Source organism: Anopheles cruzii, chromosome 2, assembly GCF_943734635.1.
Source record: "Anopheles cruzii chromosome 2, idAnoCruzAS_RS32_06, whole genome shotgun sequence".
Lineage (NCBI taxonomy): Eukaryota > Metazoa > Arthropoda > Insecta > Diptera > Culicidae > Anopheles > Anopheles cruzii.
This window is the reverse complement of record NC_069144.1, coordinates 50,387,326-50,445,888: the sequence shown is the minus strand read 5'-3', so window position 1 is coordinate 50,445,888 and position 58,563 is coordinate 50,387,326. Positions and strand designations below refer to the sequence as shown.

The window sequence follows — 58,563 nt, the reverse complement described above, 5'->3', positions numbered from 1 at the left end:
GTTGGAAAAAAGTTTTAACAAGAATAAAGTGTGTGTATGTGTTACATGCATATCTACGGGTCAGTTATCGATCACCAGAGAGCAGACCTACTAGCGGTAAACTAGAACACTGGAAACACTTTGACCCAGCCCCGGGCCGACCACCACCAAACCACGACGGATGACTCGCCGTCTAATGTAGCGAATGATATGTTCAAAGATCGTCGATGTCGATGATAAAAAATGTACAATATGTTGAGCCCGGCGCGGCACTCATTCGCCGCTTACGACACCATACGTACGCGCGCAGCATCGAAATGACGGCTGGCGGCGCTACAATCGAGGTATGGTCGAGATCCTCCTCTTGGTATGCTCTCTGCGCTTTGTTTTGGCCACTTACCGGCAGTGGCACATACTACTATTAGGAGCATCTCTAGCTCGCTAACGGATCATAATGGGGAGGATGTGTTGTTGTGTGTTATGAGTTTACTAAGTAGCGATGGTGATGGAGCGGCAATAGATCCCGTCACACCCAGTCTACTTGGATATGCGCGGTTTGATGTGATGGGTGTGATGTAGTTGAACACAGAAAAATTCTTCTTGTTTTGTCACATGAGGTGATTAGTAGATCGCCGACCGACGACGCAACGATTGCTTGCCCTTTTTGTCTTTTGTCAATGTTTACATTCCTACCCACTTTCTATTCTACTTTACGCTTCCGCACTGCGTGAAATCTCACTCACTGACCTGATCCCCAATTATCTTTGTGTCAAATTTTCACGTCTTCCGTCACACAGCCACAGCCTCCATCGAAACAGCCACCTGCGATTACGAGGTGTGACTCTTCGCAAATCATCGTTTTGGAAGGTTTCGAAAAAGGAACCCTCGCGTTATTTGCGGTTGTGTGTTGGTTTTGTTACGGATTTCCTTAAGCCAATTGATTTGATTTCTTGTACACCACAATATTCAAATATTGTATAGGTTGATTGCAAAGCAACATCACAATTCTATTCCATCGTCCTCATCGCTGCTCCTCTCCCGATCGAGAGGGCCCTCCCTATATGCTCCCTAACGTTATCGCATATGGCCCCCCGGTCCCGGTTTCGAGACGGGAGAGCTTCGTTCGTCAGTATACGGGCTAATGCTACGGGTGGCGATTTAACTAGACTAGAGGAATCAACACTACTAACAGATCCCTCGGGTGATGGTGTCTACGGAGGAGTCGAAAAATTATGTGGTAAATCTGGCATTATCCAGTGACGGTCGCAACACGAGCGCCCCTTCGACCCAAAAGTTGGGCCGATTAATCATGTTCTGCCACAGCGACAGCTCTTTGCCGGTCGAATCCATCCACTCGACGGCCCTGCCATTATGTTTACCTGTTTATTTGTTCGAGTGATGTCCAGCGGTGTCAACGAGTAGATGTTGGCATTTTTTGCCAATCCCAACGGCACAGGCATGGGAGAAAGAAAACAAATCGAGATTAGAATGTGACAAAACCCGTACCGCTCTTTAAACATACGGGACACCTACACCAGGGAAGCTCAACTTGGTTTTAACGCAGTGCAATTACATTATTCTGTTTCTACATGGCCCAGAACTCGGGCCGCACTTACCGTTTCCGAGGGAAAAGCGAACGCCACCCAAAAATTCGTTACTAGCCAGTCGATCGTGATCCCAGATTGTCAGTTCTAGCGCTCGTTCGGACAGTTCTGCCAGCGAAACGTCTTCGTAAACGAACGTGTAGTTCCAAATCGGCGAGTTTGTTCGCTTGATGACGGGTGTTTTCTGCTTCGAACTCCGGTTCTTATCCGGCAACAGGTAGCTTAATGAAACCGGAACAAGCCACATTATTATTTACTGCCCTCCGAAAGCTGTGACAGCGGTTACCTTTTGCAAAACGCGTCACAAGTACCGTTGGATTTGATCGGTTGCAAATGTTTCGCCTCCTTCACCAGCACGTGCAGCGCTCCCTTCCCGTGGCCGGACAGTATCGACGAGCTGGACGTTAGCGAGCGGGTACTGAACTTGCGCAGATTCAGCGTGCTGAAGCCGCTACCACCGACGGTGGCATTGGAACCGCCTCCGATGCTACCGCTACCATCACCGTCGGCCGAAACGTACTTCAAACCGACGATGATGTCACCCTTGTACGCCGACAAGTCTTCGAATGGTTCACTCTGGTGGGGAATGGAGACGGGCCATTAGCGATACCGCCAGGTGGTGCTCCAAATATGCTTACCCTTTCCTGCAGCTGGTACCATTGGGGTTGCGGGTTGTCAAACACCTTATCCTGCAGTCCCATCATAACCTCGCCCAGAAAATCGTTACGCCCAAACATGTCCGAGTGCCAAACCGTCGCCCAAATGGTGCGTGTCTGCAGGCTGCTTAAGCTCATGTGAAACCGAAGTACCTCGTCGAACACGGGATTCAGGGTGTGCTTTTTGACCTTTGTCTTACGCTTGCCGCCCTTCGATTTGTCCGGCAAAAGGTACACCTAAAGGAGCGAAAACAAACCATTACCGACGGAGCGGGGCGATCGACGATCGATGACGATGACCTACCTTCACGTACGGGTCGCTGCGATTCCGTTTCGTATCGACAGCGGCGAGATCTTTGCACTGCTTCACGTGTATCTCGAGGGCACCCTGCTTGTAGTTGTACTGCATACCAAATTCGATCTGTCCGCGAACAGTAACAGTACCGTAGCGCCCTTCTCCCGCCCCCGAGTACACGCTGGCCATCGAGTCGGAGCGGACGCCCAGCGAGCTCAGGCTGGCCCGGTTTTGGTGGAGCGCCACCAGCCGATCGATATCTTCGTCCGACTGTGATGGCCAATTCTCGCTGCTACCGGCTCCGGTCGATCCAACCGGCGATGACACCATACTGCTGCCGCCGCCACCCGCTTTCTGTGTCCCGTTGTTCCGGTCCGGTCCATCCGATCGCTCATACGACGATCCTCCTGGGCCGTGGGTGCTCGTCGCCGTCCGCGGACTTTCACCCTGCGGGTGATCCTCCTCACCGGCCGCTGTTGAGGCGCCGGCAAGGTCTGGGCTGTGGCTTTCTTCTGAAATGGCAGCGAATTGGATTTATTGTCACAAAGCTCAACTCACGGATGATGCCACAAAGGTTTGGTGGTGCATGATGCGCATGATTTATGTGACCATTATAAACCGCAGGTGGAAGAAGTTTTAATATTGCTCACGTGCCCAATGCCCAGAAAACGTGGTCAAGTAAACCCAGACGAAGGAGACAGAGCCTGCCTTGATCAAAGGAACTTTTGTATCAATCCAATCGAGAAAGATGCATGCAACATGCGTGCGACTGGTGTTGGGAGAGCGCCACCCCAAGGGTTGTCCCCGCACCGCACCGCACCTAGTTCGATCTCCCCCAGTATCGCTCTACGCTCGCGGAACGGTGACGCTAGCCGCTTCCGACAGCAAACGCGAAACTTTTGGCGCAAACTGTTCTCGCCGGCGCCGCCACCGCTACTTTGATCGTCTTCGTCGAGCTCGAGCGTCTCAAGAAACCGATCCGAAACCGACCGAAAGCTATCGTTCCAATCCCAGTGTGCATTCTTGTGCAACTTCCGTATAGTGCTCTTCTGCGACGCCGAAAGTGAATCGTAGTCGACCGCAGCAGCGTTGCCATCGCCGCAAAAATCACCATTGCCCGCCAGCTGTGCCTTCTGGTACGCCATGAAGGCGGCATCGATATCCTCGTCTTCCGTGTGTCCCGCCGCGACGCAGCAACCACTCCGCGGGAAGGATAGTTTTCGACACTGGCCACAGCACCGGCACCAACATGCTAGAGCACGCCAGCAACCACCGCGCACTTCCGGTTCCACCACTACTGTTTGACTTTCGGTGCTCTGCTTCGTGGCCCTAAGCTTCGCTCCCCTTCGACAGCACTTGAAACGCCACCACCAGCACTTCCGTTTACTGTTCCTAGACGCCCTTTTCGGGCGTTCTTTGGTTTGCCTTTGCCGTGAGTCACCACCGATCGACAGCTTCACTCGCGCACCGCCACTTTGGCCACCGACTAGCGGGCCAGCAACCTTCCCGCCGCCGCCCGAACACTCTTGTGGCTGATCATCAGCTGTTTGAAAGCTAGCGTAACGGTTTGAGGACGACTTTGACTTTTTTTTCCACCATTTTAATTTGCCCATAACTCTGCTTAAGCCTCTACACCACAGTCGTCACCATGAGAACGAGAAGCACACTGCGGGGCTGCCGCTCAGCGTGGTGGTCAACGGGAATGTGTCGCGAGCCGCACCCTAAAGACGTTCACTTACTTTTGCGCGATCGATTTCGATTGCGACCGGACGACGAGATGGGTCGTCATCGGTCACCACGGCGGTCGAGATGGCGGAACCTTCCACACACGGGCCGCCGGTGAGCGAGAGACAAGTGGTCTCATCATTACACCCCAGAAGCCGCTGGTAACGAATGAACGGCACGGTTCACCGATTGACGCCGCTTTATATACAGAGAAGACCTTTTTACGCCGCCACCACTGGCTCAATGTACGCCGATCAATACGAACTCAATTCGAACGGGTTCGATCTAGCAATCGATCGTTCGATCTATCTCTCTCTCTCTCTCTCTCTCTCGATCGACGGTGTCTACTTTTCCCCGCGTCCTTTCTGAGCTCTACCGTGCGCATCTCCCGTACACATTGATCTTCTCGGGATGTCGTTCTGGCGTATAACTCATCACCGCTAATAATGGACGGACGGACGAGTAGCAACAGACCACAGAGAGCTTCCTCGCCCCCCAAGAGCACCCGGTCCGCCCGGACCGTTGGGATTGGGGCACAAAATTTAATTGACCCCACCGGTCAAGTGGTCTTAATTGACCAAGATTTGATGCCCGCCCGTCCGAAAAGGTTGTGCGCCTGCAGCACATCGCACGGCGCAAGAGGGACGCACATCGGCGAATTTGGCCAATTTGAGTGTGTGCATTCCTGTCGAGACTTCGAGATTCGATAGTGACCGGTGGTGATTGATGGGAATGCTGGGAAAAAGATCCACGCGCTGGTTGAAACCTATCCGGGACCTCGGCCTCGGGCGCACTTACCATTCAGCAAAGGTTGCACCCGGCTGCGTCGCTCGCGCCGCGGGTACACTGGCTGCAGGCCTGGCGCGGACATGGCACGCTTGGGTGGTGCCGCGGAAGGTGGCGTCCGGCTGAAACCGGGCGCCCGGTAACGGGCACTTTTCACGTTGTTCTGCAGGAAATGATGGTACACACTTTGCGATTTCTGACCCATGCCACCCACGGTCGTCGGTGTGCTCGATAGGGTCGTTGTGGAACGATCCGCCGAAACGGGTTGTCCTCCCGCCGTTCCGCCAGCGACCGATTGCATGATCGTCTGCATGTTGGAAGTGGGAAGCCGCGGCAGCGAATTGGTGGTGGCGCTCGTGATCGTGTTCTGCAGGCTGCGGGGAAGCGTCGAGCGGGACGCCAGCACCAGCCGGTTGCTGGCGGCCACCCCCTTGGCCACCGATTCATCCGAATCCGTATCCGCGTCATCCGCGACCACGCTCGACAGGGTGCGCCTTCGGCCCTGGTGCTGCTGCTGCTGCTGCGGGTGGTGGTGTTGGTGGTACGCCGAATGTTGTGGCTGCAGTGGCTGCCCCGAGGGCTGCTGCTTTGCATCGTCCCACAGTGTGGACCCATCAAACTCCTCTCGTTCACCCCCGATGCTACCGCAGCTGCGGACCCGATCGAGCTGCTCTTGGCTGAGGTTTTGATTGTTAAACAGCAGATCGCCGGCGGAACGTCGCTTCGCCACCAGCACCGAGCGCGAGCTGGAGGAATTGTCCAGCATCGAGAGTTTGGTGCGCGAATCACCGTTGGCCAGTAGGGCCGATTCGAAGCTTCCGCGCCACGAGAACCGCTCATAGTCGCTGGCTTCACCACGCTCCTCTCCTACCATATCGCCACCGGGACCACCTCCGCCCGGGTACATCTGGTCTCGCCGATCGTGCGACGATCGCGGATCGCCCAGCAACAGATCGTGGCTTTTACTGCGTGGCAACAGCATCGCGTACGATGCACCGCCGCCGCCGCCGGCCTGCGCTACGCCCGACCCCGTCTGCTGGTCTTCGTCGTCCTGGTCCGTCCTCGACCGATCCCGACTACGGCTCTGGTGGTGCTGATGGTGATGCTGGTGGTGGTGCTGCGGCAGATACTGGTGGCTCCGGTGATGCTGATCACCGTCGTTACTCTCCGACGTACTGCTGTCACCGTCGTCCTCGGTGGTCGTAGCAGAGATCGCTTGCATTCCTCCGACACCGACACCACCGCTAGCGCCGACTCCCGGTCCGACGCTCGATTGGCCGGCTTTGCGGTGAGCGATCCTGTGCTGGCTGCTGCCCCCAACGTACTCCCGACCCGACGCATGGCAAACCTTTGGAGACACGCGGCCGCCGCTAGGGTGCGGCTCGCCACTGCTTACCTCATGCATGAGCGCCACTAGCCTGCTTCCGATGTGGTGCATTACTTTCGCGATCAACGGGGGTGACGAGGAACTCGCGGTGCCACCGGTTGCGGCCGAAGCTTGCCGAAGCTTCGGATCCTTCTCCCGGGGTCCTCCTTCCGGTGGTGGCTCGTTCACCACGACCTTCGACAGGGAAGCCACCAACCGTTGGTACACGAAAGCGGTCTCTTTACTGAGCGGCGTGTGGTAGTGCGGGTGCGGCTGGTGCGTGGCCAGTGGTTCCTCCTTGGCCTTGGCGCCCCCCAGCGGAACCAAGCCGCCGTCCCCGATGTCGCCTTCCTCGTCCTTGCGCACGCTACTGTCGAACTTATTGATGATCTGCCGGCAGCTGGCCGATATTTCCTGCTGCAGCGCCAGCGCCGTGTTGCCGACGCCGACGTGGCCGCCCATCGTGGCGCCATTGCCCTCCAGATCGGAGCTGGTGTAGTCGGACGAATCGTACGAATCGGACCACGTTTCCTCGCTGCTCAGGTACTCGACAATCTCGCGCACCTGCTCGTCCCGGATGCCCGGAACCGTTTTCATCAGTCGCGTCAACTCGTTCTCGAAGTACACGAGCTGCGGTGGCTTCGTGCGCATGCCGCCCCTTGGCCGGGCCACCGGCGTTCCACCCTGCTGTGGGGTGTTCGAACCGCTGACACCCGGTGTGGAGCTGCTCGAGTTGCTCGGATGCTTGCGCGTCGTGTTGGCCGAAGCGGCAACGAGGGATTTGAAAAATTGCCGCATCTTAGACATCATCAGATTCGTTTCCTCATCCGAGCTCCAGTTGTTGAAGCTATCCTTCCGCACCAAGTTCACCATCGGGCCGCCGCTGCCACCACCAGCCGATCCCTTTTTGGGGAGGCCCGCACTCTGACCACCGGCCACTTCACTTCCGGGGGCCATCGGTGCTCGGGTTGGCTCTAGTACGTCTGCTGGTGCGACGCTCGCCGAGGGCTCCGGCTCTTTGACATCGGTCTTACTTTCCTCCACGATGCCCTCCAACTCGAACCGACCGGCATCCGACAACATCGCCGCTGCACCCGGCGGTACCTTCGTTGACGAAGGTGCCCCCGTTGCCGTTGCGCCGTGCTGGTGATGCTCCTCCTTCAGCAGGTCATCGTTGCTGCCGATGAAACCGCTGTCGCGACTGTTTTGCTTTCGCGAACATTCGTTCGTCGACGGTGGAGGCGGCGGCGGAGGATGCAACAGAAGGTTTGTCGTTGCGCCATCCGTACCGCCCGATCCTCCTCTGGTCACCATCTCGATCGGCGAAAGCTTCTGCCGAGTGGCGTGTCGGGTTTCTTCCGTTTCGGAACCGCCCGCAACGGAACTGGTGCCATCGGCCGCCACCACCGAGGAGCTCTGGTGGTCGGTGGCGATACCCCGCGCCTCCGACTTCTTCGCCATCGTATACTTTTTCTTCCGTTTGCCGAGCGAATCGTACGAAGACAGTTCGGTGCGCTCCTGGTACGCCAGTGACGTTTCGTCACACGTATCCGTCTCGGAGGAATCGTCCATATCGCCACCCGAGCCTCCGGTTGCCGCACCAGGCACCAGGTCGGCACCGCTTGGACCGCCACCAGACCCTGCATCCGGGTGGTGGTGGTAGTCGGACGTATCCTTGCCCACCAGCAGCAGATTGTCGAGTGAGTTGTGCGATCGGGTTGCACCCCGGGCCCGCACCAACCGCTTGCGGCGCTGCTCCGGGCTAGCGTGCCCTTCGCTGTCACTACCGACGCTTCCCCCGCTGCCGTCGGACCCATTGCCACCGCCGACGCCGCCACCAGAGCCACCGGCACCCCGGTCGGTGGTGCTATAACCAAGAAATCCGGTCAGGAAGTATTTCTCCAAACGGGACGATGCCAAATCGCCCACCGAATCGGGCGAATTGTCATCGCCCATGCCGCCGCCACCGCCGTCGGCACCGGACAATCGGGCACCGGAAACGGCACTACCGGAGGCAGTCCCGCTGCCAAGGGAATCGTGACCGTCGCTACAAAGCGAGCTGCTTTCCTCCGACAGCTCACTATGATCATCTCCGCCGTACCGTGCACCGCCGAGGCCGCCCATACCGCCGGAGGAGTGCAAATGACCCACAGTGCCCCCGCCGCTGCCGCCGCCACCGAGGCCATAGAAAAAGTATTTCTCCAACTCCGACGCCGACAGACGGTGGGCCGGTTCGGGGACATCATCTTCGGGCGCACTGCCACTCCCGCCACCGTGTTCTCCTCGGCCGTATTCTCCCCGTCGAACCCTCCGCCGAACGGCACTTGATCCGCGCGATTCAATTTCACTCTCCTCGCAGCTTTCCTCCACGATCGTGTGCAGCGTAAAGTCGATCGCCGTCCGATTGTAGCCCCGCAGTTCCTCCTCACGATCGTTACAGCCGCCGCTGCCGCCGAACGACATCTCTTCACTCGAATCATCCAGATCGGAATCGGTGGCCGTCGTCGTGGTCGCAAACTCTTCCTCATCCTGGCTGATCTCTTCGACCCACGAATCATCATCGGCCAGCCCGTCCTCCAAGCAGACCACCGCCGACAGGGTGTTCGCACCCGTCACGACCGTGACGTCGCCTTCCGCCGCGTGATCGCCGCCGAACGGTTTGTTTTGCTTGTCCTCCTCCGCCACCAGCTCGCCACCATCACCACCGTCATCACCGTACCGTACTTGCTCACCGACCGATTTCTCACGATCATCATCATCGCGCTGACGGCTGACGGACCAACACCGATCGTCACCCATGATCGTTTGCAGTGTTACGGGCCGCCCCACACTTTCCTCCTGCGCTACGACGCGGAGGTTTTGCTCATGTTCCTCCGTTGAACTCTTTCGATCTTCATCACTTCCCAGCAACTCCCGCACTTCGGTTGGCCGCAGTCGCTCCGTGACCGATTCGCTGGCGCTGTCCGAAGCACCTTCCGCAGCGAGCCGTTCCGTGGGGGAAGCACTTGCAACGTTTACGTTTCTCACGTCCTCGTCGGAGGGTGGGCTTTCGATCTTCACCGAGGGGGGCACTGGAGCATAGTTTTCCTCACTGTCACCACTATTGTTGCCACCGTGATCATTGGCCGTTGACGATGTGATCATAACAAAACTCTTGTACTTGTTGCTGCTGCTGCTGCTGCAGATACCCTCGGCCGCCGTGGCGCTTGGCACTGTATCGGGTGGCGACGAAAGCAACGGTATTGCTGCTGCTGCTGCTATTGTTGATGATGATGATGCTGCTGGTGGTGGTGATGATGATGATGACGGTGAACTAATGTCGTTGCTGATGGCACTACCACATGCGCCGCTGCTTGTATTCACTGGCGAGCTTTCTGCGATGGTAGTGGTATCGCCACCCCTCTGTGCTGGTGTTGGTGCTAAAGGGGTGAGTTGCCCACCTGCAACCGCCGTTGTCAGGTTGTGGTGGTAGTTGCCGCCGCCGTCGCAGCAGGCTTTTTCTTCCAGCGGCGGCGGCGCATACCTGAGCACTTCGGACACGGGCGAACTTCCCCTCCGAGCGGCCGTTTCTTCTTTTTCGTGCCCTTCCATCTGGACCGTCTGCGCTAGCATGTAATCTGTTTCACCTACTTCCGATAACACCCGAAAGCTGCTGCTGTCGGTTTGTTCGTCTGGAACTGCTGCTATGCTGCTGTCACGTTGCGTGCTCGTTATGCGGCTTCCGTATTCATGCACCGCCTGCTGCTCCTCCTCGTCCGTCACCGTGCGCTGCTGGACGCTGGTGCTGGTTGCTTCGATCGATTTCGCGACACTTTCGGTCACCAAACCCGGGTGGGGTGGCCCAGACTGTTGCTGCCGGCGGTCCCACTCATGTTGTTCGCCCACGTTAATTTGTGTCACTCGCTTCAGAACCACCATCATCCCCCCACCGCCGCCGCCACCATCGGTCGACGTCTCACTTTCCGCCCCACAGTCGTCGCTCGCATTATCCGCAACCTCGCCACAGCCGTACCATAACGATGCTTCGTCTTTAATCGATTGGCCGCCGCCGGTGACACGGTGGCTTTCGTGTTCCTCTTCTTCGTTCGCGGCACACCGCGGATTAACAACCATTATGGCACTAAACTTTTTATGCGCCCGTTTATGGATGTTGCTTTCATCATCGTCGGCCCGATCGTCGTCGTCAGTTGTATCGCCATCCGATCCGTCCGTCCGATCACTATCGAACCGCTTGATCGGCGGCTGTTGTAAAGAGGAGGTGGATGAGGAGGCCGATACAGCCGGAGAGTTAGCCAGCGATGGGGCGGCCGCCGGGCTACTACTGTGCTGTTCCGGCCGAAAAGAGTATTTGCCCCGCATCACCTTGCGGCAGTGTTTCTTTCGTCCCGAGCCGCCACCATCAGCATCAGCGTCGTCATCGTTTTGTGAGCCACTTGCACCACTACTTTCCGCTTCACTCGTTGCACTCGACGATGTCGAGTAATCGTCCCCGCTGCCGCTACCGCTACCGCTAGATTGGGCCAGATGGTAGCTCCGTAGCTCGTACTGCAAATATCCCGATAATGTATCACCATCTTTGGCCGTGGTGCTCGGCTCGTCGTCGGTGGTTCGGACACTATTTTTAAACACCTCGCCATCGAAGGGCTCGTCGTGCAACGGCGGGGTGGCGGGTGCCGAGCTGTCGCCGTTTTTATCAACCACCACCGTGAGGCGCACCAGTTTCACATTATCTTCACTATCTTCACACGGCGGGCACGGATTTTGGCTCCGGTGCTCCTCCATCGAGCGCACCACTTTATCGTCACTCGTCGCCACCTCGCCACCATCACTGGTCGGCGTCGTAACACCTGTAACACTACGGCCACGGCTCGGACGGTCGTTATCACGGTCAGCCGCGATTCGTGGGGTCCGTAGTTCAGTTCCGTCGATATGGTCCGTTTCTTTCAACCGATCCACCGGCATCGCCGTATCGACTGCCTCGTCGGCAGCGGCGCGTACATTACTGTGGATCGCGGTTCCTTCGGTGCCGCTTGCAGCAGTACCCCCTGCTGCAGCAGTACCATCGCCGATAATATCGTTCGCCCGAATGGTCGCCGCCTCCGCTGTTGCTGCTGCTGTTGTTGTTGTTGTTGAGCTGGTTTCGTTGCCCAAGTTCGGAACCGGAACGGAGGCACGGCGGTGCTCGTGTAGTAGTGCGGCATCACCAACACCAGCAGAGGGAGCCATCGCCGCTGGGGGCTGGGGGGGCTGAGGCGCTGATGGGGACGGCGGTAAACGACTTTCATCACTTACACCACCACCGACAGCACTGTTCGCACCACACAGCAGCGAAGCAGGCGATGTTTTGTGCAATTGCACATGATCCGTCGCCGCAGCATCCACTGCACTCACGGGCTCCTGCTGCTGTCGGTGGTTGGCCACACTTTTACACATACTTTCACCAGCACGCAAAGAACCGTTGCGCTCGTTGTCGCTGCTGGCCGCACTTTCGGAGGTAATGTCCGGTGCCCGTTTCCGACAGGCACACGGCTTCGGGGCGCGCGGGGCCGGCGGTGGCACTTTCGGTGGTTCCGTTTCGAACGAGCGCCGCTGACGATCGCCGCCGCTACCCGCGGCAAACTTTTGCCACAGCTGTTGCACCAGATCCGTCCGAAGTGCCGCCTCCTGTTCGTCCATTTTGGTCGCCTTGTTGGCGCCTCCGTGCATCAGCAACAGTTGCTGCTGCTGCTCGTACAGCCAGCTTTGAAACGCGGCTATCGGTACGGGCACCGGAACGGGAACCGGAATCGGTACATACTGTGTTGATGTCGCCGTGGGAACCTGCCGTCGATTGCAGCAATCGCAGTGACCTACCGACGATGACGAAGGCGACGTGCTCGGAGGTGGCGATGTAATGTTGGCGGCAGCGGCAGCCATCGCGAGCATTTCGTAGAAAAATGCACTCCGAACACCGGTGTTGTCGTCGGCCATCGCCATGTCCGGTTCGAAGTAGTCCCAATCGCACTCCTCCAGCGAGCTGCGATGGTTCGATGGCGGCCGCTTCGCAGCAGTCCGATGGTGCGACGAGGAGGTGGAGCTACTGTCGTACTCTTCCTCTTTGCTGGACGAATCGGAACTGACAAACACCAGCCGGTACTCCTCGTAGTCGGGAGGCCCGGCCACGGCTGCATTCACGCGCAGAGTGGCCTGCGTCCGTCCCATTTCCGTCTCCGACGACGAGTAACCGCCGAGCGTGGCGTTGTCGTCAATGAAACCGACCGCGACGGCGGCGTGCCGACTTTGAACGCTGCCGTGGCTACGCTCACCTACATTCGGGGGCAGGGACATCCAGGCAACCCGGCGAGAGGATAACAGTATTCGATCAATTGATGGTTTGGTTTAATCACTACTCTACAATCACTACACCACTGCAGATTAGTAAGGTAAAATCACCGATGGAAGCAGCGAGCGTTAGAAGAGTGGCCATGAGACGTGCAACGCAGGGTTAGCGAAGGCCCACCTGGGCGCAGAGGCGTTTCGTTAGTGAGCAACCTACGCAGTTAGTCAACAACCGATCGATTCAACCCACGATCAAGCACTCCAGCACTCGAGCAGCGAGCAATAGCATTACCAAACTCTACCAAGCCCCGCGTATGGTTAATGGTCACATCGCATTGTGTGTCGCTATATCTGTGCGATACTTACGATTGGTACTCCTGCATTTATTCTCCTCTCGGCGTTGCAGCACGACTTTTTTGAAAATCACCGCCGCTGCCTCGACAGCATTCTGGATCTCGGCCTCTCCCAGGGTGCTCGTTTTGTTGTCCTAGAAAAAAAGGGTACCGATTCGAGTTCGACTTCCCAATCTCTTCGACCAACCCAAACACACTTACCGTTGCCTTGTAGCGGAGATTCAGGTGTTCGTCACTGCTGTTGTCATCGGACTGGTGGCCGGTGCTTTCGGAAAAGATGCCATCATCGAGCGACTTGGACACGTCCACATCCTGGTGGCCGCCGCCACCATACTTTTCCTCCATCAGCTTCGACGCGACAATGTCGAGACTCTTCGAGTCGCGCTTCTGTAGCCGCTGCCGTTGCAGTATCTGCTGGAAGGCCGATATTTTTCGCTGGCCGAACGACGCAAACCCAAGGTGCGTACTGGCCGCTTGCCCACCACCTGCTACCGCGCCGGCAGTGGCTCCTGCCCCTGAGAGGGTTGTGACCGAACCGCCGTATCCGTCGTTAGCACGGGCGTTGGTCGTACTAGACGCAGCTTCGGAACCGGCAGTAAAACCACCGGGGGCCGGTGCATCGGGTGGATAGTTTGCGTAAGCGGACTTGCCACCGGTAACGGTGCCACAGTCGAAAGATTTCACATTCTTCCTCCGCGGTGACGTCGCCGGTCCGACCGCGGACGGTTTGTGCAGCCGATCGTGCAGTTCCGTGAGCGGTTTCGGGGAAGGAATCTTGCCCGTGTCCAGTTTTTTCGCGTTATATGCCTGCAGAAGAAAGTGAGTGAGTGAGTGAATGGAGGCATTGCAGTATGCGCGATTGACGGCCTTACCTGGGTGTCCTTCTCCGGGTGGGATAACGATCGGCGCGTGATGGCTTTCGGTGGCTTGGCGGCCGGTGCCTCCTCGGAGATCGAACGCATCGTTTCCGGCTTTCGTTTAACCGGTTCCACGTGCTCAACGGCCGTGGCCGACTGGACCGCGTTCTGCGGTTGCTGTTGCTGCTGCTGCGGGGACGGACCCGGCTGCTGTTGCTGCTCGTCCGATTGATCGTAAAGGTCGCGAGATTTTCGACGCGATCGCAAACGATCTTTCCGGTTTGTGAACCCACCGTAACCGGCCAGTGACTCGGGACTGCTGGAATCGTTAGGCTGGGAAGCCATGAACGGTAGCGAGGCGTCACCGGTTTGCTTCACCCGTCGCTGCTGCTGCATTCCACCACCGATCGGCAGGAGATGAAACGGGGGATCGCCCCCGTGCGCTTCGCCGCCTCCGTGTTCCACCTCGCCTTCGTACCCGAGGGACAGTTCTTGATCCTCATAAAAATTTCCGTACCCTGACAGGCCGCCGTAATCGACCGCGGCACCATACCCGACGCCACCTGATCCTGCCGCCGCCGCCTTCATTTCGTCCGCCATCGTTTGCTTCGCCTCGGCGAAGGTTTTCTGTTTGGGAGATGATGATGAGTGCTTGCCCTGACTAGTGCCGGTGCCGGTGAGATCGTCTCTCACGTGCTCTTGACGTACCAGTCTCGGCGAGCGCCCACCACCGGTCGGTATCTCCGGTAGCAGCCGGCGGCCCTCGCTCACCGGCGGCACCAGCGATCCGGCCACAGGGATCCGGCTTGCCCCGCCGGCCACCGCCGTCAGCGTGTACTCTTCGTTGCTGTGGCTGCGCACCTTCATCATCTTGGCCACCGCCGACGACAGGGAGGACGAGGACGCATGGTTCACGGCACCACTACCGTGGAAAGGCACAACTCCACCACCGCCGCCGTGCAGATCGGTGCCGGTACCGTCCGCAACGGCCGCTGCACCGTTGCCGGTCGCACTCAGGAGTGCTGTCGGGAAGTGCTGCTGTGAGTGAAAGGGACGTGGTGTAGGTGCCGCAGATTGGGGAAAGAGAAAGGACGCTTTCTGGCGCGGCGACAGGGGCATAAACTTTGTCCCGGCACTCGGCACCGCCAGCGAGGAGCTCATTGCCGTTGCCCCAAGCATCTGCTCCGGTGTTCCGCCGCCACCCGGTGACATCCCCGCGGCGGTCGGCGGTGCGCTTTGCTGCGGTGCCGCTGCCGATGGCTGCTGCTGCTGGGAGGCTGGGAGCGTGTTTTGGCGTGCAAAGTCAGGAGAGCGTTTGATGCTGTGCGGTGAAAGTTGCTTTTTGGGAGGGGATGTGGGAAGCAGCTTCATGTGCTGCTCGGGGTTGGGCAATGTCGCTTGGCGCGCCATCTGGTAGCGGGCCGTGCGCTGCTGCGGTCCCTGGTGCGGGCTGGTGCCACTGCTTTCGCTGGCTCCCGGTCCCGACTCGGTCCCACTGTCCGGGGACTTGTTAAACACCAGCCGATTGGGAGAAGTGGGCAGCTGACGTGGCTGGGCCGGTGGCGGTGCGTTGAGCACCGTCGACGAGCCCCCGGCCTGCTGCGATGGTTGTGCGGCAAGGGACGAAGAGGAAGGCGAAGAGTGGGATTGGATCTGCAGCAAGAAGGGATCGTTCGAGTTCGAGGGAAACGTTGACTGGCGAACGAATGGCGGGTAGCGCGGCGATTTGCTGCCACCTTCCGCCGGCAGCATACCGTCCCGTTCGGGTGACTTGGAGTACAGGTTCGTGCGGCTGTTGGGCGAGGAGGACATCATGATCATCGGCCCGCTACCATGCACCTGACCGCTGCCGCTGCCGCAGCCGCCGCCGGCCATTCCTTCCACCATCGCCTCAATCGGTTTGCAGGGAAGGGTTGATTGTCTGCGTATTTTGTAGCGCACCCCGAGCGGTGACCGATGATCCGAGCCACCACCACCACCCTCGTCCGTCTCATTGTCCGTCTGGTACGGACTCGTGTACTGTGGACTCGGACTAAGCTGCTGCTTCGGTGATACCGACGGGGGCATCAGATTGTTATTGCTTCCGTAGAATATGCCGGCGGCGGCAGCCTCCGGATTGGGCAGGGTCGATTGTCTTGGTGGCATGGCGCGCCGTAACGCGGCCACCGCGGTCATCATCTTCCGTGGGCCGCCTCCCCGCACGTTGCCCCGTTCGCTCTCATCCTGCTCACCCTCGGCACCATACTCTTCATCGTAATCGTCTTCGTCCGCCATCGAGAGCGGGTTAAAGTAGGGATGCTTCACCAGCGACGGGTAACTACTTTGCGACTGTTTGCGCGGCAAACTCGGATTCGGATATGGATGCCCGTCCGGACCGTTATCATCTTCTGCATCTAAAAAAAAACAAACACGTGAACACACGCGGCACAGGTTAATGTTTTGCCCCAACCGCGGGCGATATGATCGTGCCCCCCGTGTGGTGGGCTCGCGCTTCTAGAGAGAGTCTGAAGAAAAGCATGAACGCAAAAGCAATGGCGGCGAAGATGGAAGCGAGTTCAAATAACGCACCGGCGAGACGCTGGCGGCGTGTCTAGATGAATGGAGAAAGGTAAATATGCAATATTATGTGCAGAGCATGAGCACAAGAGTTGTACGATGAGTGAGTTTTTTTTCTGCTGCAAGCGCTAGGCGGTGATGGATTGATGGATGCTCACGACGTTGCCATGACACAAAGCATGACTTTTGATGGAATGCTGAACGGTAGAGGTGGTTGTTTGGTCGCCTAACGACTTACTGGATATGGTCCAGGAGCGGCGTATGCTTTTCCTCAGCCACTCCGCCGCCGGTAGGTAGTCCTTCGAAACCGAACTACGCCGCTGCAGACTGCCCTCCGTGTAATTGCTCATCCAGTCCTCATCGGTCAGGTGACTCGGTCTTTCGGGGCTACAAGAAAAGAAACAATGTGACGCGTTAGTTGGGTTGGGCGATAAAGAGACCTTAAAAATATTCAACAATAACAGACGAAAAGCCGACGCGGGTGAAAAATGACACCAGTACGAAAGGAAGGGCACTCTGCCACCTGCCGCCCCGCCAGACGCAATGTTTGCAGATTGATAAGTCACGCAGATCGCCCGAGGGGCGGCGACGGCGGACCCGTGTTTTCGTTTGGTTGAAAAAATCCCAAAACCTCCCTCTTTTCCCAACCAACGCACCGACCGACGAAGATAATGTGAGTCACACTGTCCCCCGTAATGGATCGCGAAACTTGGAAAGCGGCTCACCACGCGTCGGAGGCGAGAAGTCGTCGATAAATGAGCGCACTGTGTGTTAGCCGTCGGACACTAATGACAATCACGATCTCCGCCCGTTACGCAAATGACGGTGAATAACTTGCGTGCGTTCTCTTGGCCAACCGCCCAACAACGGGCCAATGTACTTACAAGGTGCACGCGTCCGGTCGCGCAAAGCATCGAAGACACCTGCGCCGAGTGGCGCAATCGAATCGACGAACGCCTAAACTAATGACGCTGCGTTGTGTTTGAGTTAATCAGCATGCGTATGCGAGAAACCGGTGCCGGGGGAGGGCTTTTCGGACTCATTCCGCCGACATTCCTTGTAAGTATGTATGCTGCTGACTCAGCCAGGTCAGGCCAGAAACCCCAAAAAAACCAGAGGGCTTGCAACCACCAACACCAAAGTGCAACCGCCGCATCCTTCAGCCAAACGCAAAATACGTCATTTGCCATTCCACGCGCGTTTTGGCGCTGCTGGAAGCGCAAGAACCTTTCACGGCGACAACGCCGCTGCCGTGTGGCCGGTTAACAGGTTCTCTTTATTATCCTGCACCGCTTCGCTTCCGAGGCTCGGCTCGGCTCGTCTATTTTTAGTCTCTACCAGCCACCTTTTCGATTCTCACGTTATTCGCTTTTGTTGCGGTCCGTTTTCCGTGTTCTTCGGCACTCCGTACTCACCTGCGCTATTCCCCGCGGTGCAGAAGTGTTTTTTTCCCCGTTTGTCGAATTTCCACAGTGCGCCGCTATTGCTTCGTTGTTACTTTGACGCGAAAACCCCGTGCGCCGGAAGACCGCACCATTCAATCTGTTTGGCTCAACTGTTGCTTTTGTGTTCTGTTCTGTGTGTTCAAGCCCGCTTTGGCCGCACACACACACACGCGCGCTTGCACGTTGCTACCCGGAAAAAGAACCCAACAAAACGAACAGAACACGCGAAGGAACGGAAAGGGGTAAGGGGTAATCTGCTCACTGGTCGGTGCGATTGTGTGCGTGTACTGCGGCTCTCTCTTTCTCTCTCTTGTGGGCTCCCATCCGCAGGAAGCTGCTCTACGGCGTCGTGAAGCTTACAGCCGAAAGCTGAATCCCGCCTCGCAAAGCCCTCAAAAGTTCTCTCAAGTGAGAATACGGCGCACGGGAGAGAAAAGAGAGTGAGCGAGAAATTGGAAGCAATGCATTTGTTTTGACGCGTACACGTGTGTATGTATGCGGTAAACTACCACCACCACTGCGTCCAACACAGGCATGTGCATGTGTTGCTTCATCGAGCGCCTGTTGCTAATTGTATCTACCCAATCTTTTTCTTGGTCCCTTGCTCTTACACGGCCCACCCCCCCATTTCCACCCACTGTGGTGCCCGTTCTTTGATTTTGTCTCTCTCTTGCACTTTCACCCGCGCGCTCACCATTTTCTCTTGCTATCTGGCCTCGTCGTACTATTTGCATCGCCGATCGCAGCATCCCGCGTCCCGGGCGAAGATTCTGTGGGGCCGATGGATGTGTCCGGTATAGTCCGAGCCCGTGCAAGTGCCCGGTCGCGGAAGTGCTGTTGGTTGCCTCCCAGTATCAATCATGCCCTCCCCACCCGGTTCAGCTTCCATCGCCTTTTGTCCATTTTTGAATTGCGACCCTTATCGTTGTGTTTTTTTTGCCAACTGTCTTAACCCTTCCATGAGTGATGGTCTGTTTGGATTGAAAAACAGGTTTGCTTTACTACGCTCAGTTTTGCCAATGGCCAGCTCTAGTTCAACCGACCGACCGTTGCACGACAGATACACTGCTGGCCATTAAAATAGGTTATTGTGTAAAGCTGGCACAAATTTGAACTCTACTCAAACCACTACTTAACCAGTGATCACTGTACTTAGATACAGTAGTTTACGTACATTTTTTACCCTTGTTGGTGATATTTTACTTAAAAGTGATCGGTTGACAGCAGTTTGATTTGGCATGATCAAAATAATGGATACTTTTTTATATACGCTGCGATTTCACCCGACTTCTTCGAAAGGAATCGGTTTATTTGATCTTGCTGCAATCAATTTTCAATTATGAATCTAAAAAATATCGTTGTTTCCTGGTGGAACCTCCAGAATAGGGAAGAAGCACTCTATTGCAACCCTGAGGAAAGACAGGTTGTGAAGAATCTGCGCAACGAAGGCGCCAAGTACAAAAGCATCGCCAAAGTACTAGGAATATCAGAACATTTTGTGAGCAATGTTTTGTTGTGGAAAAAACAAAGGAAACGCGAGTTAAACCAAGAAAAACCACGCCAACGACAGATCATCGCATATCACCTGCTAGCAAATAATTCCATCCTAGGTTTGCAAAAAAAAATTTTAAACATGTAGGTGGAAGTTTCATGATTTGGGGATATTTTTCATGGTCCGGTGTTGAATGCTCCATGAATGCTCTCGAGTATAAATCAATCATGGAAGACGTTATGCTGCCTTACGCAGAAGAAAACATGCCACTGAGAACAAGAACAAGAAAACGATCCCAAGCATACGTTACCATTACCATTATATTTTCAGCCCAAACGTGATGGGATCACCAGGCACGCGCGCCAAGAAGCCATTCGGTTCCAGAAAGAGTGTGGCCCATGAGAAAAAAAATAAATGAATCTCTAACGGAGTCTTCACAAAACTGTCACCTATCATTTAAAAATAGTTCCACGAGCACATAACCCACATAGCCCCATTGTGGGCCCAAGGGTTAACACTCCTGCCGACCTGGAATGCCCACAGCGAGCGAGAGAGGAGCACTAGAACGTTAGACCTCGTCATCTAGAAATCGTAGCAATGAATGGTGTCATTTATGCGCTTCGGGAATAGAGGAACTTCACCAAAGGTACCGCTCCACCGGTTTCTTCCTTGCCCCGGCATACACTTACATGGGTCTCGCACCGGCATCCAGTTGCTTGCGAAGTGGTTGCGTCACGCCGTGGCCCAGTATCGAGTCCGAAAGCAGTTGTGAGGTAGTAGCGCCAGCACTGGTCATGACTTCCTGTTGCTGGAGGTGATGCTGGAGCTGGTGAATGTGAGGATGCTGTTGTTGCTGTGTTCCCATCGTTGTCGCTGCCAGGCCCTGGCTCTGGTGGCCCGGGTGATGGAGGTGCGGGTAGTCCGAGGATCCTGGCAGCTCGCCGTGAACGATTGCAGTTGAGGATGGTACATGGTACATGTTGTTGTTGGTGTGCAGCTCGACCAGGGAACGGGAACTTGGATTGCCCACAGCAGCAGCAGTTGCCACCGTGCCAGGAGTCGGTGGCAATCGCGCACGGCCACTAGCCATTATTTTCCACAGAGGATGCTACGACTGGAATCCTGGGACGATGCTACCGGGTCACCCGCAAGGCACCAGAAATGCAGCAATAAACGCAAAGGTAAAACAATGTTGGGTACATGAATTGCGCGCCAACAGTCGCCATGATCGAATGAGCCGTTAGAGCGATCGAATGAGCGAAAGCGAAATGGAAGAGCATCAAAACTACCAAATGAAATACAAAATAAAACAAAAATAAAAGTCATCGGGAGACCATGATACTTCCTGTAGCAATATCTTATCGAAGCACTATAAGGCACGGTAACCAAATGGCGGCAGTGTTGAGTGCAATGTCTTTTCGTTGCCTCAAAAAGGGAAGCGGTTAATTTCCTTCTCTTATTAAACCATACCCGTCACAAGAAACTGGGTTGGCCACCTGTCGCAGCCCGTGGCCGAGCATACTCTGTTACTGACCGTTGCTAGTTGGCGAACGGTAGGAAAAGAGAGCGAGCGAGAGACAACATAAGAAAAGCATAAATGGGGACTACAGATTGTTTCGAGGCTGTGATACGTTCTGCCTCTTCTGCTCCCCCGCTCTGCTGGTCACATGTCTTCGCTGGTCCTTGGCAATGCCATTTAACTTGGCAATTGTCAGGTTCGCGTAGAGGCGGTCGTATGTCACCATAGTATTTACTACAATGTGCACACCGATCGATGGCCAGGGCCTACTTCGACGCTGGAAAGGGTTGTATTGATTATTCGTTGATATCTTTCATCTCGTTAGTCCACCGTAGGCACGCTAAAGCAATCAAAAAGTACTACTCCGCCTGTTCGCACCCTTTTGCCCGTTGCTTTTGTGCCAATGTCGGGAGCTCCATTAACTGCATGGGAACATTGATTCATTGGAGGTTCAATTTTTACGAGCAAAAAAAGTACAGTTTTGTCAGTTGAAAGACTAGTTAGAAGCAATGATTCAAAACTATCCTACGTAACTTTATGTCTCTTATGTAATCACCTTAATCCTTCGGATGGGAACATGAAGCAGGTGTCAACTGACAAACAACTGAGCTGAACAAGAATTTACGTTACGATTTTACATTGCCTTCAAAATCACCCACATCGAACAGGAATTATTGTAGGCTTACGAAGATCATCTTCTCGAATGTGGGCGAATCCTGCTAAGGGGTACATTGGCTGCATTAGTGCATCCTTAAAGTAAGATGAAGGCTCACTCCAAAAAAACGGATCTACTTTGCGTACTCAAAGCACAAGGAATGTTGAGCAAATGTCGTAAGCAATACCCGAAAATGCTAAGCTGCCCGGGGCTGACAGGGACCTTTCGAGCTGATTCATGTTCCGGGGGCGAGCGAAGGGAAGGACCAAACGAGTGGTTAGTACCTTTGTCGTTGCCAGGCACCCGGGGGGGGGCCGTCGTAAAACTTTTCGCGCTTCAGCTAAGCGCCTCAACCCACGCACGGAATGCGGCTGGCGTGATAATTAGGCACGTTACACCGAGACTACTGGATACTGCTACTTCAAACGAATTCTTCAAACGCACTTCATCGTCGTCACAACGTGCACACACGCACACACACACACACACACACACAAACCTTTGTTCTCGCTTTAGATTATTCGAAGAATTTCACATTCATATTCGCTTCGCACCGCTTGTCACGAATCTCACGGTGAAAACGCTGGACGCACACACACACGCACTTTCACGCTCCAACAGCCCCCGGATATGATGATTTTCTTAACTTTCTTCCTGCCTGTCGGTCGGGTGTCCGTCCGTTGTGCGTAGAGGAATCCCGAGCCTCAGAGAAATGTAAAAACGGATTTTGGTTCGGGCAATGGATAGAAGCCTGTTCGAAGCCTGGCTGTTGGTTGGAAACTCTGTCCGAGCCCCGATTTTTTCATACGGCCACGCACACGTGCATGGTTCGTTGGAGCAATTGGAAATGCGGTGCTACGGAGTGGACAAAGTTCCGCGAAAGAAAAAACCGTGCCACGCGCGCTACACGACGAATCAATAGAACGCAGGAGGGTCCCGGCGGTGGAGGCGGAGAGATCGTGCAGTGAAATTGTAACAATTAAATGTGCGCCCCATCGAAGACGCACGGGACAGCACGGGGGCGGGATGAGGGCGGCAGTGGCGGGGTCGACGGAATGATGAAGAGCGATTAAAGTTACACAAACTGGGGCCCACCAATGGCACACACAGGCAGCAGCAGCGGCAGCGCAGCGACGACGGACACAATAGAGTTACACACGCGCGTGAACAGAAGAAAAACGGAACTACAAACGCTCCATAAATCACTTCGGACGCTGCTACAGCCCTTTAATAAATCAACCAACCAACCAACAAAAAAGTGCTTTTGAACTTTGCAAAACGTATCCAGGCACTGAACGACGACGGCCGAATACTACGCGCGTGAGTCCTGGCCCCGTCGAGTGTCCTGGCGCACTCACCAACACCAGCACCGCTTAGCAGCCAACCAGTTGAATATTTCATCCTATGTCCTTTGCCTGGGCGACTCGGCTCCCACTCGGCTGCTGGGGCCAGCCGCCAGGATACTGGCGCGAAAGAGAGCGAAGAAGCACGTTACGTTTGCGTTGTGCGTGTATTTACGATATGATTACTCGAACTCGTGGGCTGACATACTATGGCCAGTTTGCAGCGCCTTGGAGCCTTCGGCAGCCTACGTACTAACCACGCGCACACACCTACACAGATTCGAAAGGATTTGTACGGTACGTTAGATGTCTCTCCCACACACAACTGGAGGAACGCAACAGGAGATATCCGCCGGGCAACGCAACAGGACTCGCAGGATAGCAGCAACGATAAGAGCAACAAGAGACACACACAGACACGGCAGAGGATTAGAAAAATTCGGACGAAGGAGCGATTCGCGGGCACAGTACCTAGACCAAGGGACCAGCAAAAGGATTAAGCATGTGCAAACTGACTTAAACCGTTTCACATTTCCACACACTTATGATTGCGATGGCAAACACCAACATATTTCCACAACAGTTTTGATAGTCATCAGAAGAAGCATAACCTAACAGCGACAAGTATAAAAATAACTGCATCGTTACATGAAATTATTATGCACAGAATGGTTCTGCTTTTCTGTCCCGCGCATTTTAAAAAGTGAGAGCATAGGAGTGACGACGAACGGTGACGAACCTAGCCGAGATAAATCCGGTAGCCCGCGCCAATTGAACGTAAGTTTGTCGAACACGCACGTGCTCAAGAATGCTGGGCGCGTTGGTAAGTTTTGCATTCGTCCCGATCCGTTCGTGTACGCTAGGCTTATTTAGAAAACACTTCTATGCTTTAGAAGGCGCCTCTAGTTCAGATCCTGAGCATGCAAGTACTGTTGTTAATGAAGATAAAGATTTGATAGAAAGGTTTAGGAACATCTTAATAACCATTAGCTGCCAGAATAAAGCTTATTAGCAGCAAAATAAGACACATCAATCAAGTAGACAATATCGATTTAAGTTTGGATGAAGAAATAGACTAATAAGTATTCTATCAAACATTTAAATAACAGCTCATGGGTTGGATACTTCGGATGGTAATAATTAGTTGTTTCGAAATTCCCGAAAAGGCAATGGGTAAAGCTCCTCGATCATTTCATATCCTTATCCTGTACTTTCTCAGCCTGATAAAACCTCAAGTTTCTCAGCAACAGACAAACGCTTCTCAAACAAACGCCCGAGGCGCGTCACCACGCCTCATTTCTCACGCCTTCCCGGTGACGTATTTGTTCAGTTTCCCTTCCCGCCTCCCATTACTCCTCTGTTCCTAATGATTGGGTTTCCCGGTGTCGTATCCGATCGGCTTCCTTTCCTGTTTCCCGTTGGATACATGTCAAGACTCGCACCAGCTGAATTCGGCTCAAATTGCTTTAAAATTATCCGAGCTTTGCTGACAATAACCCAGATTTTGTGTGGGAGCCGCCTTTTGTAAAGAGAAGAGGGGTTTCAAACATTTCCCCTTCTCCAAAACTCCCGCATGCAGAATTTGGTTCGATTTGCTCGAAAACAACCCAAATTATGCTGACAGACAGACAACATCCATTTTTAGAAGAAGAAGAAGGCAAAACGTAGAACTCAATCAAAACACAAAGAAGAAGAAGGAAACAAAAATGTTGAAAAAAGAGTTTAGGAAGATTCTTCCTAAAAGAACAGTTTGAAATACAGCTTCATCTGTCGTCTATCTTTGCTGCTAGCTACCTTGGGCTGTCATCGTGCTGTCATCGTCATTGACTGGTGAAGTTGTTCGGCCCAAAAGAAAGAAAATCAGCAAACTCTCCAGCTCGTCGTGATTAGCAGCAGTTGCATTTATGGTGCGAAAATGCGACCCTTGCGACGCTAACGGCGTAACTGATTCGGTGTGATTCCACGGTGTGTTAGTTGCGAGCGTAGTAAAATGGGTCTGTTTGCGAGCAGACAAAATGCGACCGTCGAGGAGACGGACGCATTGAGCCTGAACCATCTCTACAAGTATCCACCCCGTTCGGGTAAGTGTGTCCCGTCGTGTGCCAAATTCGCCATCACCCAGATTGTCCACTCACAACCAACAGGGAACTACTTCGGAACGCATTTCATTATGGGTGGCGAACGGTTCGATACGCCACAGCCAGAAGCGTATCTTTTCGGGGAGAATGCAGATCTGAACTTCCTGGGCTCCAAACCTACGCCAGTGAGTTGGAACGACGGGGCGCCACATGGGGCCTTTATTTGATTAACCAGTTTGGTGGTGTTCCCTTTTTGCAGTTTCCCTATCCACCGCCCCAGGCAACGGAACCTACGAAAACTCTCAAAAGCTTGGTCAACATCCGCAAAGAATCGGTCCGGTTCGTGAAGGTGGCCGAAGGCGGCAACGGTGGCAAACCGGTTCTGGCCAACAGCACCGCGGTCACGGCGACCAACGTAACTGGCAGTGTTCTCGGCGAGCCACCGGGAAAAGCGGCCGTTGGCGTCAGCAATGGGTACAATATCGAGTTCGTGTTCGACGCCGATTACGCCTGCCTGATCACGATCTACTACTTCTGCATCGAGGACATTGGCCCGAACGGGCTGAGTTACTTGTCGCGCGAATCGGCCCTCTCCTCCGAAACGTTTCACTTTCAGCGCGGCGTCAACCAACTGTTTTCGGCCCCGCATCACGTCGTTTATCCGGCGCTGTACGCGGAGGACGAGTTAACGTACGGCGTCGACAAGGACACGTTGCCCGTCGTGATCCACTGTGTGGTGGGCGACGGAACGGTCGCTACGACGGGGGACGACGCGAGCACCAGTCGGCAGTCGCACGCCACGATCTGCGTGATCGACCATCACTCCGACGGAACGTACGCGCTGCGTGCGCTGAAGCAGAAAATCTTCGTCGATGGCCTCTGCTATCTGCTGCAGGAAATCTATGGTATCGAAAACAAGCTGACCAGCAAGTCGATAACCGACGAGGAGACGGAAGACAATGGTAGCGAGTGTGTGATCTGCATGTGTGACACGCGGGACACGCTCATCCTTCCGTGCCGCCACCTGTGTCTGTGCAACTCGTGCGCCGACTCACTGCGCTATCAGGCCAACAACTGTCCGATCTGTCGAGCCCCGTTCCGGGCGCTGCTGCAGATCCGAGCGGTGCAGAAAGACGCAACGGCGGGCAGCGGATTAACCGCCGGTAGCGGTGGCACGCCGGCCACGCAGAACTCAACCGATGTAAGTGAACTGATGGCGGTGCAATTTTACAGTTTTACGGTTAAAAAGGCATCGCTTAAAACGGTTAAAAGGGCATCGCTTAGTGATAAGCGCCCATTTAGATAAGCACAGCGTTAATCTGCCCAATTTCGGGTGATAACTGTTGGTCACATATTTGCATTTTCTTTGTCCACTAAATCTCACTCTGTGCTTCTCTTTATGGCGCGACTTCGACAGGGTGCTGATAATATTCCGCCTGGATACAAGACCATATCACTGATCGAGGCACTGAACGGACCGGTGGTGTCAACGAAAGCCACCAGCAGCGACAACAATGGTGCCGCAACGGAAAATGGAAGCGATGGCAATCGGGTACGTGGGTCGGGTTATCGGGTCATGGTAGAAAGGTTTAAGATCGTCGGTTTTTTTTGGCACAGAACACCGAAAATGGATACGGTTTCCGGGGCAAGCTTTCCAAATCGTCTACCGAACACAGCAGCAATGGTGAGCTCGCCAACGGTAACGTTGTCTCGGAGAAACCGACCGCCGTGGGCACGGAAGTACGGATGCATTTGCTTGCCACTTCTGATGGCGATAGTGGAGCTGGTGGTGCTGCTGCCGACGGCACTGGAATGACGGTTTCCGCCTCCAATCCGCCCACTGTTCCGACGAAAAAAGAGCTTCTCTCCAAGCATTCGCCGCTGATGCAGCGAGCGCCCGTCAGCAAGGACAAGAATCCCCGGGAAAAGGGTAGCCTTTATCGGATCGCTGCCAATGCTAACTGTGGCGGCGGCATTGGCAACAATAACGCTGGCAAAACGGCCAAACTACCGTCGGACAAAGCGATCGGTTTCCATCTGGTGCACGAGAAAATAGCAACCAACACGGGACCACTGCCCGGCCTGAAGCTGGCCGATTTGACGGAAAACGACGATGATAGCGATGCCGACAAGTTGGCGCCCTTGCTGCGCAAGTCGGGCAGCTACGAAACGAAAAAACACCCGGACAGCAGTGCCATGAAGAAGCTGCTGACTGGGGCCAGTGGGGCCAACCTCGGGGGCAACGATGGCGTCGGCGTAGGGAACGAGAAGATTGCATCGGCCGTCATCACGGAGCTGTTGAAGGGCGCGATACTCGGTGACGGTGGTGACGGGCTTGGAGGCGAAAGTAACGGCATAGCCGGGGTGGACAACCCCGGTAGGGGAGAGGGCACTAGAACTGGTGGCATAATCTCGATCGTGGCGGACGATTCAGAAGATTACTACACACCGGAGGATCCGCCCGCGACCAGTCCGCTAAAGGCGATGGACGACGAGTTGCCCCGTGAGCTTGCGGCGGGACGCAAGCAGCTGCTGTCGGCCACCGGCGGTGCCGTTCCACCGCCACCGTCGGCACTGTCCGTGCTTAAGGAAGAATCGTCACAGCAGGGCTCACTGCCGGACAGTCCGATCAGTGGCAACTCGCAAACATCCACACGAAGCTCGAGCGACAGCTACTCGTCCAGTTCCAGCACGCGGCAGCTGCTCTCATCCGGTGCCGTGCCGAACGATACTCCAACCCACGCGCTTAGTTCGGTCGATTCCACCACCAATGGGCACAGCGTCGTCTCGAAGATTGCCGAGTGCAGCATGGAGAGTGATTAAGTCGAGACGCAGCGTCTATGCGGTAGGTGTCGAGTTGCTTTCCGTTGTACACCTCCATTAACTGTCGTTTTCTCCACGTTTGTTTCAGATACGAATGGATTCCGTTGATTGTTTTCCCGAATTCCCCCGGCAGTAGTTTGTGAAAGCCACAAAAGAAATCTACCGCCCCAGTTTAGCGAACGAGAGCGCCGCGCGGCACGGACCAAACTTCTTCGGCGTATGGGTTTGTGAGCCGCATGTTTCCTGTATTACAATTCGTGCCCCGTTTCGTTGACCCCCTTTGAAAGGTGCCCACCACCGCGGTCATGCTTGCCCGAGGTGGATCACGCCTGTAGCTAGGTTTAGGTTCTACAGTTTTGGCCCCATCACACCCGTGTTTCTACCGATACGCGCGTAGATTGACGTTTGATATAAAGAAAACTGTGGCTCTGTTAGCTGTAATAAAATATTATTTTCATATTCAAAAACCACGGATCGGTTGCATATTCTATTGCTGTTGGTTCGTACTTGATCACGAGGCTGTCATCAGATCGTAAATGGAAAGCAAGAGGCGAAACCTTGAAACTCATCCCCTTAATGGTTTTATTCATAAGCCATCGCACCGATTGCATCATCCTGCGAATATATCGAAAACACCATACATGGCATTGTTGATCGTGCGTGTGATCATGCGTCCAAATTTCTGTGAACGAATGGCAAACGGTGCAACAATATTTCACTTCCACAACAACAGTACTTACACTTACCAACTTTTGTCGTCTCAGCTTCAGTGGTGAGGCTTCAGTATGCTCTATCGCGAGAATAAGCACGAGCAATAGAACCACCAAACAGTGCAGAAGCAGCACCTTTCTCTGTAACCGCCACATTACTCGTGGCCGGAATAATCATCCAACAAACGATCAGCAAGTACCTATCGTTGATGGATCCACGCACTCGAATGGTGATCAGTTAGTGGGTTGAAGCATTTAAAAGGTCGACTTCAAGCGTTTGGTTCCCTTCGGCCACTTCGGAAGGGAAAGGGTAGTAGCTCCACAAGCGCCTAGCATTTCTTGAACACACACGCATCACGCAGATACCACGAAGGCATACATTGCGTTGAATTCAAACATTTCAATGCAATTCCCACCGATGGTTGTGGCCAACAGACAGCTCAACATAAGCAGTGCAATTGCATTGAACAAAGATATCCGATAAGCTTGCAATCTTATTTGGACGTTACTGTAAGCCGCAAATCAGGTTAAAGGTGAAGGAAACTAAACACACCCCCGGAATGTCGCAAAAGGAAAACTTTCCAGTGATCAGGCCGCGCAGCACTCCGAGCAGCTTCAGTAACAATGGCGGAAAGTGACCTAGATGATGAATGGGGGGAATCGAAGTGCATCTAGTTCCGTTGGCATTGCACATCGATGGGAAGCAAGAGAAACAAATAGCATTGTCTAGTCGATGGAGAGTTAGTGAATTAAATTCACTACAAACCAGAGCAGTGAACTCGGAACCAATTGAAAGAAACTGTCTCGTTTGAAACCCATCGGTGGGAGGTTTTTTATGTCCATTTTTCGGCTTCATTTCATTTATTGCGTACTGTATTGTATTGTTGTTTGTGTAGAGAGTTGCATTCACAAGAAATTTCGTCAACAAGTACAGTTTATTAATTACTTTACTCTTATTATAGTGATAATAATAATTTAACATGTTACGTACTATTTTTGTTTGCGTGTTCGTACTCGTATATCCATTGTGTCAGCATAGTGTAGTCGTTTAGTCGTTGCTTACGATAAACTGAATTGGTATTCCCATAGAGCACCGGGGGAATTGGCAGAGATTCATCTCAACCTTCTGCTGCTTCTAACGGTGATGGGTGACAGAGTAAAACTGATTTGTTCTGGTGTTGCTTGAGTTTCTAGGCGCGCTACTTGTCTACGGTATTTCCTGCTTTCGCTAATTGCTTCTATGTTTAAAATTGTATCCTCTGGCATGGTGTGGAAAAACACAAACGGAAAAGAGCCAGCAAGAACTTATAACGCTTCTTTGTATAACGTGCCTCCATCTGCCCCTTATTCATAGTTTCTTTGCCGTTAGAGAGGTATATTGCTAAATGATTAAACAAAATTTAACTACAGCACATCTAAGGAATGTAACACTGTTGCATGTAATGTTTCTTTTCAATCGTAATCAATGACTTAAAACTACGTACATCAAAACAAAGCTTATCATCTCACGGGTGATTTATAGTATGGCAGTAACAAAATCGCGAAAGGAGAAATTAGCCAAAGCACACATGCCACGGGTTTCCACTGAAAAATGACTTGGTGTCGATTTTTTGTCTTTTAAACTAGATTATTTAATTAAAAATTAATAACAATTTCACTCCCAGAAACGGATGAACAAGCGAGCGAGTCTCTGTCCTCACAGAACACTCCGAAAGCATGCGATATATCTTACGCCGCACCATTCCAACAACAGCGCCGATATAGACCGTGTTTATCTTTTGCTTTTGTACTACACAACCTACTGCTGTCCATAAAATAGTATCTTTTGTCGTATTTTGTTTGTACGGAAGGGTTTAAAATATTGACCTAACATTTCCGGGAGCACACTGCCGCTTACTTTACACCCACAGACATGTTTTCATTCCTCAAAGCCTTTCTTTCACTACGGATTATGGCAACGTTCGCGTTGGCAATCGGTATAAGCATGAAATTAACCAATAGTAGTATAATTATGTAAATCAATGTACAATTTGTTGGTAGCATAAACTAAACCTCACGCGATCGTGGTTAACAACTGCAAATTGTTGCTGGTCGTATTGAGAGCTCCGAGGAAGAAGCTGCACAAACTTAGTTCTGAATTGACACCTTCAATACTGGGATTTTGAAACTGTTTTTTCACCCAACGTCATTCTAAACACTAACCCCTGTAAAGAGTATGGGTTTTTTTGCGCGAATAGTTTCTTAAATTGACTGAGCAAATAATGAGAAGAGTGGTAAAACATTATCAAAATACGTTGTCGGTAGTAGTTCGGCTGGATTTAAAGGGACGTGAACTCACCGGATCTACAAAGTCGTGTACGTTGTGCCGTGCGCCTACGATTAGCTGATGTATTTACGATAAGTCTATAGATGTTGAGGAATTTAGTGGGATTTATCAATTCTAGATTCAATTTGAGAGCGGCCATATGGCAGCTGAGAGGTGTGAATTACTTTTATTAGGAAGTTTATCTTCCTTACCCTACCTTTCTTTGTCTCTCTCCTCATGATTTCTGTCCCATTTTTTCCCTGTCAACGAAAATTCAATCACAGCAAAAACTACGTCGACAAGCTTTTGGTGCAAATCTCAATAATTCATAATTGACAACAGTTTATCTGTGTTTAAATTTAAATGGTAAGTGTTTATCGTCTTTTTTCGTCGTTTGAGCAAATACGAGGCCTTCTCGGTTTACTAGGATACATGACCTGCTGTGTTCGATTAACTACACGCTATCTGAGCGAATGGTGAATGTTGCGATGATATGAGGCAAGCTGAATACATTTTTAATTCAAATCATTCGTTTATCGCTCACTCTGGTTTCTTTTAGTCGGCGACAGAAGCCAATTGTAATGATATGATGGTTCAATTTGTGATGAATCTATTCTCAATCAGCGTGATTAGTTCAGTGCCCATGCCACACCGAGCGTTTAATTGCTGTTGTAGAAGCTCTGTAAAGTTCTGTGATCTACGGGATATATATAATACTTTATTGTTTATTTTATATTATTGATACTATAGTTTTGCTGTAATAGTATAAGTCGTACTTAGGCAGGTAAAGTGTTGTCAGTACGAACGTTGTAGAATATAGTCACTTCCATTATCTCATTATCGTCATCTATGTACTGTTGAACCCTAACTGATTCTCATCACCTTAGTCGTTTAAAAGTCTTAACAAACGAAAACAAAAGGATTATTAAAAGAATTGTAAAAATAGGGCACGGAAACTAGAAGAATACGTCGATGAACAATTTTGGAACCAATGCGTAAAGTTCGGTCAACCGCGGTCCGTGTTACTAATTGTTGCAACGTTCGTGTAAACCTTCCCTTTATGATATCTTTGAGTACGCGATATAAATCTAAGATGCAAACCGATGTAGGATCGGTCGTTGCTATCCAGGAAAGGGTTGTTGGTCGCTGCAAAGCGTCTCTTGATTAGATAGGAAACCGTCTGATGGCAGTACTAAAGAGTGATTGCCCATACGCTCAGTACACGCAGCAGTAGATGGCGAAATTAGCAAGCTGCCGAAGAGAACGTTTCTGGTAACATTCTGATAGTTTTTACAAAATCTATGTTTGTGTATAAAAACGAGTTAGACTATCATCTCGATGCTAGTTCGGCAGAAACGCCTCAGGTTCAAGTTCATATTACGAGCACCTCATGTTAAATGTTTCAGAACAGGTTTTTGTTAATGACTTCTGAGTGAAAACAGGTTTTGTTTCTAACATCTTTCGATAAAAGCCCGCAGAATAATGCTTTAGAATTGTGGTTTCAGTGCCACTGATTAGTGGCATCTTTGGAAAATTTAGTACCAGTATTCTAGCAACAGTATCAATTTGCACCGACAACTGCTGTATGGAACATACATTTACATCACTGGACACGGGATGTTGAACACAGAACGAAGGGCTAAAAGTGGTTTCTTCAATCAAAAATATGAAGATTCATCCTCATTTTTCATCTGCTCATAAAACTGAAATACTTCGCTGGCAGACAAATCCTGTGGCAATATTTATGGTACCAAACGTAAAGGAAAAACATTTGTATAAATAGTTTCTATCTAATCAATGAGCTTGCTATCGACAGCAAATGGCACATTGATGGTATGTGAGTGCCTGGAAGAACGAGTTACGAGGCTTTCTAATGTACACTCGCAATTACACGCTACACGGTCGCTTCATGAACCAGAAAGCTCTTTCGCTAGTAATCTGTTGGTTAAGAGATGCGATGCACTGAGTGTTACAGCTCCGGTTGGAAAGATTTCTACGACACGGACGGAAAGTCAACTGATATTCGTTTTCGTTCACCGGAGCATCTAGCGGGCCGAATGTTGCGATTCTTAGGTGAAGTAATTCTCACGCTGCTGATACAGAGGGAGCGGTTCCGCCGGAGAGTCGGTATCATAGTCTTCCAGATCAGATTCGTAGTGATCCTTTTCCTCGGCCGATTTGCTGTTGCTGATCGTGCTGTTGTAAGCATTACTTTTCCGCTTTATCTTCGACGGAAGCACCGCTGACGAATTTTCTGAACATTTTTATCACCAAACAAAAACGAAAAGAATAATGGAAACGGGACTTCAGATGGGAAGCAATTGTGAAAAGTTGACTGCGAATGACGCGTTTGCATGCTTGGAACAAATTAGCCAATTTCGTAACAAAGAGAACCGTAATGAACGACATGCAATATCATTTTAGGAAAGTTATGACACCGCTCTATGATTGTGCCGTGTCTGGGACTAATCCTCTATTAGTCCCAAAAGCTCTGCATGAGATGATCGTGTACGTGTCATTGTATGATTTATGAATGATTTTAGTAACTCGCATCGCGGGCACACGTTACACACAACACCCTTCCAATTTAATTGAATCTCTTGCCAATTTGATGAACATTTACTTTTCGTCAAATGGCAGAAAACATACAACCTGTTAAAGGTTTTTATCGATTTTCATACCCATTGTCTGTTAATAGAGGTCCCCAACATGGTTTTATTTCAGTTTATCCAAAGAAACGATACAAACCTGCACGCTCGTCGGTGGAAGTAAAGTTGGCCAGCTTTTGATCCTCTTCATGAATGTGTTTTAGATTATTGTAGAACGGAAACGGATTTGTGTGTGTTGGCAGGAAATGGATTAAAAGTGTTTCTTCAGTGGCATAGACATGAGAGAATCATATGGGACGAAGTACTTGATGCCTAATAGTATTCATTGTAACGACGAATGGTGATGTCGGTGAAAGCGTTTGCACACAAACTATATATCATGGATCACGGTGCATTCGGAAGGATCCAGTGCATTACGTTCAGAACGAAACAGATCAGTGCGCACACGTTTGCGTAACACAACAAAGGCAATGCAAGAACAAGCAGCTCTATCTACTTTTGTGCATTAGTTGCTGAATGATGACTGGGGTTGCCTAAAATAAATAAAAAAAACAAAAAAGAACTCAAAAACATAACATAACAAAAACATAATGCATAGTGAAGGATGCACGAACAACATAGGAACTAGAACAGCTAAAACAAATTATAAGAATGCAAGCTTACGTTAAAATGCTAATGATCGATTTACGCTGCGACTTTGTACTTTTCAATAAAACATTTAGTTTTTGATAGGTTTATATGTTAAAAATTAAAATGTTTCAACTTTAAATCTTGATAATAGGTCATAATAGTAAGGTAGCAACACAAATGTGAAATTGAATTTGTGCAATATTAAGTTATCTTTTGCTTACTACACACTGAGTACAACTACATTAATATCAATGACAGAGACTATTCTAGTATTTAGTAGTAGCCAGGGAGTTCGCTGAGAACCAAAGGCAAACATGGTCACACGGAATTCCCCGGTACAATCAACCAAAAGAAAACGCCAGCCGCCAGAGCTCACCTGCAACTATTTTACTCATCTGCATAACCTGTTGCGCAAGGATCTGATTCAATTGGATGAGATGTTCGCGCTGTTTCTTTTCCGCATTCTGTTCTGTGTTTGGGCCAGATTCCTAGATCGCACAAATATGGAGAGAAAATAAACATCACCACAATAAGAAAAAATCCAGCAAACATTCGGGGACTTACGTTCGCTCCAGCTCCACCGATCGGTGTGTCGGACAGCATCTTTTTGATCGCTTCCACCTTCTCCTGGCGTCGTTTCTTCTCCTCCGGTGACAACTCGGGCGTCTGCTCGGGAACGTAGCGTTCCGGGATGAGAATTTTGCTCGGCGCTGCCAGTAGCTTATCGATCGTGTGCTCGGATATCTTCTCCCTTGGTCCCAGTGCCGAGCGCACTACATCTGGGGCATTCGAGCGTGGACGTATGGTCACCTCGAGATCGACGTCATCTCTAGCACGCCAATTGACATTCTGCAAAAGGGAGATGAAATGAAATTTCCTTGACGAAGATTACGCCACACGCGTCCGGATAGACGTACATTTTTGTTCATATCGTTTTCGCTGTGCATCAGTTCTATCGATTTCGCGTTCACGTGATGGGGAGCGGTGTGATGGCGACGCTTGTCCTTCGGTACTGCCCGCCGTTGGCGGTTCTGACTTTCGGCACGCTGCCTTTGCAATGCCTGCAGCTGCTGTTCCTGCTGTATCTGTGCGGTGGTGGTGGTGGTACTGCTTCCTCTCTTCGCCTCGCCGCTGCTACTTCCCGAATCACTACCGACAGCCTCTACGCCCGCCGCAGTGCCTCCCGTGGCCATCTCGTTGATGATCTGTTTGGCGGCCTCACTTTGAAACACGGGCCCGTGTTCGGCATCTGCGTTCGTTAGGCTTTGAATAGATTCCGCCGTTTTAAGCTTCAAGCCTAGCGCTGTTGGCATTTCGTTCGATGCAGTCGCATAATGCTGTTGCTGATTCGGTGGTTGCTGTGGCTGATAATGGTATCTAGCCGATGCTAAGGAAGGTGATTCATCTCCCACTTCGGCCCCACCATTGATGCCATATTTCGACTGCAACGTTGGCTCAAAGTGACCCGTGTACAGATCCGCCTGGCGATCGATCAACGACACCGGATAGCTGTTACCGTTCGCTGACGCTACGACACTGCTGTAGAAATCGCTCATAAGACTACTTCCATCCATGGACGTAGTGACACGGGGGTCATGGTTCTGTACGTACATTTCATGCGTCTCGTAGCCGCGAGGCAACGATTTGGATCGCTGATAGTCTTCCATCAACTGTGCCTCCTCTTCGAGCACCTGATCCAAACTGAGCGCCAGGTTCCGATCATTCTTCTCTTTGTCTCGCATTCGCCGCTCGGATTCACGTTTCACTATGCGAACCGTTTTTATTTCCTGCTTGTCCGCTGCGTTCACCCCATAGCTGTAGGTCCCACCGGTTCCACCGTACAGTTCATCCATTGATGCGTCCCCACCGTCGGCGGGTTTGGCCGTATTGGGTAGGAACAGGCTTTGCATCTCATCATCGATCGTCAGCACACTCGAGTTCGACGATGACATGGTCCGACTGTGGCTACCATCCTTGCTGATGGCATAATCGAGGTCGGTTTCAACCCAAGAGGACGAGTAGCTGCGTTTGTGCTTCGATTTCGAGGACTGATCCTCACGCATCTGTTGCTCGTGGTGATGCTTTTCGTCGGTCTGCGAACGATCCGACGCAGGTGTGTTCAGATCGCCGTACGAAGTTAGTTGACGAACGGCTTGGCCTAGCTCTTGTCGCTGACGCTGCATATCGCCGACGAGCAGTTTGGCACGCTTCAGTTCGGACTCGAGGACCGCCGTCACCGAACCGGTAACATACTGACCGCTACCATCGACAATTGCCGCGGAGTCGTACACAGAGTGCATCGAGCGATGTTCACGCGTAGCTTGCAGCTTTTGCCGCAGAACTAGCAGCTCCTGTTCGAGGCGAGCGTTAGTCGAGACGGTTTTCTCCAGTTTCTACACAAGAAGCAACAAAAACATTGAGTCTGTGCTGTCGACAACGAGGCGAGATAAAAAATTGCAACAACTTACCTTTGAATTAGCCGCCAGCAGCTGATGAACGCGCGAAAGCTCTCGTTCCAATGTGTGCTGCTGTTGTCGAGCAGAGTCCATTGCCACCGGGACACCTCCTTCACGGCACAAAATCCTTGTTTTCAGAGTGGCAAGCGCTTTCTCCAGATTTTCCTTATCTCGCTGCAACGCCTGCAGTGTTCCCGATTCCTCCTGCATCAATTTATCGATCTGATACAGCTGCTGAACCTTTGACTGACACAGTGGTAAAAACATATTATTAGCACTCATGGACGATGCTGTCTCTTTCAAGAGCAACCTTCGAAGCTTACCTGCAATTCCGCATGGTTCGGGCTGGTTCGATCCCACTGACGCTGCTCTTCCTGCAACAAACGGCGTTCCTGCATACGCTGGTTAAACTCCAGACGATCCAGGGTGGCCGATTCGGGTGACTGGAGCTGGCTTTTACCACCGGCCGTCGGCCCACGGTATAAGCTTCCGAGCTTAACCATGTTATCGACCAGATTGATCAAGGGTTTTTCCTTCTCATATTGCTTCTCCAGCTCAATCAGCTGCTGTTTCAGGGACTCCAGTCTCACTAAACTGTCTGCCTTTCGATCACCTTCGGCAGTGCGGGCAAGATTCTGGTTGGTTAGGAATGATACAGACATTACAATTGACTTCCAGACCAAACGTATCAGAAGCTAACGTTGAACAACATGTTTTCCCAGTCACCGCTTTTTTTTCCTATGTTAGTGAAGCTGACAATATTAAATTTTAGTCCGTACAAGCCTGCCACCAAGTATTATTATCATTTTCCTAGTGCATTGGAATATGTAGTGCATTGCCCATCTCTTTTGATGTTAGAAAAATTGTTATTTCGGATAATGTTAGCACAGTAAACGTAATGGATCGATGTAAACCAAACCACAAAGGACTTAAACACATTAAAAAACGTAGGATAAAACAATTAACCTGTAGTTCGTGAATGTTTGTGCAGCATTGCTCTATCGCTCGAGCCGTTTGAGTGTTTTGTCGTCGCAGTTGAATTAAGAGAAGTATCAATTCTTCATGCGTCCGATTTAACAGATCGCCGGCGGAAACATCCAATGGCTGTGAAATATTCATCATTCGTTGTACAACGCAATCATCATCCGTTTTCATCATAACACAATGGTTTTACACCCAACAAAATGGAACCGACAATTCGACGATTTCGAATGATTCCCGGTTTTTCCTAGAAAATAAAATGCTTCCCCTAAGACAAGAAACTCTAAGCGCTTACCTTCAATTCCGGTCGTTTGTTGGATGCACCAGCGTTATGAGGATCATTCAGGTAACTTCCGCCATCATCACGAGCTCCACCACCTCGAACGTTGGTACTACTGCTCATCCATTTATTATCAGCCCCGTGCATCCCTATCGGTGTTTGCGGTGACGCATCCAGCTGCTGGTCCTGCATCGTCGCCAGACTCCGATCGATGTCCTGCAGTTGGTAGTGCTGTTGCAGGTTCAGCTCTTGGGCCCGTTGCAGTTGCGCTTGCGTGTACAAATCGTGCGTCGACTCGAAGCTGATGTCCGGCCGAACATATCTGTCGTCTGGGAAGTACTCGGCAGTCAGTAACGCTGTCGAAAGGCCTTCGTAGTAGCCACCGTCACCCGGAGTTCCCTTACCCTGCTGGACGTGGCCCTGATAAATCGGATCCGATGGATCCGGTTTGACGGTGAGCGGTACCTTCGGAATGTTGAACACGTTGCGCACCGAGATGGAAGCTTAAAGCAGAGAAACAATGGAAATAACAAAAAACCAAAAACGGCACAAGGCACAAAAAACACAAGAGAAAAGAAAACCATTGATTAGATTTGTGCTTATCGATTAAGTTTTGTGATCGATAAAAGTTAAACATCCGCGGGAGCATATATCACACATTACGGTTTTCGTTCTACGTAAAGATCGTGCTTCATACTACACACAGAACACACGTGGGTCGAATCATGTACAAATGCTTAGATACATTTTGTTTTACTTTGTTTGTTTTACAGATTATATTTACACACTCTTGAAATGATTATGCTACAGATCTTCCTCATAAAAAGGCCCAGAACGATTAGGTTCTTTCATTGACACTGACTCAATTTGGCACCAATTGCATTTTGCACCTAACTCTACCCTGATTCAACGTGATTTTCTTGCACTACTTACACAGCTATGGGATGGTATCACCTATGCACGGCAATGGCATGGCAACGAATCATGACAAGCTCGGATGTGGGCTTACGGGCTAAATGCTGTCTATTATTTACCTCTGTTCAACTTGTTACGCTGTCACCTTTGGCGTACAATTCCCGAACGCATATCCTGAGATCATGGTTCTACCTTGTGGCAAAAGATTCATTACGTCCGTGGCGCAACTTTCCGTCCTCGCCAGCGTTGCCGTTCTCAGTATCATCGTTTCTAAGTTTGCCACCATCATTGGTATGGCTGCGACCGGAGCTAGTAGCAACCGGTAACGTATTGATCCGAGTCTGATTATTTAATGAAACATCTCTCAGCTTGGTGAACGCACCAACATTGTCGGAGTGCTTGGCGTTATGCAATGAGCCAGATACGGAAGCATCCGTTTGATTGTCCGATGGGTAAACTTTCTTGTACGGCGGGTTCGTGTCCACCGACGGAGCAGAGCTACCACAACCACCGATTCCCTCGCGAGGTCTGGTAATGCTGCTTGCCGTGCTACTACCACTGTTGACCAACCCGCTAGACATTAGATCCCACTGACGGATGGTTTCCCGATTGATGTCGTAACGGTTCATCTCGTCGCGTAACACTTCGTACACATCCTCCGTTTCGCGGCCACTGCTCGCCAAACATCGTCCATCGCGAATGATCGCCCGTGAACTGGACGAGCCGTCGTTGGCCAACTGCACGTACACATCGTCTCCATCTATTTCGTCGTTGTTGGGCGCGCGGCCACCACTTTCACCCGGACAAGGCAGCCCTGGAGGTGGTCCTGTAGCATTAGCCGCTGCACCGATGGCAGGTCGCAGCATTTGCTGCTTCCCTACACTACTGCTCGAGGGTTCCCCTCCGGCACTGCTGGAACCGCAAAGCGGTACAGTTTTGGTGGAACTGCCTTCGTTCACATACGTCACATCTCGACGGTTTATTTTCACCATCGGTTTCTTCATCTCAGCAGCCGTTATTCCGTTGTCTGTTGCAGCCTGGACACTGGATTCGCTGGGAGCGTAACCATCACGCTGCTGCTGCTGCTGATTGATCTTTTTTGCCATCCGAACCACCGACGATGCTGCTACACCGGCCGCTGTGGACGAGCGAATCGTACCGAGGTGATCAAGGTTGTCCATCGATTTGGCGTGAATGTGCGATACGCGTCGTAGGTTGTCACGCCACAGGTGATCCTCCTCCCACAGCTGATCGCCGGAGGAAATCGCTCCCGAGGACACGAGCAACTGTTGCAGGATGCTGGTGCTGCCATCGTTGCAGCCTACTACGCTCACCGTGCCCGTGGAAAGCCGATTACTCGACGAAGCGCTGCTCCGTCGGTCCAAAGTCGATGTCGATCCACACGCACCAGCGGCACCGGTTGCTAACGAAGCGGCGATCGTTTTATTGACATCTTTTTGCCCTATCCGATCAGATTCGTACAAGTTTTTACGATCAATATCGGCGTGCTTCTCTGTGGCAGATGCATCCAGCAGCAGATTGGCCGTCTTCAATGTGTTCAGCGGGTTGTGAATGTGAAAGATGCCCGTCGTCTGCTTTCGCAGCCCACCGGGATCCCGCTGGTTGTTGAGCGTATCTCCCGCACCCATCGATCGATTGGCGGCAGCGGACGTGGCTCGCGAACTAGCGTTGCTACCGCAACTGCGATCGTTGCTCGCGGCTCGTTGATGAACCGGGTGGTTCGGTGCCTGATGATCATTTTCCTCGGCCCGTGCCATCTGCAAATCGGAGTAATAATAAGGAGCACACTCCGAAGACAGTGTACTGTTGTTCCGGCTGTGCTGCGGCATGGTTGCCTCCGTCGGAGTGATCGTTAGGTTCGACTGCTGTGAACGATCGTAGTCGAAGCGAACCGTACACGAACTCCGCTGGTCAAGATCCATGGCAGACGAGAGCGATGCAGTGTCTACCGCGGCCAGCTCCAGGCTGTGGCCCTCGGGCACCGTGCTCAGGTACTCGGACTGACAGCGCGCATCGTGCAGCGACAGATTCTTCTCTCTCAGCGGACTCAGAATGGTGGTGGTCGGCGAGTTTTCCACGCTGCGCCCAGATTCCGACGATCGAGCATGCTGCAGCAGCGGTCCCATGATGGCGACGTTTTCATAGTAAATGCTATTGTCGTGACCGTTCGACGACAGTGCCATTAGCTCGTCCGGAGCGTTCATGTAGCGATTGAATTGCGTTTCGAGCACATTGCTGTCTATGCCGCTCGTACAAAACTCTCCGGAACCGCTGTCAAGGGCCAGTTCGATTGGACAGTTGATCGAACTACCTGATATCGGACGCCGCTTGTTTCGCACGGACACATCCATGCACGACCGACTCCGCCACTCGATGGAACCGCTCGTTTCCGAGAGCGTGATCGAGCTGCGTACCGACGAGCTGTCGAATCGTCCGCCACCGACAGCACTACTGCCGCCGCCACTACCTTCCATCCTCAAGGCACTCTCTCGGAGAAGCTCGTACTCGGACGATGCATTCGACACCCCGTCGTAACGATCCAGAACGATCGAGGGTGAACCGTTGCCCGGTTGCTTCGCCAGCACGAACCCACCATTTCCGCCACCGCTTAAAATGCCTTGCGAGCCGCTCCGGAGGCTGGATCGGTTTGAAGAAATACTTCCGCTCTCCCTGCGCGAGTACTGCAAACCGCCCATAAACGGCGCACCAGCCGCTGCGGCACTTCCGATCACGAGACTTTGCACCGATTGCCGTTTTTCGGTTTGCGCATGGTTCTTGATCAGATCGATCGCCTCATTCGAGCGAAACTTCTCCCGTATCCCGTGCTCGGTTATTCTTCTCAGACCCGGGTCTACGCCTCTGCCCGGCCCACCAAATAACCCTGCCACCATGCCACCGTCACCGTCGGTTTCGTCGAGCGGAAGCGAGCTGATCGGTATCGGTGGTGGTGACATGATTTCACTATCGGAACTGTCCAGCAACGTATCAAACCCGGCACCATCCTTACCCCCACCCGGTCCACCGATCGAGGCTCCGCTTCCGCTGCTGGCCCCCAGATAGTACGACGCCGGCCGGAACGTGTCGGACAGACTGAAACGGGATCGGGCATCTGTTTTGCCGGAGCTATGCACCGCTGGTGAACCGGCCGCCGTTTTTGGTTCTTTTGCCGCGCCATCACCCGATTTTTTCTTCCGTTTCTCCTCCACAATCCGATCACCAGCACGGTCCGAGTCCGTGTCGCTGTCGTCACTCTTGCTGGACTGCATCAATATGTCAGGCCAGTTCTTATCCTTCTTTTTCTTTTTCCCAATACCGCCGCCACCGCCAACACAGAAGCCACCCTTCGAAGTCGGTTTCGTTCGTCCCAAGGTCCCCGTGGTTTTGTCCCCGTGGCCATCGGTGTTTGGTGGTTTCTTCAACGAACCCAACGTTTCGTCCGGCTTGTCACCTCCACTCAACAGATCATCGCCCGGTTTGGCGGTGCTACTGTGTAACTGGGACAGCTCCATGTACAGTGGCTCTGAGTCGAGTGTTGCCCGATGCGCTTCAAGGTCTATTAAATCAGCGTCCTTCCGTCCACTGCCAGCAGCGGAACCAGCGATGGTCCCCCACGAGCCGGCCGTCGTTGTGGTCGGTGGAACCATGATCATCTCGTACGTGGTTCCTCGTGCATCCTCGGCAAACACACTCTTCCCCAACGATCCCTTGGTCATCTCGATGTAGGTGCTTTCGTCGTGAACATTACACATTTGCATCTCGTTGCCACTCTTCTGTATCGAGTCGAGAATGTCCATTGCCGTGAGGCTTTCGCAGGGTCTTAGTTTGCCGCCGCCCTCCAAAGCGTTCGTGTCCTGGTTGACCTGGGCACGAGTGGCCGAAAGTGTAGTAAAGCTGGCGGCACCGATGAGACTTTTACGCGGCGTCATCGGCATGTAGTGTCCTTCCAGTATCTGCAAAGTCAGATCATCGTCGAGCTCCTCTTCTGTGACGGAACACGCGGATGCTTCCGCTGTCGCTGACTGTTCCGGTTCAGCTTGTAGCAACGCTTCGTCAAGATCTTCATCCGTGTACTCAAAAATCCCATCGGTGTCCTCGTCCTCGTCATCGCCGTGGTGCTTCGCAGTATCACTTCCAGCGCACTCACTAACGTGGACGGCGGTTCCAGTGTCCGGAAGTTTTTCGTTCACTTTCCCCGGCTGCGGTGGTCTGAGCGAGGAGCTACCAACTTCGCCACCACTCAGTGCCTTCAAACTCATCGACATGATTTGCTGGTACACCGGCACGTAAGCCTGGGAAGTGCCCTGTTTGCCGTCTTCACTGTTGCCAGTACCATTACCGTTAATACTACTACTGTTACCGTGATTAATACTTGTGTTATCCTTTCGACTACTATTCACATGGCTATCAACAACAGTCGTGTCGTGTTCCGCGCGACTGCCATCAACCGGTGAGGCCTTCCGTAGCCGCCGCTCCTTCTTATCTTCGTCCCTTCCCGCCCTGCGTCCCACGGCTGGGGATTTGATAAAACTGTTTTCATACACATTGGCATCCACGCTCAGATTGGGGCTCACGTTGCCACTCGCGTGGTTCACTAGACTATCCTCATACGGTTCCTCTTCGTTTGCTTCGACTTCCTGAACCTTCTGCTCCTGCTCCTCCTCCGGTTGGTCCTCGCTCATTACAACTTGTGCCTGCCTGCCGCTGGACGTGTCGTCCAGCTTCTCGTGCTTACCGCCGCCCTCCAGGCTCATTCTTTTCAACATCATTTTAATGCTCCCATCATCACCATCATCATCACCGCCACCGATGTCGGAGTAGGTTTGCGTTAATGCGTGCATCCTATCAGTGCTGTTTGGGCCCGCGTCAGCGGCCTTATGGACGGGGTGTTGTGTTAGAGTGTGCCGTGCGTCTGCTACCCCGTGGGAAGCGGTACTAACGAGTGGGGATGACCTTCCTGCCGGCGCAAAATTTCTTCCATCTAATATAATACACGAAAACACATACATACGGCAGGGTATGAGATGAGCGTTGTCAACATGTGTTTGGTTTTTCGGTTTTTGGTTACTGCAACCGTTTGCCACCAAGGACCGGGCGCAGACCGCATTTGAGTGGTGAAAGTTAAGTTGCCTAGTGGGTCCGGATAACGAACCGACACCGAACACTACTGCTACTACTAGTAGTAGGGGACTAGAGAGGAGTCAGTAGAGTTGAGTCACGTTTGAGAGAAGAGAGAGACCTGCACATTACGACCAAAAAAAAGCCCCACACAGCCACAGACTAGTGTGTCACCGGAACCTGAGGTTAAAAAGATTTACAAGACCACAATTGATATTATTGATAACGGTTTCGGTTACCCAATCTGCTTCACGCGAAGGCAAAGCAAACGGGATGTGCAGAAGAACTAGAGAGGTAATAGGTTTTTTGGTAGTATATGGTTTAATGGAAAGTGGTAGTATTAGAGAGTAGTAGTCTAAATTACACTAACAGGGATCCACGCTCGGGGGGCCATTGATTGGCCATTTGTTTGTTTTCATATCAATTTCACCGGTCCTAGAGATGCAGGATTTGCTTTTTAATACTGGACTCTCTTCATACAGATGAAGGGGCCTTTGTTTGTGTGTGACAGCAACAGAACACCATTTGTTTGAACCTCTTTCCGTTCGATCGTCCGTTCGCGAAGGTTTTACGTTGGCAGGAAGGTCTCACAGTTGCTCAATTTTGTACATCCAACGATGAGGCAATGCTTGAATTTATACAACACACCTGGGCAGCGTCCACAGCACACACACAACAAAACACAACGCCCAACAGCAGACTTTTCTTCGACTAAAACGCACCCAGCAGTGTGCAGCAACCCACGCGGTGGGGTGTAAGAAAGGTACAAGAACAACACGCCTATCGGGTCAGCATTTCAAACTAGTTCCACTGTCCAACTTACTTTACATAATGCTGCTTATTAAAACCAAACAAAAAAAAGAGCTATAGAAACAACCAAATCGATCGATCGCTATTCCTATCACAGCACAACAACAACAACAACAACATTGCTGGAAGTACAGTTTACTAAGCAAATCCAGAACATACTAAGAAGGGAAGGTGAGCGGTAAAAGAATGGTGTACCAAAGGTTAAGTAAAATGAAGAAATTCGATAAAGAAGTACAAAAGACCGCATACAAACAGAAGAATGGAAATGGAAAATGTAAACTCTTAACAGTTCGTTAAGTATTTGGAACTAAACAAACGCAAAGAGTTTCTCGCAAGCACCGAAAACGGCCAATTCGATTAATCGAACGATTAAAGGCATGCATAATTTTTGGAGAAACACGAGCCGGTTTCGTCTAACAAGCACAGCTAGCTAGTTGAAAAAGCCTGCAGGAAAGGACGACAAAGGACAGCCCCGAAAGCGCGAAAGGAAGGATGCAACGGGATAATAACACTAACACTAAAAGAGAAAGGAAAGGAAACATAAACGACACGCAACAAAACGGTACAGCGAACAGCAAATACTGGAAAATCAGTGAGGTAGTAAGTGGACTAAACTAAACTCAGTGTTAACGCGTGAGAAAAGTGAGTGGACAGAGCGATTTGCTTGGTGTGGGGGAAGAGAGGGTAGAAAGGAGCCTTCGCGACACCTACCTTCATCGTCCGACGAGTAGCTGGTGTAGTCACCGTTCAGTTTCATCTCACTGCCGTACGCGCCGCCCTGGGTCACGTTGGTCGAGCTAGAATGGTGCCCGACTACGACGGCACCACCAGCGCCAATGCGCGAAAGATCACCGATCGACTGCCGATCGTATGCGGATGGTACCGGTGCAGTTCCGTAGTACTCCGCTCGCAGCATTCCATCGCTACCGTCAATCTTTACCCCGTACAGATCGCCGTGTCGTCGGCCGTCGCCGAGCAGCGATTCGGCCGAAGCCATCGAAGCCGCCTGCTGGCTGGTGATCTTTTTGGTCAGCGGTGACTGCAGCATGCGCTGTTTCCACTCCAGCAACCGTTTCATCGATTCCTCTCGCTTTCGCTCGCCATCGCGCAGCGACGCATCTTCCTCCTTCCGTGGCAACCGAGCACTGGCCGAGCGCGCAAACTGTTCCTGCTGCTGCTGGACCGCATTGGCCGGTTTCTTGAGACTCTGCACCGAAGGTCGGCCGCCGCCGCCGCCGCGATCGCTCGTCGACGGTCGGGGCATGCTCTGCGACCCTTCCGCCGGGTGGTGGTACTCGTCAGCGTTGTTGTTACTCAAAGGTTGGGGCTGCTGTTGGGGAGCGGTAAAAATTTTCCCACTCGCACTCCGGTACAACCCATCGCGTGGCATCGTTCCACCTCCTGCAAATAATCCTGCAAAACCATAAACGATAGTGAGCACGGTTGCACACGCGACAGACGCGGCGCGGGCGATACCTTGCATGTCGTCGGATCGTTGCTTTCGGGAAACCGCCCCTTTGTTCGCTCGCTGCAAATAGGACGCACTCTGGAGGCGCATCTTTTCCGCATAGCTCGCCTCGGAGTAGTAGTAGTGGTCGGGCGTGCGGTTGATGTCGAGACTGGACTTGGGCCGCGGGGTTCGGTGTGGATTCGGTTGCTCGTCGTTGGCGTGATTGCGACCGGTGCCATGGTTCAAGGGATGTCTCGCTTCGTAGTCTAGAAAATCGGCCGAATGTGGTCGCGGTATGCTCGGCGGTACCGGTCGGGAACGCATGTGCACACTATGCTGCTGCTGCTGCTGCTGGTGCTCGGGAGTCATCGCTACATTCTGGACCTGGAGGGGAAACAGAGAACAGTATAATGCAAGTGAAAAACTAAAACCCAACACGGCTTTTCGTAATCAATATTACCTCAAACTGGTTGCCATTGTAGGGCGCGTTAGTGACGTACGGTTGAAAGACTCCGGCAGTATAACGCTGAGGACTCGATGGCCGCTTGTAGACGCCACCCGTAACAGCCTCCAACGGTGCAGCACCATTCGCGGGCAGTGATTTCGAAAGCATGGTCAAGTTGTAGATGTCCTCATAGTCCGACATGTGCTTCGGGTCGACGGCAGAGTTCGGTGGTCCGTACGTGTCCGGTGTGCGACGATCGCTGTTCGGATAAAGGAATGGATTCGTGCCCGGGCCACTGGTACCGCCACGCATGATTTGCCCGTGCAAAGGGGACGAATGCATTCCGAGAGCAGCCTGCTGTGCGGATTGTTGTTTACTGGCATTAAGTTGGGATTGTTGTTGCTGCTGTTGTTGCTGCTGTTGCTGCTCGATAAGCTTCTGGATGTAGAGATCACGCTCAATACGCTTCGGATCTCCATAAATTGCGTTCGCCGTGAGAAGCGTTGGTGCGATACGCGACGGATGTCCCGGTGGAAATTGTACCGAAGCCAGCAAGTGTTGTTGTTGTGGTTTTTGTTGCTGTTGCTGGTGCTGCTGCTGCTGTTGTTGCATCATTTGCTCGTACCGATCGTGTATGATTGCATGGTCCGGGCTGGGCGAAGAGTAGCCTGCATCGTTTACACGCCTCGGTTTCGGTGGCGCATTCGCGTACAGGGGTTGTGGCAGAGACATACCGTCACTGTTGGTTCCTGGGCCACCACCACCACTGCTGCCACTACTGCCACTACCTCCAGCGGTTGCCTGTCCGTGGCCCACCTTGGCGTTCTCGCTCGAACTGCCCGATTGGCCTCCGCCGCCACCGCCGCCGGTGTTTCCACTGGACGAGTCACTCGATAGTGCGTTTGCGCCGGTTTCCATCTCACCGCCAACCCCTGGACCAACGACGACGCCCTGCATCATCATCGTGGCCAGCGTTAGGGCGCGCACCCACTGGCTCATGGACTCTCCGTTTTCCGCCGCAAACACAAACGTGCGCATATTGGCATGCTCGCACTTGAACGCAAACTTGCGGTAGATTTTGTCCTCGGGAAAGCAGGCCGACACCCGGTAGGAAGGTAACAGCACCGTGCCGAGCAGTTTCTCCTCCTCCGGGCTTTTGTAGTAGTACAGGACGTACTCGGACAGGACGAACCAGCGGCGGCGCCAAACTTTCAGCCCATCCGAACCCTGCTTGTACAGCCAGCCCGACAGGGCCACGGGTGCGTTGGCTGGGCGCTTCGTGACCGGAGACTTGAGCGTGTGCTGCTGGCCACTGCCGCTCCCACCGCCACTACTACGCTTCCGCTCGATGGCATCGTGCGATGGAGAGGAGAGCGTATCGGATGGTGACGGTTTCATCTGGCTCTGGCCTTGCTGGTGCTGGTGCTGCTGTTGCGCGGCGCCCGCACCACCGAGCACCATCGAGCTTATCTGGGTCTGACACGCTTGGTTCACCACCTGGCCGGGAATGTTTTGCTGAATGATTATCTCCCCGTTGGCCCCGGCCAGCGGTGAAACGACACCCGCAAAGCCACCGGTGCTCTTCTGGTACAGCGATTCCTCTTCGGGCGGGCCGTGATAAGTGGGACCGTGGGAACGCATCAGCTTATCACTTTCCCCGCCGGCCGGCTGGCAATGGTTCATGAGGTTTAAACTGGATGGCGGCACGTTGCGGTTCTGGCTGTTGCCAGGGTAACGTTGCTGTTGGTGGTGCTGCTGCTGTTTCAAAGTGTGCTGTGCTTTTTGGGCGGACTGTTTCGCCTGCTGCTGCTGTTGCACGTGCTTCTGCAGCGACTGTTGCTGCTGCGGTTGTTGCTGCTGCTGCTGCTGTTGTTGTTGGTGGATTTGCTGTTGCTGCTGCTGATGCTGTATTTGTTGCTGATGCTGTTGGGACAGGTTTTGCAGCAAATTTTGCTTCAGGTGATAGTTCGGCACCGGTGGATTCAGTTGCTGACGGAGCGCGAATGTTTGCTGCTGATGTGCAATCGCTTCGGTGGCCGTTTTGATCTGCTGTTGAATCTTTTCCCGCTGCAACTGTTGGAACTGGAGCTCCAGCTTTGACATCGCAGACGCACCGCCCCCTGGTCCGCTGCTGCTGGTCACCGAGTGCGGTGTGCCGACGGGGGCAGCACCGCGCACCAGGGGAGCCGTCTGGTACAACCGCTCCCGTTCGCCGCTACTCGAGGGGGAACTGACCCGCTGCAGGTGCTGCTGCTGCTGCTGCTGGTCGAATCCATAATTGCTACCACCGATGGTATTGTTGCTGCGGTACTGCTGCTGCTGCTGCTGCGGATGAAAGTGCGGGTGAAGGAGATGGGACTGACCGCCGGCTCCTCCACCGCTGTTCGAGGACAGTTCGCCTCCATCGGTCGCACCGTACATGGCGCCACTCGTCGCGCTCAGCGATGATTTGGGGCTTCCGGTGGAATACGGTGACCGCAGTGCGGGATGCTGGGCAAAGTTGGCCGCGTACGCCTGATATTGGTGAGATGCCGCCACGTTTCCCGAGCCACCCGGGCCTCCCACGAACCGACCGACGGCCAATGTTGTCCCCCCACCGGCGGTCCCATAATCATAGCCTCCGGGTGGTGGTTGCTGGAAGCCCGGTGCCTTCAGCTGTGGCATCGGTGCCAGGTGCGAGTTGGCTTGCTGCAGCTGTTGTAGCTTTTTACTTTCCATCGTCGTGAAAGTGGGCGGATCAATCCTGCGGGGTAAAGAAGAGTGCAAAACTGTAAGTGCGAACGTTGACTACAGGCTACAGCAACGAAACGTTGCAGGAACTGATAGAATGTATTTTTTTATAACCCCCCGAATGACCAACCCATGCCTTACCAATCCCACAGTTGCCACAGACAGCTAAACATGTTTCGGTTTGTTCTACTTTTCCTATGTAACGAGCCAAACCCTAGACCTTATACATGTTTCCGTTTGTAAATTTGTCATCTAATTGCGTCCATCCATTGCTCAATGTTTGTGATTTTCATTCACGGATTTTGCGTTCGCGTTTCGCGTTCCGTCCTTTCTCGCGCACGACGCACACACACCGCACCCGCTAGTAATTTCCCCCCGAACGGTCGTGTCCAGTTAGTAATTTTCGTTTACACACCCACAATCACACGCATATCCTGCGGGTGTTACGGACGCATCCGTATTCCGTGTCCCTAAAAAGAATTCCATCACCGCGTGATTCGGTCACGTTTGTTAATTTGACATTCCGCCTCACACGCCGCGCAAATGCGTTTTCGAACATTTCCCGAGATGACGATAATGATGATAATGCTGATGAGGCTGATATTGCTGATGCTGCGCCGCCGTTTTCGCCTCTGCTCACCTACACACCACCACCACCGGCGATCGTTTCAAGCCCGGACGTACGTACGGCGACTAATTCGGTGACCCATTTTAACACTTTTCCAGCAACCGTCTCCGGGGGACGACCGGGGGCTATTCAGCATATATGTACTTTAAAAACGTGACCCGAATGAATGAACACACACACACTCGCTTGTCTGTGTGCGTGTGGGTACACGATTCGAGGATTTCCTCCAGTGTTGACACGGGTCGCCGCAGCATAAGTGGACATTCTTTTGCAAATCACATAAATCGCCAGAAAGTACGCTTTCTCTCTCTCTCTCTCGGGGCACTCGAAGCCCGCCCGCTCTCTCTCTCTCACTCGCGTCCGTTATAACCACAGGATTGATGGCGACGAAAACTTTCACTGCACTGTAATCGATACTAATTACGGAGATTTTTCCCACTTCACACTGCAAAAAACGGGCTTCCCACTCTAATGGCAGCCCAGCGCAGCAGCAGCCACCGACTACGGCGATGGAAATTGACGTACGTAACGGTGGGAGATAAACAACACATTAAACCGATCGACAATTACGGACGCCCCGCGACGTGTAAGGTGCTGCGCCACCACCCGCCCCTCTCGGTTTCAAAATCGTGCCCGGGACACCGTGTGATGTGATTTATGATAGTTTCCCTTCAACCGTTGTCGCCGCGTGATGCTGCCGCGAGAAAATGGCAACGGTGTGTGGCAGGCTTGGTAGCAACGGTAAAACTGACAACCCCACACCACGCGAGAACACTCCTCCGGGCGGGCACTACTCTGTGGGGAGGAAAATCGCAATGAACCCCACCACGGACAGATTTTCCGTCATATCCTTCCTGCGAACACTCTCCAACGAACACGCTCTCGCTCGCTCCCTCGCGGTTCCGACGGTGGCGAACGCACACCGAGAAAGCAAAGCATTCGGCGGCGTCACACACGACCAAAACTACTCTACCGTGAGGCGAACCGTATTTTCTGTGACACGCGCGCCGATGAGGGGCGCTCGACCGCGCGCCCAGGAGCAGGTGTCCTCGTCCTTGTCAATAAATGCTTCGAAATGTCGTTGGCGTACAGCTCGGTTTTTCGAAGCAAACAAGCGCGCGCTCCCCTCGGAAAATGCCAAGGCCCGTTCCGTTCCTTTCTGCGCAACTGCTGCTGCTGCGTGTAAATGGAAACAGATGGGCATCCGTCCGTTATTTGCCGACGGAGCGTAAAGGACACATTCTCAACAGTGGTTCAAAGCATGTTCAAAAATAAAGCCACAATTTTCCGTTCCACGCATTCTACATTCGTCGTAGAAATGTGAATCGGGAGCGGTTTAAAATCTGCCTAAAATATGTCACAACAAACGTTTATGGCGGATGACCTATTCTGCTTGGCAACCGGTGGGGAGTTGCAACAGCGAAGAGATCATGCGGTGTGACGTAAACCAGTGATCCAGGAGAATTACTAATATGTATGTAGAATAGTTTGACTTTTGAGTTTGACATTGAAACCGACAGGGCCACATTTTCATCCAGATTTCTGTTCAGGGTAAGCATCTGTTAGGGATCAGAATCAGGGCTTCAATTCTATTTCCGATATTGGCTCCCGAGTGCTAATTGGAACTCTCTTGCATTGGCGTTTCAAGCACATTTTCATATTTGGCTTTAATCAAATGAATGCGGTAAACGGTTCAAGCAAACAAGAATCACATGCCTTCGTGGCCTTCAAGTGGCGATGTGATTCAGAGAATTACCGGGTGAAGTACACCAATAGGAGTGCAATATTTTGGTCGATATTCTAAGCATGAGATCTGAGCACCACCTGTAAGATGTTTGTGGCAATTCTAGTATTTAAAGAAAAGGTTGAAACAGCTTGAACATTATAAATGTCCAGCAACTTTTTTCTTCTTTCAGACTGCGATCACATGACCTCAACTCCTGTGACCTCCTGTTACTCCTGCGTTATTCCAGCGATATTCCATTGTATTATTTTCTCAAAGCAGTTATATTTTCTAAGCAACGGTGTGACACCATCTTGCAAAAACCAATTCACAAGATGCGTTAGTCATACTTCAAATTAAATCATCCCCAAATGATCAATAATGTTGAAGATGAGTAACGGTCAACAAACAAAAACGAATCTAAAAACAAAATCAAGTAAAGTCTTACACGTTAATCCTATCTCAATAAATCCACAAGCCCATGAAGTTGCTTACCAAGCGGACGTTCAAACGATTAAACCAAACCTGATCCGATCCCAAGTCAAACCACGGAGAAGCGAACGGCGTCAGCAACATGTTTTGGGGCTTTTTGCATCGGTCACCCCGTTTGCGGCCAAGTCATCGGTCAGGAATGCAGCAGCACGGTTCGCGACAAGCGGACGGATTGCAAATGCGAAGCGCGTCGTCGTCGGGCGTATATTTGTTTTCTTCCCTTTCGTATCGCAGCGCCGCCGTCAATAATAGCTGCTCCCGGGAACACAGAAAAACGTATTTGGGGTGCGTACGAACCGTTTTGGGCTTTTTTGCTTTCCCACCTCAGTTTTATGTACTTTGCATAAACAAACCCAACCTCAATGTCACACACCCTTGCAGACGGGTGATACGCGGTCGCTCGGTATGCGATCGGGGCGGGGGGGTTCACAGGTGGACAGAAAAAGAGAGGGCCAAGGAACGGCGCGCGCATATTAAGACTGGGTGGCAGATAAAAAACCGCACATCATCAAATAGTCGGCCGTCGGTTTTTGCCCTCTCTCCACCGTTATGTTTCGCCGCGTCGCGCCGTCATCACACACGGAGCGGAGAGTGGCCATTTGCACACTTGTTATAAAGTTATTTTTTTTATATATATGACTTGGCCAACGAGAATGTATGCAAAACAGCTTCAGGTTGGGCGCGTAGTTAGTCCATCTCTCTCTCGCGCGCGTTTTCCATTTCGTTCAACATCAACAACAGGTCGCAACAGCAAAATGTCCTTCTCCGCGTTGCGCCTACTGAGGACCCTTCACGCTGAGGTTTCCCGCTACAAGACACGATCATTCTCCTTCTATTCCTTTTCTACCGCCGTTCGTCATGCTCTTTCTTCGTCAGTCGCCCTTATTTCTCTCTGTCCTTCTGTCTCTCTCTCTCTCTCTCTCTCTCTCTCTCTCTCTCTCTCTCTCTCTTGTGGAGGCATTGTACAACAGTTGGGACGAAAGCTCCCTCTCTTACCTCTTCTCGCTGTCCGGGGCTTACGAAGTCAACATTCCTTGCGTACGATGACGCTATGCTTTGCGTCGCTCTATGCTTCAAGGCTCCAGCGACACTCGGGAACTCGGGACACTCCTCACACACCGTCGACGAATCTGAATATCTAATTCCGATATTTTCCTCTCACCGTGCGGCGATCATTCACCGTATGCACAGAATGGCCTCGCACACACCCCTTTGCTGCGCAAACCGCACACATTCACGGCGCGCCTAACGATCACGGGAACACGGGAAAGGAACGTTTTCACGGTGCCATTGCATATTTTTACATGTCGTTCCCTTTTACATACATATGTATCTATATGTTACAAGAAAATTGCTTTGCTTTGCGCGACACACACACATATGCTCTCTCTTTCTCTCACGTGCATCGCGTCCCTTTTGTTGGGGGGAAACCGGAGTCGGGAACTTTAAAACTTGTTTTTGGCCGCCAGCATAACCACACTGACTCACTGACGACGGATCCGGGAACGCACGAACCAGCGGTCACTTTTTCACAGAACGCAATGCGATGATTCGACCATCGATCATCGATCTCCGGTGCTTTGGGTGTGCCGCCAAACGATCTCTGCCGCCGCAGCCTCCTCTGCTTTATGCAAAACGCACCACAAATTGGCACAGCTCTGAAACTGGCGTCGTTTTGGCAAGAGGACGACGGCACGATCACCCGCTTCTGCTGAGTGTTGCTACTGATCTCTCCGATCCCGATCTCTCCGTGGCCGCTACTTTCTCGGGAAAATACGTGTCACACCGCTGCCTTCCGCTCCGACAGGTAATATCAAGCGCCGAACCCGATCGACAACCCAACGAACCCGAACCAGTTGTGTAGTGGTGCACGCAGGCGGCCGTTTTGTTGTGTTGTGTCGTTGTCGTGGCGTCGTGGCCGTCGTCATCGCCGTTTCTCTTTCTACCGGGAGCATTAGCCTATTCTCGAGGGTTTCCAAGCCAAGCACTTCTCGCACCCTGCCCGGCACCCGGCAGCTCCCGCCAGCCGCTGCCGCTTGATCGCTTGCTGGATCGCAAGCTTCGAACGTGGAACACCATGCACGGTGCGGTGCCCAACAACCCGCATCGCGCTCTGGAAACGGCAAAATCTCTGTCTATAAAGTTGTGCAGGGGATAGGGAAAACGCTCCGTGGATACCACATTCGGGCACTTAAGCTGAACACCTGGCGAACATTGGGCCCGTTTATTATTTCTCTTGTGTCCCGTTTTTCTCGGGAAGAAGTGCCACCAACGAATGAACATTAACGCACACCACCACAAATGTGGTAGGGAGCGCTTGGGCACAATGAATGGCGTGGGGGGGTTCGGCGATCAACGATCGTGTGAGGAGTTGTCGGATTTCCAAACAAGTTCCGCACTTGCGCCACTGGAAACGGGGAACGACAGAGATAGAGACAGATGATGTCGCAACACGTGAGGATCTTGAAAATCCTCACTTTTTTAAGTCCCTCGCGCATCCCTAAGTATTTGTTTGTTTATTATTTGAGTCTTTGTATTCATTTGTATTTTTGTACCACTTATTTTGTTTGTTGACTTATTATTATTATCACTTCTTATCACTACTTATTACTACTTATTGTTAGTTATTAATATTTACTGGACGGTGGCTGACAGATACTAACGGGATTTCATCTGGCTTCATGGTTTCTAGCATAGGGTTGTGAAACGTTTTATCGAAAGTACCATCAATTTGCACAGAATATCAATCTGAATAAAATTTTGATATTCACACAAAACTGTTGCTTCTTTTTAACCAACCTAATACCTTTCGCCCTTCTCCCTCTGGCATCGAATTCTGAAACGTCATTCTTAGTTGAATTTCGAACTGTTTCGAAATTTGAGAAATTCGAATTGAAGCGTTTCGGAAGCGTTGGCAAAACCGTTAGCGATGCACAATTGTCGATCCCAAGTGTTTTTAAGTGGGACTTACACAAGAAGTGGATCCGAGAAAGTACAGAGAACCGAAGAAAGCGGATGTTGTTTCGCAAGAAACTATGCGTGGAACTGGCTGCGAGGAATCGTTGGGTATCATAATGAATAATGAAGAAAGCGAGTACTCTGGCCAGTAATAACAAAGCTTTGAGCACGTGTGCATACTTGAATCGCAGTACTTGAGTATGGTTATTTAGCGCACGAACACGATGGTTGTTTAGCCTTTTGTTTGTTTGGTTTGTATTTGAATTCAAATTTGAAGGAGGGCTCAGAAAACGAAGATTTCTCTCGAATCTTGTGCAACAGTGTAGCACATACTCGAATGATATTGATAGGTATAAAAAGAATGTTTAGTTATCCCAGGAAAATGTATAACGTATGTTGTTTTAGTAATTACATCATAGTTCGAGCTTTGCGTTATCGTTGTTGTACCCGATTTTTACTACCACAGGGTATCTAGTGACCGTATTCCTTGCCAATTCCGCGCACGAATACGTCCCATTGTTTCTCCAAAGTTTGGGTGATATTCTGACGCTCCCCGTCGCTAATGGCACTATACCTGAAAGAAACGGATAACGTGGATAGACTTCTTGCGATCACACCGCGAAGTGCAAGTGATTTACTTGATAGAATCCCAGACGAGCTGTTTCAAAAAGCCCAACCCGGTTGACGGAGCTATGGCCATGAAAGCGAAGTAATAGTCGTAGCTAACGCCTGCCGCATCCCAAAATCCGGGGTCGTCGGGTGCGATCGTGATCGGTATGTTTTGTGCCACATAAAACCCGGCAGGGTGGTTCCGTAGGTCGTTCACTAGTCCGAGCACCTGATTTGAGATAGGGCAAACCTCGAGCACGATCTGCTTCCGGCGAACTGCGTGCCACAGAATGGGATGCTTCAACAGCGAGTAGCCGTGCCCGATGCGTCTGGTGTCGAGCAAAATCGCATCGATTAGATTTTGGTCTGCTTCGGTGTAGTATCCAACTGTGACGGATGCAAATTTAAAAATCAAAACCTTACCTCACTGTAAAACCGTCCCCATACCTGTTTCACCAGCATGAAAAAAATATCTAGGAAGAGGTGGTCGTAACAGGGCAGCGGCAAACGTCTTCAACGATCGATTGGCGTCCTCCTGACCGACGAGATCGAAACCGACGACAAATCCTGGCATGGTACTTCTAAGGCATACCGTCGGGCATCGTGAAGTTAGTTCTCTTATGACCGCAAATTACTGTTTTACTTACCTTAAACTATCGTACACCTTGAGTGAACTGTTCAGCTCGTCATCGTTCATGCTTTTATGCTTTGCCAAGATAAGCTTCACTCCCTGAAACGTAGGGTTCTGGTTTCGAAACTCAGCCACGATCCGGTGCAGCAGGTACGCAACTTCCACGGGCTCATACTCCTTTCCATTGGCGTCAAACAGCCGAAAAAGGGACACGCGCAGCTCTATGTAGAGCACATTGTCTTGGAAAAACTCGTGCAGTAGTTGTTGATGGTACGCTTCGAAAAAGGGTTTGTACTGCAGAAAACCCTTCATCGCATCGAAACAAGTTTCAAAGTCTCGCCACAGGTCATCGATCGAGGCCGATCCTTGATGGCGCAGGACCGCACTTGGTTTCAGCTTCATGTTGATAATGGCTTCGAGCCAGCGATCAAAGCTCGCATCGCCGTCCTTCCATTCTTTACGCATATCGTTTATGTTGCGAGTTTGATTCACCGGACAGTGGGATAGTGGTCTGAAAACGGAAGACACTCTAGCATAAAGCATGTTTCCGATGCCAGCACCTGCCGGCACTTACCTTACGGTAAAGTAGTGGCGCTCATCGATGGAACAGAGTCGCGCTTCGGGACGGTACGTTAAATTGCGGATGACCCAAGTGGACGATACGGCGGCAGTGTTGTGCAAATGCAGCACTGCTCCTTTCGGCATCACCTTCAACGCCTTAAACACGTTGCTAACTTCTATGAGTGGTTTTGCCTGGAAAAATGGCATTCCTACCGCCAGCTGACCGGGTGGTGATTGAAGTTCGTTCTTTTTCATCTCCTGCAGGACATGATCAGCCAGCAATTCACTTGGGTTAAGAAAAACCTTCCCTCCGAGACCGTAACTGAGTTCTGCTTTCACGATGGCTTCCCGCATCTGCTGGTATTCCGTTGGGCCAGGCGGAACGTACAAGGTGTGTGCGGTGATCCAATGCTCAACCACGAAGAATACAACCACCTGAACAATCATCCTTAGCCAGACTGTTCCTGGACAATCCGTGACACGAAGGATCTGGAGTCGACGTGCGAACTAACGATGAAGCACAGTGACTTACCAAGCCGACCACCACATAACAAGCTGACCGGCAGAAATAATGGTTTTCAGTGAATTATTAATAAACCCTTCATCTTGTCCGTCCCACACCCACGGGACAGGTAACGAAGAAGGTTGGGGGAGAAGAGAATATATTTTAATATGCACAATAAACAGTGATTTGCCCCATTTGTGTTATCGTACGTGATCAACAACGTGTCCACGTTAGGTTTTTAGTAGCAATAAAGGACCAAACGGACCTCCGCTGAAAAAAGCACCGATGAATCGGTTCCAACGCAAAATAGGTCAGTTGGGCGCTAGAAAGTGCATAAACTTGAGTGTAGATATTAACTTCTGTTTAACACGGCTCTGAATCCTACATCACGAAGCAATAGGTTGTTGGTTGGAACCTTTCCCTTCTGCTTATCGGCAACAATTCTATTTCAATTGTCTCTTCAATCAATTCCGGCCGATAGCTACGCGACTAAACGCCAAAAAACGCAGCGCATCGAAACTCGCGCATGATAAGAAAATACCCGCAACATGAAAACACCGATAACCTTTGGGAGACGAAGTCACAGTCGAATCGCGGCCTTACTTTTCAAATTCGGAACGTATTGAAAACCCTTCTCCCCGGTTCTCAGGAATAAAACTGAAAACGATGCCATTCGTCGTAAAACATTCTTCACTTTTCGGTTTACATTTGCTTTATTTGTCTGCCGGCGACGTACACTTTCACGATGTTTCGATCATCGCCCACGTAAACGAACTTCTGGACAAGCTGCTGCGATGTGCTACGTGTCTTCGTCATCGCTTCCGGCAGTCGGTTACCACCGATCGGAAGCAGCTCCGTGTCGATTAGCAAAGCATCAAACTGCTTTCCGGCCACAAAATTTCCCACTACACTATCGAGCGCCAGTGCTTGTGCGCCTCCCAGGGTGGCCAGAAACAGAGCTTGCTTGTAGGTCAGCGGAGTGTAACTCACGGCCTTCCCGTCGACCGATGGCGCAACGCGTCCCGTCCCTTGAACATTTTGCGTTTTCATGAAATTTAAATGCTGTGACACAGCGAGTGCGGACCTCATTGCCGACAGGACGGACATTTCGCTTCCCCCGGACACATCCGTACCGAGGCCGACCTTGAT

At 51.9% G+C, this 58,563-nt stretch overlaps 4 protein-coding genes across 4 annotated transcripts; 1 reads left to right on the top strand and 3 right to left on the bottom strand.

Moving 5' to 3' along the window:
* Positions 1 to 1,181: 1,181 nt before the first annotated feature.
* Positions 1,182 to 20,522, bottom strand: LOC128266899 (uncharacterized). The gene is made up of 13 exons (XM_053003688.1): positions 20,122 to 20,522; positions 16,734 to 16,882; positions 13,955 to 16,332; positions 13,278 to 13,889; positions 13,096 to 13,216; positions 9,852 to 12,716; positions 9,144 to 9,623; positions 5,058 to 9,041; positions 2,544 to 3,046; positions 2,222 to 2,476; positions 1,870 to 2,159; positions 1,596 to 1,804; positions 1,182 to 1,358 (listed from the first exon to the last, which is right to left on the bottom strand). Exons 1-13 carry the CDS (start codon positions 20,520 to 20,522, stop codon positions 1,210 to 1,212), a joined length of 12,396 nt encoding a protein of 4,131 aa, XP_052859648.1. The 3' UTR covers positions 1,182 to 1,209.
* A 4,285-nt stretch (positions 20,523 to 24,807) lies between these two features.
* Positions 24,808 to 28,272, top strand: LOC128277459 (E3 ubiquitin ligase RNF157). The gene is made up of 6 exons (XM_053015914.1): positions 24,808 to 25,030; positions 25,094 to 25,212; positions 25,287 to 26,228; positions 26,445 to 26,579; positions 26,645 to 27,872; positions 27,939 to 28,272. Exons 1-5 carry the CDS (start codon positions 24,940 to 24,942, stop codon positions 27,848 to 27,850), a joined length of 2,493 nt encoding a protein of 830 aa, XP_052871874.1. The 5' UTR covers positions 24,808 to 24,939; the 3' UTR covers positions 27,851 to 27,872; positions 27,939 to 28,272.
* A 5,637-nt stretch (positions 28,273 to 33,909) lies between these two features.
* LOC128266898 (uncharacterized) lies at positions 33,910 to 49,480 on the bottom strand. The gene is made up of 13 exons (XM_053003687.1): positions 49,449 to 49,480; positions 48,036 to 49,320; positions 46,593 to 47,996; positions 46,159 to 46,516; positions 45,394 to 46,095; positions 37,837 to 38,324; positions 37,527 to 37,664; positions 36,884 to 37,195; positions 36,573 to 36,806; positions 35,022 to 36,497; positions 34,669 to 34,953; positions 34,481 to 34,592; positions 33,910 to 34,007 (listed from the first exon to the last, which is right to left on the bottom strand). Exons 1-13 carry the CDS (start codon positions 49,478 to 49,480, stop codon positions 33,967 to 33,969), a joined length of 6,867 nt encoding a protein of 2,288 aa, XP_052859647.1. The 3' UTR covers positions 33,910 to 33,966.
* Positions 49,481 to 55,579: 6,099 nt separating this feature from the next.
* On the bottom strand, positions 55,580 to 57,356 carry LOC128266897 (adenosine deaminase 2-like). Its single transcript, XM_053003685.1, has 5 exons — positions 56,923 to 57,356; positions 56,365 to 56,859; positions 56,165 to 56,298; positions 55,747 to 56,104; positions 55,580 to 55,682 (listed from the first exon to the last, which is right to left on the bottom strand). The coding sequence occupies exons 1-5, from the start codon at positions 57,354 to 57,356 to the stop codon at positions 55,580 to 55,582; spliced, it is 1,524 nt and encodes a 507-aa protein (XP_052859645.1).
* Positions 57,357 to 58,563: the final 1,207 nt, after the last annotated feature.

What these genes read in the sequence shown, in the direction of transcription:
- LOC128266899 (XM_053003688.1), bottom strand. Translation starts at nt 20,522, where the DNA reads ATGGCTAGTGGCCGTGCGCGATTGCCACCGACTCCTGGCACGGTGGCA. An exon ending in GGTACCAGCTGCAGGAAAGG is followed by an intron (nt 2,160 to 2,221) that starts GTAAGCATATTT and finishes ATTCCCCACCAG; the next exon opens with AGTGAACCATTCGAAGACTT. An exon ending in TCGCTTTTCCCTCGGAAACG is followed by an intron (nt 1,359 to 1,595) that starts GTAAGTGCGGCC and finishes ACAAATAAACAG; the next exon opens with GTAAACATAATGGCAGGGCC.
- LOC128277459 (XM_053015914.1), top strand. Translation starts at nt 24,940, where the DNA reads ATGGGTCTGTTTGCGAGCAGACAAAATGCGACCGTCGAGGAGACGGAC. An exon ending in CAAGTATCCACCCCGTTCGG is followed by an intron (nt 25,031 to 25,093) that starts GTAAGTGTGTCC and finishes CACAACCAACAG; the next exon opens with GGAACTACTTCGGAACGCAT. An exon ending in TGGGCTCCAAACCTACGCCA is followed by an intron (nt 25,213 to 25,286) that starts GTGAGTTGGAAC and finishes CCCTTTTTGCAG; the next exon opens with TTTCCCTATCCACCGCCCCA.
- LOC128266898 (XM_053003687.1), bottom strand. Translation starts at nt 49,480, where the DNA reads ATGTTTAGCTGTCTGTGGCAACTGTGGGATTG. An exon ending in CTGTGGCAACTGTGGGATTG is followed by an intron (nt 49,321 to 49,448) that starts GTAAGGCATGGG and finishes TTTACCCCGCAG; the next exon opens with GATTGATCCGCCCACTTTCA. An exon ending in TGCTGGCGGCTAATTCAAAG is followed by an intron (nt 36,498 to 36,572) that starts GTAAGTTGTTGC and finishes CTTCTTGTGTAG; the next exon opens with AAACTGGAGAAAACCGTCTC.
- LOC128266897 (XM_053003685.1), bottom strand. Translation starts at nt 57,356, where the DNA reads ATGATTGTTCAGGTGGTTGTATTCTTCGTGGTTGAGCATTGGATCACC. An exon ending in TTTTCATGCTGGTGAAACAG is followed by an intron (nt 56,105 to 56,164) that starts GTATGGGGACGG and finishes CATCCGTCACAG; the next exon opens with TTGGATACTACACCGAAGCA. An exon ending in CTCGTCTGGGATTCTATCAA is followed by an intron (nt 55,683 to 55,746) that starts GTAAATCACTTG and finishes CGTTTCTTTCAG; the next exon opens with GTATAGTGCCATTAGCGACG.